Source organism: Artemia sp. Qi Xiang Cuo, chromosome 10 (assembly GCF_049724085.1).
Source record: "Artemia sp. Qi Xiang Cuo chromosome 10, ASM4972408v1, whole genome shotgun sequence".
Taxonomy (NCBI): domain Eukaryota; kingdom Metazoa; phylum Arthropoda; class Branchiopoda; order Anostraca; family Artemiidae; genus Artemia; species Artemia sp. Qi Xiang Cuo.
In genome coordinates this window covers 26,403,309-26,475,397 of record NC_142803.1, presented here as the reverse complement: position 1 = coordinate 26,475,397, position 72,089 = coordinate 26,403,309, and the positions used below count along the sequence as shown (strand labels likewise).

Sequence of the window (72,089 nt, the reverse complement as noted above, 5' to 3'; positions counted from 1 at the left end):
GAATTAAACTTCAAATTGTCTTTAATTTCGTCTTCGAATATCTTCAAATTTAAATATTATTTAACTTCAAATATCGTTAAATATTGTTATCTTGTACTGATCGATGGGGTTCTCGGCATTTATATGATTATATAGTTCGTTAAAGCACTTGATACTGAGGTTCAAATATAGTGTTACCTGATACGTAATATGGTTCATGGTCGAAGAAACGACGATCGAAGGTAACTGTTGTTTTCGTAGACGAAGTTGGGATGAAACTTGCCTGGAGTTATGGTGAGTACTCTTCGTTGGTTGAGATATGATAAAATAGATGTTACTGGGTCGTATCTGTACTGGGCAGTTTATTGTAATACTCAATGACCAAAGTGTCCATTTACTTCCTGTAATAAAAATAGCGAGGCAGAATCACACGTTCTTTGAAGTAAATACACATACAATAAGTCACGCATTAATTGGGTTAGAATTTCTTAGCTATGAGATAGAATTAAATAAATACACTAATATTAGTATTCTCAACAAAAACCTAAAAATTTAAAATAGAGATGTCTTCAACTTTGTTTTGAGAACGGAAACATCGATAGAGGGCTTATATACTTCTTCAATACTTATTAAATAAACGTAATTTACCCTACATTATTAAATTTGAGGTCTATTTTTACAACTTATTTCATGCCTGCATTGTTCATGCACGTCCGTGCTGTTTAAGAAACGCATATTGCAGTGTCATAACCGCACGGTTTTACGCAAACGATACTACAATGGGGGGGTCAGACATAGCAAGGGCGAGTGGAGACCTTTCTACCCACTGGTTTTCTGATGTCTTCCCTATTTCTTGGCTTAGACGTTCTCATGGGGCTCCGGGTTTATTCTCAGCATTTCAGCTGTTTCCCCGTGTTCTTCTTTTGGTTTTCCTCTTCTTATTCTTAAGACTGTTCCGTAATTAAAAGTCAATAGGGTTCTTATGGTCAGGGAGGTTGCGAATACGAAACATACGGCCAATAATATGTTCCACCAGAAATTGGTCGAGAACAATCCTTATTTATTATCTATATACGCTAATCTTTGGTCTTCGTTTGTAAATAGGGGAATCCGTAAATCTAATGCTTCTCTTATTTTTGTAAGCCTTATCGTTCCTTTATTTTTCTCTATTTTTGACCATATCGAGGGTTTCATTTCCTGGTTTTCTAGATTGGAAATAGCGTACGACAGGTTGATCACCTTGAAGTTAGTTATTTCGGGACTTGTTACCTTTTTGCTTGTGGTAATTATCGGCGTTTGGACGGTTGAATCTTTAGTTACGAGTCGACACCCTTGTTTTATGGTTATCGTACCCACATTTTGTAACAGTACTTCTGTTTTGTAACTTGGTTCTATTCTTTCCGTATTATTGTAACAAGACAGAGTTCCGACGGTTTCTCTTGGAACTGAGAATAACCAAAGGTCATTTTTAAGGTGAATGAATATTTCTCGCTTAGTACTTCCTACCACGGCTTCGCATGAATTCGGTGTTTCTTCCTGTTGTGTGTCTTTCAAAAATATATCTAACATACAGGATCCAGGTTTGACATTATAAATAGGTAACGTGAGTTGGCATACTAAGTTTTTGAATGGTACGCACTCTTTTAAGTCTTGTGGATTGGCTAGGGCGTATTTTCGTCTATCTTGATCAATAAGCAAGTACTCTGCTTCAGGCGTGATAGTCATAAATGAATTCGTTTTCTTTATGTTTGCCGGGAAGGTCGAAATTTTGTACAGGTCGTAAACGGATTGTTGATTTATCAATGGAATTGTTACTACTACAAATAGCTGTGCATTTATTTCCGTGACGTGGACTTTTAATTTAGTATAGTAATGGAATAAATTTGATACTTCTGGTTCTAGGGGCAGATGTAAGCCAAACGTTAGGTGCGTTTTTATTTTGTCGAGAATAATTTTTAGGCTAGAAGGACCTGCTAGGTCGTAGGACAAAGTTCCTCCCATGAGGGCAAATAGTGCAGACTCGAACTTGCTGACGTCTGTCACAAAATTTAGTAATGACATGGTAATTGTGTCGAGTGAAATCATGGTTAAGCTCGCGTTTATTACCACGCGGTCCACTTCATTCCCTAAGTAATTCATTACGTTTATGGTTTTTGAGATTCTCTTAGATATCATATCGATTTTATCTCTCTGATAATTTGCTACACTGGCTTGCATCTCATGAGCGTGTAATGTTACGTTCAGGGCATTGTTCAACTTTCTTACATTTTCCCTTAGGCTGTGTAGGGCTTCCTTTGTCGTTAAACCGAAGAATTGGGAGGCGAGTTCTCCAATGATGGGAATTAGACCGATAGATCTACGGTTTTTATTTCTTTGAAAGAATACTTCGAAAATCTTCGTGGTACTTTGTTTTAATTTTTGTATTTCCGTGTTGAATAATTCAAATAGGGCATGTAATCTTTGTCCATATAGTATTAAGTAGGCTTGATGAGTTGAAATTGTTTGTGTACTTTTCTCATTCGGATTGAGTAACGGTTGTTCGTCGTTCGTTGCGTAATTTCCATCGTAAGGTTTTACTTTCCCTGTAGTCAGTAGTTTAGGGTTTTTTGTCAATTTTGTTTTAGCAACGTATTTTGCTAAGTCTTCAATATTATCCGCCAGTCTTTTCTTTCTGTCTTCCGCAGTGCTCGTTCCAAGTGCTATGTCAATTACTGTTCTTTTCTCATCCGGGTCATCTATTACGAATTTTTATTTTTGTTTTGGTACGACTGAAGTTGAGAATTCTTTATTATATTTATTATGCACTATTTTATTGGCCTGTAGTCCTTTGTTGGATCTAAGGTATTGAAATATCGATTCCTTGAGTTCATTTGTGTTTTTTTCTAGCCTTGTTACTTGCTGGAACAAAGTTTCAAAAGGTTTGGGATACAATTTCATGAAGATTTTCCATACGTCATGGCTGACTAGCAGTGAATTTTCATGTTTGAATATTACTCCGTGTTTTACAATATCTTGGGCCACTGCGTGAACAACTAGAATAAGGATGATCTTCTTAGGCCTAATCTTGTTGTTTGTTTCTAGAATTAATTTATCATTTATTTTACCTCTTTTTTTTGTAAATTTATTTTGTATACTCCTTTTGTTATTATTATATATTTAATTTTTACTTAGTTTGTTTATATTATGTAATCATTTTTTGGCATTTGCCAAGGAAAACTGACTTGTGAGCGTAAAACAGAATTATTATTTAATGATTAGATGGGTTAGGAAAGTAAGGTTAGGATTTTAGAACTTAATTCTGGCCGTGATATACCTCTCAGACTGGTTGATATATAACCTTAAAGCTTAGCTAGTAATCTTTTTTTTTTTTTTTTTTTTTTTTTACGTTATATTTCTAGATTAAGGAAAAAATAATTAATCAGGCGTAAAGTGAAAAAATACACTGGTATACAATTTTTTGTGTAGGCCTAAAAAAATTATAGTCTGCACTATTACAAAATAGTTTATGCATAGAAGATTAATTTCTTCAGAAGTTACCTACTAATGGGTAGTTTTGAGTTTAGAATCTTCTGTTTATTTTCTTGTTATTATTTTTTATGGGCGTGTCTTTTGCTTTGGTAAGTTTTCATCCGTTACATGAATAATTTGCTACAAAGGGATTTTTACTCTTCGGATTCAGGGTCAAATAAAAGTTGGTTGTAATATTTAATTTCCGCTAAAGGATGATGTATGCCTTCATACTTGACACACTGGGGATTTTTTTCGAGGCTATAGCAAATTTTGGGGGCTCTGCATTTATCAAGGAGTAATAAGTCTGTTTGAGTGGGTCCTTTACAATAGAAATACTTGATATTGAGGTTCTTTTGTAGGTGTCTTATCAATAATTGTAGACAGCCAAGTTGCTTCGCGCTTCTTTTCCTATATTTTGTTTTGACTTCCCCTCTAGCCGGGCGATACTTGGGGGAATTTGCAAGTGCTAAACCATACTTACAAGTGTGGGGAGCATACCCTTTAAGGTTGTAGGTTACCTCCCAGTTTGTCTCGTATATTTGATTTCCTTGTTCGTCCACGGCTAACATGGCTGCCACATATATAATGTTTTTCTTCGCATTCATTATGCTAATGAACTCCGTATCAATTATCGCCCTTCGAGTAGGTTTTGATTCCATTGTCATGATCTGAAAATGCTCACAGTTAGGACATTCCACGATCATATTCAGGTATAGGACCAATAATTCTTTTGGAAAAGTAATCATGATAGCCCTGATCTGGTGTTTTTTTTTTTTTTTTTTTTTTTTTTTTTTTTTTTTATTAAGCTGCCCAATATGGGGGTGCGGCCTACTGAATTTCATAGTTTGAAAATCAAACCTCTTTTCAAAATACCCGACACTCCGAACTTGTTGTGTTTGCTTCGGCTAATTAAAAACAACTTCGCTCTATCAAAGTATACTGAAAACTGGCGGAAGTTTGTACGGGTATAATGGGGGTGAAGGAATATAGGCTTCACGAGGAAATCTCTTTAGTATTTGCTATATCAGAATTGGATAATCTAATGTACATGTTGCTCAGATAAATTTCGCATGAACTAAAAAAAAAGGGGGAAACAGGAAAAAATTGACGAAAATAAACGTTTTTCACTAAATGAAGCACAGTCTTTGCAAGTTAAACATAAACCTTAGTCTAACTTAAATAAATTATCAGGGTATAAATAGTTTATTGAGATAATTAAATTTTAATTAATAACTTATTGAGAAATTATATTTTAATAAATAATTAAAGTAAAAAATTGAGTACGAATTGATTATTAGAATAATTAAATAAGAATTTGACTGATATTTTAGGCAAGAAAAACGAACAAAACGGCAAGTAAAAAAAGGAAGATTAAACACTAAAAAACCTAAAAATAGAGCAAAACACGATTTAGATCATGTTCTAGCTAAATAAGTTGAATTCCATATGATTCCCTACGTGTTGTCCTTATACCTGGTGTCCAATGACCAAGTATAACAACAACACGCTTAGGATCTATGATTTTGTCGTTGATAACGCGGTCGGTAGGGGGGACGGAACCTTTATTTGTTTGGACTTTGGTCGATTTTTCAAGTAAAAATCGATGGGAACCGCCAAAAACCAACAGTTAAAAGCTAAAATTGCCTTTGGTGTATATCAAGGCCTACCACAAAACGTGGTACATCAATTGATATTTGACTAAATAACCAAACACTGAGTAGTTGATCATTTCCATAGTTCATTTGTAGAATATAGGTTGAATTCCATAAAGGAGTATGAATTTGAAGTATGAACATCACTAATTCACATTAGAATTGATGATATAGACTTCAAGAACACGACCTCCCCTCCTCATGACATAAGGTCCGTTATTGATATCAATAACTGGGTACATTATAGGTTATCCAACTGATTAGTTCGTGTCCAATTGGGCATAGTTGATTTTTATAAGGGAATTGAAATTTGTCTTTACATTAATTATGGATATTTCCATCTGTCAGGTTTTTTAACCGTTCTACCTGACTGTGTCGCTATTTTCTCCTCTGTTTCTTGCGGTTTTTTCCTTTTTCGGTTTGTCTAGCGAAATGAGGTCAAACTTTTTGTATTATTTTTTCAAAATTCTTGCCCTTTTAATTTTGTTTGTTTCCCGTGTGCGGCTGCTGAGGTCGGCCTTGATTTCCCTATTTCTTTAGCTACTATTTGGTCTGATTCACCATCAGACTCTTCTGAACTGGTTTCCGACGAATCCGGATTAGGACTTTTAGGGGTGGCACTTTTTGAGGTAAATTTCTTTCGTAAATTTCCACTCCCCTTGAATGAATAGGTTTATTCCCTCAGTGCTCAACTGCAGGCCTCAACTCAGGTTATCTGAAAGTATAAAGAGAGTTGGGGGCAGCATCAATAGGTTTCGCGAGTGTCCGTCCTTAATAGATGGAACAGTCCTCCGTTGGCGTGGGCAGTCCTTGCCCTAGGTATTCTCTCCGTGAAGACCACGTCCAGTCGTGTTTAGGTTTGACCGTAGACACAGTTCTCTCATGAGAGCGCCCGTGCGGGTCATACGTTGGAGTTGTATTCCCGGTTAATGTAATTGGGCTTGTTTTTATGGGAAAATTTATGAAATCCATAGTTTCTCGCAGGCTTGTTTTAGTTAACTCTTTGTGAGGAGTTTTATTCACAGTAATACCGGGGGTTTCTACAGCTCTGTTTAATTCTTCCTGTAAAGACAGGGGCCTTTCTATTGGTGTTGCAGGGGAAACCATATTGTCTGGACATCCAGTGGGGGGGCATGGGGTCAAGTTTCTATCTGGGATGAATTGGGTTTTTGGAGATATTGTATAATCTAAGTCTCCCGTGCTCGCCAATGAATACTTTTTTGGAGTTTTTGGCGTTCTTATTCTTACTGGTATTAGGGATTTTATCTCTAGGACGACTAGATTTTCCATTACCAAAAAATCTTCGAATTTTTGTTCATCACTTTCATTTTCAAAATAATCATGTTTAAAATTGAAAGGTTTTACGTCTGCCAATCTTGACCTAGGGGGCTCATTTTCCGAATCTGACAAATCAGTCGAAGAGGGATGGGATTACCATCTCTCTGGACATTTGGCTGTTTTTATTTGGATAACATGCGCCTTGTAAGTTTTTCCACTATGAGGGTTCTCCATTTTAAAGGTATAGTCATTATCGTACTTTTTGACTATTCTGTACGGTCCAGAATATTTGTTGGAAAGTTTTTTTCCTTCCGTTTTTGCCTCGTTCTTTAGGTAAACGAAGTCTCCTACTTTGAAATCTATATTCCCCTTAACTTTGGGTTGGTTTCTTAGCTCTTGGTTTATTTTACATTTTTTCAACTCTTGCCTAACTATTTTGTAAGTTTTCCTCATAATATTTATGAATTCTTGTTTATAATCTTCTGAGTCGTTATAATATTGCCGAGATTCAATAAACTCCTCATACGGGATTCTAAAATCTCGACCAAAAAGTAAATAAAATGGATTGTCTCTGGTTGTTTCGTAATAAGAAGTGTTGATTACGTTAGTTGAATAATGTAAGAATTTATCCCAGTCATTCCTATTGTCTTTTGTATAAACACTTAAAAATTTCGAGAATATTTTATGCGTGATTTCTATTTTGACATTGTCTTGTGGATTGTACGGCGCTGTCACCATTTTCTCTATATTAAGGAAACTCATTAAATCTTTTGTTACTTTTGCAACAAAATTGCTACCGTTTTCGCTCAAAATTTTATTAGGAATGCCAAATTGTAAAAATAATTTTGCTAATGCCTTACTTGTGGCATAAGCACCTTGATTTTTTAATGCTTTTGCAAAAGTAAATCCGGAAAAATGATCTACAACCGAAAGAATACACGTATGGCCTCTGCTAGAAACAGGTAAGCCTCCACTTGTCCCGTATAGGTCAAATCAGATAATATCGAAGGGGTACTTTGCTACTGGGACCCTTCCCATTGGAGGATTTGGATAAACTGGGAGTATTTTTCTCAAATTACATTGTTCGCATATACATACGAATTTTTTTAGTATTGTCAGCGACGATTGTGCGTAAAAGTATTGTTTTAATTTATGAACTGCTTTCATAACTGCTAAATGTTCACATGTTTTCGAATGAAATTATTCAAATGCATGCCCTATCAATTTTTGTGGTAACACAGGTATTATCGAGGTTTGGTTTCTATTTGTCTCAGCAGTCACAATCCTACACAGTATTTCTTCATCAAGGTCGTAGTAAAAATTATCTATCTCTTTTCTAAGAGTTTTGAATTTATCCGGTAAAGCCTCATCATTCACAAGATAATCCATTAGTGCTACACACATTTCGTCCTTTTTTTGCTTTCTTTTTATACTTTCCAAATACAAGGGACAATAGTTAGTATTATTTTCTTTTACTGAGTCTTTGACTTTGTTTTTCTTATATCCATGTTTGCTTTTAGCATTGATAGCATTAACTTCATTTTCTTCAGTTTCCGACCGACCATTTTCTGGATATCTACTCAAAAAGTCGCAAGCTGCGTTTTGTTTTCCCTTTAAATGTTCAAATTCATAATCTAGGTCTTGGAATTTCATAATCCATCTAGATAGAATGCCCGTGGGGTTTTTAAATGTGCATAGGTACTGCAATCCTTAATTTTTTTATATTAATATAAATTTTAGAACGCTAACCTAATTTTTTAACGGTGACAAAGTTTAGATTCAATTAGATACTTCTCTGTGAGATACGGACTGGCAGCGTTCGAATTATGATAAACTAATACTCTACCCTCAGCTAACTTTTTCTAGGGTGGTATTCGTACAATTGAGAGTGTTAGGAATGTATACGGGTAGTGTTCGCGACAAAATTGCGACAATGCCTTTCGAGCTAGCATCAGTGGTAACGATGAATTTTCCGTTTTCGAAATCAGGGAGTGATAAAATTGGTTTAGAAGTGAGCGCCTTTTTGAGTTGGTCTAGGGAAGTTTGAGCTTCCTGGGACCAGGTAACATTATGGGAGTTTCCTTTGGTTAATTCCGTGAGGGGTTTCGCAATTTGGGCATAATTGCGTACAAATTTCTAAAGTAGCCAGTAAGTCCTAAAATTCCCCTTAATTCTTTCATAGTTCTGGGGGGTTTGAGGTTTTCAACACATTTTATTTTATCAGGGGCTGGGGATCCCTCGCCCTGGGTTACTACTACTCCTAAAAATTTAATTTTGGATTGAAATGAATTTACTTTCTCAGGCCGGCATTTTAAATTGCCTTGCCTGAACTTCTCGAACACCTTAGCTAAAGTTGCCAAGTGTTGTTCAATGTTTTCCCCCATGCATATAATATCATCGACAAAATGAATTATGTTCCTTAATCCTCTCAGCAGGTGCACTAGGAGTCTGGAAAACGTGGTTGAACTTGTTTTGAGCCCAAATGGTACTCTCAAGTATTCATAAGATCCATATTCGGATGCTGAAAATGCAGTTTTACGGACATCCTTTTGGCTATTTTCACTTGGTGGTAGCCTTGGGTAAGGTCCAAAGATGTAAAAATTTTGTTTTTGCTTGAAATTGAGTCAAGAATTTCGTATATTCTTGGTAGAGGAAATTTATCGCTAACTACTTGTTTGTTGAGAGCCCTATAATCTACTACGAGTCTAAAATCTCTATTCTTTTTTGGTACTAAGATTACTGGTGCCCTATACAGACTTATACTTTGGCGTATAATTCCGTTTCTTTATAATTCATGGATTTTATTTTTTAACCACTCTTTGTGCTTATATGGCACACGATATGGCTGTTTTGCTACGGGATTACCAGTCATTAAAATTTAATTTTCATAAAATTGAATCATCCCCATATAATCATCAGATGCAGAAAATGAATACATAAAATTCCATAATAATTAGCATAATTTTTTTTTAAGTTCCATATCCGTAATATGATCCATTTTAAATTTGTTTAAAAATTGCGATTTAGTCAAAGGATATTCGTTATTTGAAGTTTTAATACAGTTAACTAGGTTTCTTTTAGAATTTTCCCATGTATTTAAATCATTTTACGTTAAAACCTCGATTTGGACTAAACAAGTCCCCTTTTTAATTGTAATTGTATCGTTTTCATGGTTATTGGTTACCCAAATAAAACCTTCCCCTTTGTCATAAGATATAATCTGTTCCTCGCATGACAGATTTTCGGGTATTTCAGACGGTGTCGCAAAACATATGTCTGATTTGCTAATTACTGGATCTATAATTTGTGATATTTGGATTTTTTGCATCGTTTTGGGAGGGACTTTTGTTTTCCTTATCGCAAATCCGTAATATTTCTCTTCATTTTCATTGTTTATTAGATTCCTGCTGGCGCTATGCTGCGCCATTGCGGCATCTTGTGGCGTCACGTTGGGTTTTATTATGTTTTTCCACAATTCCACTATTTTCTTAATTTCATTTGATCTGTACTGTCGCATATCTCCTATTTTTGTTTTCGCAGATTCAATACTGTTATTGTTTAAATTTACTTCCTTTCTGCGATATCTCTCAGGATAATTGAACAAATTCCCAATTATGCCATGTCTTTGCGAGACATGGGGTTCAAAATACTTCAACATTATACCACTAGAAATTTTGTTTACTGTTATGTTATCTTCGTAACCTCTGTTACGATTTCTTAAGGTAGAAATTTTTCCCCCACCTTAGCTGGGTATACAAGCTTCTCATTGGCTACGTCTAATAGTATTCTATTAGACATTGGAAAATTTGCCCCTATAATGGCTTCATATGGGAGATTATCACATATAATAAAATTTGTCATAAAGGTTCTGTTGTCTCTTTTTACGTTTAGGCAAATTGACCCTTTTGCATTTAATTTATGGCCTGTAACACTTGTTAAATTGGGATTATTAGGGTTCTTTTGTCGCCTAATGTGCAAAGGTAGCGTATTAAATACGCAAGAGTTTATGATATTTACAGTAGCTCCACTGTCAACTAAGGCCGTAAAGTAAACATTTTCTACACAAAAATCATTAAATATAGGTAACTTGTTAATAATATCACTACAAGAAGGCACTAGTATTGTTTTGGACCTATTAAATATCCCTGGCACCCTCTGAGTCCAACTTATGTTTCTGAGGGGTCTGAAGCGTTTCCCTGAGAATTTATTTCATTTGTCGGTGCCTGTAATAGATATTCAGACGTATTAGGTTCCGTAGGCATGTTTAAATGATTTATATCTGACTGTGTTCTCCATGTATTATTATGGTGACGTGGATGTCTCGTGTCAGTGCTATTTGCTTGCACTGCTTGCCAGTGCCGTTGGCTTGTAGAGTTTTCATTTCTCATTGGAAAATTGTCATGATATTTGTATTACATTCTCGTATTATATTGGCCTTGGCGAGTATTTGGGTTTTCAAACCGGTAATTAATTTGCCTGTTGGGGAAAGGGCTATACAAATTTGGTTGGTACGCATTATAAGGTACTGATTGGCGCAATCCCCCTTGGCTATAGCCTATTGCACGACCGGTGCTAAAATTTGTTCTTCTGAACAAATGGTTACCGTAATTTTGCGTATTACCGACAGCATTTCTTGGTATGGGATTGGTGACGTAGTGGCACTCTCTTGCTATATGGCCAACACGATTGCAGTTATAGCACCTTATTATTGTAGGGTTAATGGGCTGAAAACGTACTGTTTTCTGCCTAGCGGGTTCTGGCGTTTTGTTTCTTTGTGCTACTGGGGAGTTATCCCTTGAAAAGAAATTGGGGGATGTCTGATCGCCCTTGAAAATTAGGGTCGTGTTTGAGTCGCCTAGGATGCTTATTTTTGCATTACTATGATTAGCAACCATTTTATCAACTTCAATTAGTCGCTCTATTTCTTGGACTGCAAGATCCAATGTCTGAATATTTTTGGATATTACTAATCTATATAGTTTTGGGGGTAGCCCTTTAAAAAAGGAATTTACTATGATTTTTTCATACAGTTGCCCCGAACCACTTCAATATTTTGCTTCTAAAGAAATGCGAATATTATCCAGATTTTCCCTTATATTTTGTGAAAAATCAAAGTTCACTACTCCAAGTTTTAATTTATTTATTGAACTGGTTTCTATAAATCTCTCTTTGAATGCTTTTAATAAGTCATCAACTGTATTTATTGGCAAGTTGGCGCTATTGCCTATGGTATTCTCGACCTGTTTTAGAAAGGTTACGGCCTGGCCTCTTAATCGTAGTAGGAGCATGTCTTTTAACGCTCCAACGTCTGTTTTTGTTAATTGTACAAACTGGGTCAATTGGATATTGAATTCTTCAATATCTGATTGACTATTGTATTCCGGGATAGATTTTGCAATCTCTATATTTTTTGCGACTAACTTTTGCATTGTTAGTAATTCATTTAGATCGTCCATTTTTTTGTTTTTTTTGCGTTTATATCAAATTAAAATTTTACTTAACCTATTTTGGGGTAGGCTATTATCTCCTATGAGATATAAGGGGTTTCCTATCGTAGCCTAGCGGTTATAGGCCTAATCAATTTTCTTATATGTCTGTATCTTTCCAAAAATTAAATTTGAATTACAAAGTTTAAATAGCCTAACTAGTTCGCAGTTTTCCTCCAATTTCCGACACGCGCCATTTGTTATGTAAGTTTTTACTAGTAATTAAGGATTATTAAACTATAAATTTTGACGTCTCAGAGCTTTGTTTCCGCGGTGCAATTAGATCTTGCTTAAGAGATACGAATTCTTATAGGCTAGCAGGGGTTAGAAACTCTTTCTAAGCTGTGGCGATGACAACTTTTGGTGCTTGTAAGAATGAAAAAGCCTGGCCTCTTCTTCTCGGGCTATCTGGAGATCAGATTCCTTTGGGAGCGTTTACCTTGGAGACCGGCGAACTAATTACCTATTATCGGACTAGACTCAGACATATAAGAGAAACAAACACATATAAAAAGACAATAGATTTATTAAACTTACATGCTTAGTTGTACAGCAACGGGTCACTTCAATGACAATAATGGTGACCGAGATTATTTGCGGTACGAACCGTTTTTAGATCTAACTTAACATTAAAATTAAAAAACACATTTACCCCACTCCCAAACGCAGTTCTTTCGTCCTGCGCTGTAGGGACTGCCTGCCATTGGACCAAGTGACCCAAGGACGCAAATCCTCGTCCAATAATCTCTTTGAGATTTTTCAGATGATTCAGGAGTTCACACAGTTTTTTTGCCTTTTAAACTTCCTTAGAAATGTTGTGCATTGCATTTTTTTGCTACAATTATCTTAGCGAAATTCGAACGACTAGCGCCGTTGTCTGACTGAAGCTAGAAATGCAATTTCTCTTTTTGCTGATTATGAATTTAGACTCTTGGAAGCGGTATTTGAACTCAATGAGGGGACGTTTAATTTCTGCCCGAATCATCTTTAGAAGGAAAGAATCTTATATTTTAAATATATGGTATTCTACTGCTGGTGCACAAAAAGGGCTCATTCACTTAGAAATTGGGATGGCTAGTGCCTTTTTTAATAGTCGAAAGTGATCGGAAGGCAACTAGCACCCCTTTCACGCCCACCATTCCCCCAAACACTTCTAATCAAAATTTTGAGATAGCCATTTTGTTCAAGGTAGTTGATTTCCAGATAGAAATTATGTTTTCGAGGAGGACACTCCCCCACAGCCCTCAAGGCAAGGGTTGTAAGTTATTGCCTGGGGGTATATAAGGCTTTCATAGAAAGCTTTGTGGTAGAAGCTTTATAAAGGGCTCATTTGATTGGAAATCCAAAGGGCTAGTTCCCTTTTTACTAGTCGAAAGTGATTGGATGGCAACTAACCCCTTCTCACGCCCACCTTTTCCCGAAACACATCCAATAACAATTTTGAGATAGCCATATTTTTCAACGTAGTTGAAAGTTCTGAAAATTAGGTCTTTGAGGATAACAAACCCCCCCACCCCCCACAGCCCTCAGGGCAAGGGTTATAAGTTATGCCCTGGGGGCATAAAAGGGTATTATAGAAATCGTTCTCGTAGAAACTTCAAAAAGGGCTCATTTAATTGGATATTGAAATGGCTAGTGCCCTTTTTAATAGTCGAAATTGAATGGAGGGTGACTAAGCCCCTTTCACGCCCTCCATTTATCCAAACACATTCAATCAAAGTTTTGAGATTGCCACTTTGTTCAACGTAGTTGAGAGTTATGGAAATTAAGTGTTTGAGGATGTTAACCCCCTCAGAGCCCTCAGGGCAAGGGTTAAAAGGTAGACCCTGGGGGCATATAAGGTTTTTATTGAATGTTTTGTCGTAAAAACTAGAAAAAAGTACATTCGATTGGAAATTCAAAGGGCTAGTGCCCTTTTTAATAGTCGAAAGTGATTGGAGGGCAACTAACCCCCCTCTCACACCCTCCATTTGTCCAAACACATCCAATCAAAATTTAGAGATTGCCATTTTGTTCAACATTCAAAGGTTTTCATAGAAAGCGTTGTCGTAGAAACTTCAAAAAGGGCTCATTCAATTGGATATTGAAATGGCTAGTGCCCTTTTTAATAGTCAAAATTGATTGGAGGGTGACTAACCGCCTTTCACGCCCACCATTTATCCAAACACATTCAATCAAAATTTTGAGATGGCCATTTTGTTCAACATAGTTGAAAATTATGGAAATTAGGTTTTTGAGGATGATAACACACTCAGAGCCCTCCGGGCAAGGGTTATAAGTTATGGCCTGGGGGTATATAAGGTTCTTATTGAAAGTTTTGTCGTAGAAACTTTAAAAAAGCAAATTCGATTGAAAATTCAAAAGGCTAGTGCTCTTTTTAATAGTCGAAAGGGATTGGAGGGCAGCTCACCCCCCTCTCACGCCCACCTTTTCCCCAAACCCATCCAATCAATATTTTTAGATAGCTATTTTGTTCAACGTAGTTGAAAGTTTTGGAAGTTAGGTCTTTAAGAATGACACCCCCTCCCCCCACAGCCCTCAAAGGCAAGGGTTGTAAGTTATACCCTGGGGGCACATAAAGTTTTTATAAGAAGTGTTGTCGTAGAAACTTCAAAAAGGGCTCATTCGACTGGAAACTGAAATAGCTAGTTCCCTGCTTAATAGTCGAAAATAATTGGATGGCAACTAACCTCCGTCTAACGCCCACCATTTCCCCAAACACATACAATCAAAATTTTGAAATAGCCATTTTTTCAAAGTAGTTGAAAGTTCTAGAAATTAGGTCTTTGAGGATGACAAACCCCCAAACCCCTCAGGGTAGGGGTTGTAAGTTATGCCCTGGGAGCATATGAGGTTTTCATAGAAAGTTTTTTAGTAGAAACTTCAAAAAGGGCTCCTTCGATTGGAATTCAGAGGGCTAGTGGACTTTTTAATAGTCGAAAATTATTGGAGGGCAACTAACCCCCCTCTCTTGCCCCCTATTTTCCCAAACACATCCAATCAGAATTTTGATATAGAAATTTTGTTCAACGTAGTTGAAAGGTCCGGAAATTGGGTCTTTGAGGATGAAATTCCCCCTACAGCCCTCAGGGCAAGGGTTGTAAGTTATGCCCTGGGGACATATAACGTGTTTATAGAAATCGTTTTCGTAAAACTACAAAAAGGGCTCACTCGATTGAAAATTGAAAGGGCTAGTGCCCTTTTTAATAGTTGAAAGTAATTTTAGGGTAGTTAACCCCTCTCTCATGCCCACCGTTTCTCTAAACACATGCAATCAAAATTATGAGATATTCGTTTTGTTCAACGTAGTTAAAAGTTCTTGAAATTAGGTCTTTGAGGATGATAACCCCCTCAGAGCTCTCCGGGCAAGGGTTTTAAGTTATGTCCTGGGGGCATATAAAGTTTTTATAGAAAGTGTTGTCGTAGAAACTTCAAACAAGCTCATTTGATTGGAAATTGAAAGGGGTATTGCCCTTTTTAATAGTCGGAAGTGATTGGAGATTAACTAACCCCCCTCTCACGCTTACCATTTTCCCAAACACATCCAATTAAAATTTTGAGACAAGTATTTTCTTCAACGTAGTTGAAAGTTCTGGAAATTATACCTTTGAGCAGGACACTCTTTTCCTCAGTTTTTTCCTCAGGCATTTTCAGACTTTTAGCTAAGAGGCAATGGTCTCCTCACCCCAGACTCACCAACGAAGTTTGCAGTTCGGAATAGTATTGGCAACACTATTCTTTTCTAGTTGTGATTAAATATGCGGCATATGATTTTGAAAATAAGTTTACTTTAAAGCTCCTGAATGAAATAAAACTAGTAGATGGGGACCAGAACTACCACATAGTGTATTATAAGTCAGAGAAAACATAATAATATGGTATTTGGGAAAGAAAAGTGAAAAAGATAATACATTTAGATAAGCAATAAAGAATTTAAGGTAAAAAAACCAATCAGACAAATATAAGCCAAAAATAATGCCCAATCCTTTGTACCACCGAACACCATACATGGAATTCCGACCACTTTTGTAGAAAATCGCGAAGTCAAAGAAAAAAATCACCAAAAATTATCAAATTAAAGGAAATTCCCTAGAAGGTGAAAAATCACGAAATTTGATGCATATGGTGGCAACCCTGCTATAATCCCTTTTTGCCGTATAGGTAGCTTTCAGAGTAAGGGCATTCGAGAATTTGAGTAGGCATCTATTCGTGAAGACATAAATCTTATTGCTTTATTTGGCAATGTTGTTTACGATAAGTAAACAATCTGTCAAGAACAGAAAAGAAAGATAAAAGAAAAATGTGGCTGTTCAACTGGGCCTTGGTCCGAGATGCTACATCAGGGATCATTTCAGAACCTGTATGATGTTCTTTTAGATACTTTCTAGCCTACAGCCAATTCAAAACTTCTTTAATTTCTGGATGTTGGGCTTTTCTCTATCTTGAATAGGCTAGTTAAGGAAGCTGAATGAACTCAGAGCCTTGATTACGGGGTAAAGTTCTACGAAATCATATTATTGAGTTAGGAATAAAGTGAATACACTATTTGATGCCTTTTTTTATGCTGATTACGAATATAATAAGCATTTCTATCGGAAATGAATTTCAGCCCCCCCCCCCACTATATAGGCTATACCTAACCCTGAATTGGCCTATACAGGGGGGGGGGGGCTGACATTCATTTCTGATAGAAATGCTTATTATATTCGTAATCAGCATAAAAAAGGCATTGAATGGTGTATTCGCTTTAGTCCTAACTCAATAATATGATTTTGTAGAACTTTACCGATTACGGACATCCACCATATGACTAATATGGAAATAAAGTTCATTGGTGATGCAAATGGATGTTATATTTAGATTGAGGATGCAATTCTAGGTATATATTTGCACATTAGGGGGGTGGGGTATATATTCTGTGAATATATAGGCTGTAAGAAATTAATGAATTTCTTAGAAGAACTGGAAAGACAAGGAAAGAAGTGAAGATAAATGGGTAAATATTTACCAAATTGTATTATTCTGTTACAACTAAATGGAATATACCACTCAATGCCCTTTTTTTATACACAACTTCAGCTTTTAACCTTGTTAATTAAAATATATTCTGAAATCCTATTTTCATTTAACAATCTATTTAACTTATTTACTATCTAGCTGACATTGCTTATTGAACCTGTTTGTGATGTCACAACTTTGCTTATCATAACCCCTATAATAGTAGCATGCAGGTGCCATGGGGTAGAAGAGAGCTCTGTGTTGATAAGCCATTTAAACTTTATTAATTAGGGAAAGGATTATGGTAAATATCTACCAAATCATAGTATTGAGTTAGGAATAAAGTGAATACACCATTTGATGCCTTTTTTATGCTGATTACAAATATAATAACCATTTCTATTGGAAATGAATTTCAGCCCCCCCCCCTATATAGACCTAACCCAACCAAACCTAAGCCTGAATTGGCATATATAGGGGGGGGGGGCTGAAATTCATTTCCGATAGAAATGATTATTATATTTGTTATCAGCATAAAAAAAAGGCATCAAATGGTGTATTCACTTTAGTCCTAACTCAGTAATATGATTTGGTAGATATTTACCAGGATTTGACAAGAGATAGACCAGTAAAAAAATCCAAATTGTTTTTAAAGGACAAATTATGTTATGAGAAGATGTTTTTATTTTTATAGGTCGATGTGCTCATGAAGGGAAGAGGTTTTTAAAATCCTCCTTCCCCCCAAACTCAAAATTTTCTAAAATTCTACTTTAGAAGCTTTTTAAATATTTCTATAGCACTAATAGATAGAGTGCTACAAATATTGGAATTGACTTCAGAGGACAAATTATATTAGGGGAAGATGCTGTTGAAATCCCCCTTCCTCCCAAACTCAAAATTTTACTTTAGAAACTTTTTTAAATATTTCTAAAGCACTAAGACATAGAGCACTACACACATAAGAATCAATTTTAGAGGACAATTTATGTCCTGGGAAGATGTTTTTGAAATCCCCCTTTGCCCCTTACTCAAAATTTTCCAAAATTCTACTTTAGAGGCTTCTTTAAAATATTTCTAAAGCACTAAGACATAGAGCGCTACAAACATCAGAATTGACTTTAGAGGACAAGTTATGTCATGGGGAGATTTTTTTGAAATCCCCCTTCCCCCAAACTCAAAATTTTCTAAAATTATACTCTAGAAGCTTTTTAAATATTTCCAAAGCACTAATAGATAGTGCACTAAAAGCATCAGAATCAACTTTAGAGGCCAAACTTATTCTACAATAATACCCCCTTCCACCCAAACTCAAACTCTTTTTTAAATTTCCCTTCACCCCAAACTCAAAATTTTCCAAAATTCTACTTTAGAAGCTTTTTTAAATATTTCTAAAGCACTAAGACATAGAGTGCTACAAACATCAGAATCAACTTTAGAGGACAAATTATGTTATGGGAAGATGTTCTTGAAATCCCCCTTCCCCCAAAACTCAAAATTTTCCAAAATTCTACTTTAGAAGCTTTTATAAATGTTTCTAAAGTGCTATGGCACAGAGCGCTACATACATCAGAATCAACTTTAGAGGACAATTTATGTCATGGGAAGATGTTTTTGAAATCCCCCTTTCCCCCAAACTCAAAATTTTCCAAAATTTTACTTTAGAAGCTTTTTTAAATATTTCTAAAGCGCTAAGACATAGAGTGCTACAAACATCAGAATCAACTTTAGAGGACAAATTATGTTATGGGAAGGTGTTCTTGAAATCCCCCTTCCCTGAAAACTCAAAATTTTCCAAAAGTCTACTTTAGAAGCTTTTTTTAAATATTTGTAAAGTGCTAAGACATAGAGTGCTACAAACATCAGAATCAACTTTAGAGGACGATTTATGTCATGGGAAGATGTTTTTGAAATCCCCCTTTGCCCCAATCTCAAAATTTTCCAAAAATCTACTTTAGAAGCTTTTTAAATATCTCTAAAGCACTAAGGCATAGAGCACTACAAACATCAGAATCAACTTTAGAGGACACATTATATCATGGGAAGAGGTTTTTAAAATCCACCTTCCCCCCAAACTCAAAACTTTCTAAAATTCTACTTTAGAATTTTTTTAAATATTTCTAAAGCATTAATTGATAGAGGGCTACAAATCTCAGAATTAAATTTATAAGGCAAGTTATGTCATGGGAAGATGTTTTTGAAATCCCCCCTCCCCAAAACTAAAATGTGTCAAAATTCTTCTTAAGAAGCTTCTTAATAATTTATAAGGAACTAATAGAGCGCTACAAATATCAGAATCGACTTTAGAGGACAATTTATGTCATGGGATGATGTTTCTGAAATCCCCCTTTGCCCCAAACTCAAAATTTTCCAAAATTCTACTTTAGAAGCTTTATTAAATATTTGTAAAGCGCTAAGACATAGAGTGCTACAAACATCAGAATCAACTTTAGAGGACAATTTATGTCATGGGAAGATGTTTTTGAAATCCCCCTTTGCCCCAATCTCAAAATTTTCCAAAATTCTACTTTAGAAGCTTTTTAAATATCTCTAAAGCACTAAGGCATAGAGCACTACAAACATCAGAATCGGCTTTAGAGGACACATTATATCATGGGAAGAGGTTTTTAAAATCCCCCTTCCCCCAAACTCAAAATTTTCTAAAATTCTACTTTAGAAGCTTTTTAAATATTTCTAAAGCATTAATTGATAGAGGGCTACAAACATCAGAATCGACTTTAGAGGACAAGTTATGTCATGGGAAGATGTTTTTGAAATCCCCCTCCCCAAAACTCAAAAATTTCTAAAATTCTACTTAAGAAGCTTTTTAAATATTTCTAAAGCACTAATAGATAGAGCACTACAAATATCAGAATCGACTTCAGAGGACAAATTATGTTAAGGGAAGATGTTTTTGAAATCCCCCTTTGCCCCATACTCAAATTTTCTAAAATTCTACTTTAGAAGCTTTTTAAATTTTTCTAAAGCACTAATTGATTGAGGGCTACAAACATCAGAATTGACTTTAGAAGACAAGTTATGTCATGGGAAGATGTTTTTGAAATCCCCCTTTCCCCCAAACTTGAAAATTTTCAAAATTTTACTTTAGAAGCTTTTTAAATATTTCTAAAGCACTAAGACATAGAGCGCTACAAACATCAGAATCGACTTTAGAGGACACGTTATATCATGGGAATAGGTTTTTAAAATCCCCCCTCCCCCAAACTCAAAATTTTCTAAAATTCTACTTTAGAAGCTTTTTAAATATTTCTAAAGCACTAATTGATAGAGGGCTACAAACATCAGAATTGACTTTAGAAGACAAGTTATCTCATGGGAGGATGTTTTTGAAATCCCCCTCCCCTCCCAAAAAAAAACTCAAAATGTCTAAAATTCTACTTAAGAAGCTTTTTAAATATTTCTAAAGCACTAATAGATAGAGCACTACAAATATCAGAATCAACTTCAGAGGACAAATTATGTTATGGGAAGATGTTTTTGAAATCCCCCTTTGCCCCATACTCAAAATTTTCTAAAATTCTACTTTAGAAGCTTTTTAAATATTTCTAAAGCACTAATTGATAGAGGGCTACAAACATCAGAATTGACTTTAAAAGACAAGTTATGTCATGGGAAGACGTTTTTGAAATCCCCCCTCCCCAAAACTCAAAAATGTCTAAAATTCTACTTAAGAAGCATTTTAAATATTTTTAAAGCACTAATAGATAGAGCGCTACAAATATCAGAATCAACTTCAAAGGACAAATTATGTTATAGGAAGATGTTTTTGAAATCCCCCTTTGCCCCATACTCAAAATTTTCCAAAATTCTACTTTAGAGGCTTTTTTAAATATTTCCAAAGCGCTAAGACCTAGAGCGCTACAAACATCAGAATCAACTTTAGAGGACAAATTATGTCATGGGGAGATTTTTTTGAAATCTCCATTTGCCCCAAACTCAAAATTTTCCAAAATTCTACTTTAGAAGCTTTTTTAAATATTTCTAAAGCGCTACAAACATTAGAATCGACTTTAGAGGACAAGTTTTGTCATGGGAAGATGTTTTTGAAATCCCCCTTCCCCACAAACTCAAAATTTTCTAAAATTCTACTTTAGAAGCTTTTTTATATATTTCTAAAGCGCTAAGATATAGAGCACTACAAACATCAGAATCAACTTTAGAGGACAATTTATGTCATGGGAAGATGTTTTAGAAATACCCATTACCCATTGAAATTTTGACAAAACAACATTTTACCTTAATTTTCAGTTATCAGTTGTTTTTTTTTCTCTGGCTTTAGTTCTGAAAACGTAATTTCAATTATTTGAGCAGAATTTTAAGCCATATCAATGTAACAAGTTATGTCATGGGAAGATGTTTTTGAAATACCCATTACCCATTGAAATTTTGACAAAACAACATTTTACCTTAATTTTCAGTTATCAGTTTCTTTTTCTCTGGCTTCAGTTCTGAAAATCATTTGAGCAGAATTTTAAGCCTTATCAATGTTTTATTTCCAAAATTTAGGAAATGTATTTGCATATATTTAAAACCTTATAAGTTGGGATTGAGCAAAGTTTTGAAGCTGAAATAATTTTGTTGTACTTCATTTAAACAGAAGATCTATTTTGCAAGGTTCCATTGCTATAACTCTCAGATTTTTAAAGGTCATTCAAAGTTTTTGAAATCCTCCTTACCATTCATCCCATTCCCCCTTCATACTCTAAAATCTGGTTGATGATTTGAAATTTGAAAAGCCTTATTTTCCATGGGAGTTTTTTTTTTTTTTTCGGGGGGGGGGGGGATTTTCCTTGAGGGTATTTCTCGTGGGGGGGGGGTATTTTCCGCGGGGGATTTTCTGGCGGGTATTTGCCAAGAACCACAAATTTGATGGTATGAGTTTTATTAAAATCTTTGACTTTTAGGGGTTGTTTCCCCCTTGTACAAAACTCAGACAAATATTTTAGACAGGCAAATTATCAACCAGATTTTAGAGTATGATTCCGGTGCAACACGTTGCAACGAAATGGTCAGCTTTGATTAGTATAAGCAGGGGCACTGCGAGCAGGTTGCTGACCACCGCCCTGCCCTCCCCCTGCTATCAAATCCCCTTGGAGCTAACCTTTCTACCCTCAAAAGAAAATTTTTATATAAGTTCCAGCATTTTTTACATATTTTAAATTGCAGATGTAAAAAAGAAAAGCAAAATTTTTCAACATTATAGGATTAACCTATTTGAATGTTTAATGTCTTTGTCTAACAAATACCCGTTTGTCTGGTTTATTTGTCTAACAAATACCCATTTGTCTGGTTTCCTTGTACAGTCTATAGCGGTGGGTTATTTATAATGCACAAGTACCAAATAATCTATATTCGTTTGATTATTATTTTTTGGAAACCCCTTAACATTTTGAGTTGGGTAACAGAACATCTTCCCATAACATAAATTGTCCTCTAAAGTTGATTATGCTGTTTGTAGTGTTCTATGTCTTTGTGATTTACATATATTTAAAGAAGCTTCTGCAGTTAATTTTTATTAAATTTTGAGTTTGGGGGAATGGGGGATTTCAAGAAAATCTACCCATAGTATAAATTGTCCTTTGAAGTCAATTCTGATATTTTTTAGCGCTCTATCTATTAGTGCTTTAGAAATTTTTAAAAAGCTTCTTAAGTAGAATTTTAGACATTTTTGAGTTTTGGGGAGGGGGGATTTCAAAAACATCTTCCCATGACATAACTTGTCTTCTAAAGTCAATTCTGATGTTTGTAGCCCTCTATCAATTAGTGCTTTAGAAATACTTAAAAAGCTTCTAAAGTAAAATTTTAGAAAATTTTGAGTTTGGGGGGAAGGGGGATTGTAAAAACCTCTTCCCGTGATATAATGTGTCCTCTGAAGTTGATTCTGATGCTTCTAGCACTCTATTTATTAGTGCTTTAGAAATATTTTAAAAGCTTCTAAAGTAGAATTTGTAAAAAATTTGAGTTGGGGCAAAGGGGGATTTCAAAAACATCTTCCCATGACATAAATTGTCCTCTAAAGTCGATTATGATTTTTGTAGCGCTCTATGTCTTAGCGCTTTACAAATATTTAAAAAAGCTTCTAAAGTAGAATTTTGGAAAATTTTTAGTTTTGGGGGAAGGGGGATTTCAAGAATCTTCCCGTAACATAATTTGTCCTCTAAAGTCGATTCTGATGTTTGTAGCACTCTATGTCTTAGCGCTTTAGAAATATTTAAAAAAGCTTCTAAAGTAAAATTTTGAAAAATTTTGAGTTTGGGGGGAAGGGGGATTTCAAAAACAACTTCACATGACATAACTTGTCCTCTAAAGTTGATTCTGATGTTTGTAGCGCTCTATGTCTTAGCGCTTTAAAAATATTTAAAAAGGCTTCTAAAGTATAATTTTGGAAAATTTTGAGTTTGGGGCGAAGGGGGATTTAAAAATAAACTTTGAGTTTGGGGGGAAGGGGGAGTTATTGTAGAATTTATTTGGCCCCTATAGTCGATTCTGATGTTTTTAGCGCACTATCTGTTAGTGCTTTGAAAATATTTAAAAAGTTTCTAGAGTAGAATTTTAGAAAATTTTGAGTTTGGGGGGAAGGGGGATTTCAAAAAAATCTCCCCATGACATAACTTGTCCTCTAAAGTAGATTCTGATGTTTGTAGTGCTCTATGTCTTAGCGTTTTAGAAATATTTAAAAAACCTTCCAAAGTAAAATTTTGGAAAATTTTGAGTATGGGGCAAAGGGGGATTTCAAAAACATCTTCCCAGGACATAAATTGTCCTCTAAAGTCGATTCTGATGTTTGTAGTGCTCTATGTCTTAGCGCTTTAGGAATATTTAAAAAAGCTTATAAAGTAAAATTTTGAGTTTGGGGGGAAGGGGGATTTCAAAAACATCTTCCCATAACATAATTTGTCCTCTGAAGTTGATTCTGATATTTGTAGCCCTCTATCTATTAGTGCTTTAGAAATATTTAAAAAGCCTCTAAAGTAGAATTTTAGATCATTTTGAGTTTGGGGGGAAGGGGGATTTTAAAAACCTCTTCCCTTCATGAGCACATGGACCTATAAAAATAAAAACATCTTCTCATAACATAATTTGTCCTCTAAAAACAATTTGGATTTTTTTGCTGGTCTGTCTCTTGTCAAATCCTTTCCCTAATTAATAAAGTTTAAATGGCTTATCAACACAGAGCTCTCTTCTACCCCATGGCACCTGCATGCTACTATTAAAGGGGTTATGATAAGCAAAGTTGTGACATCACAAACAGGTTTGATAAGCATTGTCAGCTATATAGTAAATAAGTTAAATGGATTGTTAAATGAAAATAGGATTTCGGAATATATTTTAATGAACAAGGTTAAAAGCTGAAGTTGTGTAAGGTAAGCAGTGATTTATAATTATGATAGTAATATAGGATGAAATGTGAGCTAAAAAAACTAGTAATGTGCAGTAATTTACCATTATATAGAGGGGGGGGAGGAGTGGTGGTAGGTGCTTCAAAGTACCTTCACGGGACATACCTTATCATGTAGATCCATCCCTGAAAGTTTCATTTTCCCAACCCACCCCCTTTCCAAAATAGCCAAAAGTTACTAAAGTAGAACTTTACCATATATTTGCACATTAGGGAGGGGTGGGGGTAATTTTATTTCTGATGTAAATAAGAGGTGAGTTTAAACTCCTCCCCCCCTAATGTGCAAACATATACCCTGAATTGGTATATATAGGGGGGGGGGTAAAATTAATTTACAACAAAAATAATTATTATATTTGTAAAGAGCATAAAAAAAGGCATTGAGTGGTATATTCACTTTATTTGTAACTCAATAATATGATTTGGTAAATATTTAGCCTACCAATAAAGGCTCTCTCCCTACAAAATGTGTTAACTAGGATTATTCTGCATATTATGGAGTAAGAAATGCTTTCTTAATATGTTTCCTTATGTCCAGCTGGACTCCTAGGCTTAAAATACTGGTTGGCCAGTTGGCTAATTTAAAGATTTGTATATATAGCCTATATACACTGTCAAATTAGCCATCTGGTGGTATCCCCTTTATTACCCTCTAGGAAGGTATTTTGATGTACCTACCTCCACCCCTTCCCCCTCAAAAGGGCCTTGACCTTTGACTAGAGGTATTTTAAAAGTGAAACCTTGAGTAATAGATGTAGGCCTAGCCCACTGCTCAAATGAGTCACAAGGAATATATTTTAAGCCTACTAGACTATAATAAACTTTTACTTTTTCATATGATTTATCTAGAAAGAAAGTGTATAAATCACTTGATGCCTTTTTATGCTCCATCCAAATATAATAATCACTTCATTTCAAATGGAATAAACTCCATTTTCAGCAAATAATGGGGCCCATAAAGGTAGGCCTAACTTGTAGTGTTTAGACATAGCCTAGACAAAAGTTATGGTAAATATTTAGCAGTTTATATTATTGACCTACAAATAAAGGAACATATCACTTGATACCATTTTTATGCTCTTTCTGAATATAGTAATTGCTTTTTTTTGCAAATTCTGTTTTAAGTCTTTTTTAGACCCTTAGGGTACATTCCTTAGACTTTTGTTCACATAATTCAACTACTTTTGAAGATGGCAAAATCCTCTAAACTATAAATTTATTCTGGTTTTAGAGGTTTGCAATTCTATTTCTGAAATTTAGGAAAAATGAGCCTAATTACCAAATTGATAACCCTAGTGCCAACCCTCAGTCTTGATTTTAGGTTAGCCTGTAAGCAGTTGAAAAAGCTGGATCAAAATAAGTCAACAGGTCCTGATGACATTTCCCCTAGACTTTTAAAGAGAAGCATGTTTGGTTTTAGCTGATCCCTTAACTAAACTATTCCAAGGTTCAGTAGATACCTCAGTAGTAGCAGATGACTAGAGATTAGCAAATATTACTCCTATTTCCTAAGAGGTAATAAGAATGTTTCTGACAACTACATACCTATTATTATAACATCAGCTGTGGGTAATGTGTTAGAAAGTCTTCTGAATTAAGCTGTAAGTAAGCACCTTGATTCTAATTAGCTTCTCACCCCAAATCAGCATGGCTTTAGACAAAGGAAATCAACTGAAACTGACCTCCTAAATGCTTATGAACATGTAATTGAACTTATTGATAAAGGAGTAGATATAAAATGTTGTGCTTCTTGACTTTGCCAAGGCCTTTGATAATGTATGTCATAGAAGACTGAAAATAAAGCTGCATGTTATTGGTATTAACTCAGTTGCAACCAGCTAGATAATGGCTTTCTTGACAAATAGGAAGCAAGTGGTCAAGGTTCATGGTGATGGAGCCTAACCTTTCTTTTCAGAAATTGCATAAGTTGTCCATTCATTAAAAGGCCACAAAATGCATTGAAGGGTGCAAATGTCTAGATTAGCCTGCAAGATTACAAAAACTTAAGCTACCTTCACTAGTTTAATAGAAGACAAAGGAGAGACATGATCATGACTAAGAAATTATTAAGTAGCAACAACCCTCCATCTTATCTCCAACTAGACACCCTGCAGAAGACTAGAGGCCACTCATTGACTGTCATGGAAAAAGTGGGGTTGCAAAGTAGCAATGCTACTTGGTAGTTTTCAAATGTGCTGGCAGATTTTGTCTGAAAATACCATTTTTATATATAAAAATACTTTTTGCTCAAAGAAGGGCAGTCAAAATATAAGTGCTGCTAAAGTGTCAGCAGCTTTTTGAATTCTGTCAAATTCTGCTACTGACAGCTTTGGAACTCTGTTCATTCCTGCTCATTGAAATTGATCAGAAGAGAGCCCAGATATGTACAACAAACCACTTCTTCTCCAACAGAATTATGTCATACTGGAATTGTTTAAGTGAGACAGTAACTGTCCCTACCACCAATGCATTCAAATCTGGAGTTGATTATGACTGGCTGAAGCAACCTTGGAAAACAAAATGGGATGCTGCCAATTAGAATCATTCCCATTACTCACCAGCAGCATCACAGGATTTACCTTAGTTGCTGGACAATGTTATTTAAGGTAAAGCTCCTGATATGGCTTGAAATTTTGCTGAAGTAATAGAAATTGCAGTTTCAAAACTATGGCAAATGAAAACCTAAAATTAAGGTAAAATTAAGGTAAAATATTTTCGCCAAAATTTAGATTTCAACCTGTCATCTATGCAATCTCATAAGCTTTAGAAGTAGTGAAAATGTAGACTAGAGATAGTATCTTAATATCTCCCTCCACAGGGTATTTTTAGGGGTAATATCCCAGTATTTAAACATTGTCTAATTTTGGACAAATATTTTGATTAAAATGTAGCCTAGCCTACTTTTCATAAACATGGATAGTAGGTTCCTAATCTTGGATCAAATTTAGATAGTTGGGATTGGTATATTCTAAGGACTGGGGTTGTTAAGGTTGGCTGAACACAATCTAGAAATTTTTTTTATCATCTAAACCTTAACAAAAGTTATCCTTATATGCTACCATATCTAAATTTAATTATTCTACTTCAGAAAACTTGTCTTAGATTGAATATATGCTTGATAGAGTTTGTCTATGATTTAGATGCTTATTCTAACTTTAAGGTCCCATGTCCAAGAACAGGCAACATTTTCCATGTTTAGGTGTAAACTTAAAGTGTGTATCTGTGATTAGGATTCATTGTTGATTATCAATGCATTTTAATAATAATATTATGCAAAACAAATAGGCCACAGGGCCTCTACAAAAATCTTTTAAATTGACAAAAATTATAGGTACTATCACTGTAGTATTTGTCCAGTTCCTGCTTGAACAAGTTTAATGAGTTGGCGTTGATCACTTTGAAGGGGAGCTTGTTCTAGTGTTGTGTTACTTGGTTCTTGAACGCCCATTGGCCAATATCCTTTTGGAATCTCCTCTTGAAGCTTGAGGTTGTGACCACAAAGGTTTGTGTGGCTGAAGTTGAGAAGATCTGTATTTTGAATAGTTAATATTGTGTATTTTTAATTGATGAATTACACAATCCTTAGATTGCTCCAATTTAAGGTAATATGGTAAAAAAAATTCCAGCCAATCATATACTTATTAAGAAAAAAGAAATCTAATGTTGAAACAATCCACTTTCTGGGTGATATTACATAGATTTGAAGTGGCAATTAACTGTTGAAGTGGCAATTAGTTAGCTACTAGGGTGTCTCTGTCCATAGTCAGGATTCATTCCTGAATGATTAATTTACCTAACTAACTTATATTCCAATATTGTAAGAAGCCCCTCAGTTAGAATTTTACCAAAAAGGTTGTTTATTTTTAGTTTTGGTAAAGGTATATTATGGAGTAGAAATCAGATAAGAAAAAAGAAATATACCATTATATTTTTATTCCAAAACCATTATATTTTACTTGGATGCATACTTTTTTTTTCACTCTGTTTAGCCATTACCTTAAATTGCAGCTTGGAGTGAATCTAAAGCATTTTTATTCTTGTAATGTTCCATTATGACTTCTGTAGGTTGTTTGCTACATTTGGGCTGAGCACTCAGCTGCTTCCCAGTTTTACAGGTTCTTTTTTTGGATGTTGTGTGATATAGGATGTTTTCCAATTCAACAGTAGTTCTCTGTTTTGTAGGGACACCTGGAAGAGTCTACGCAAGGGAGAACTGAGAACAATTCAGCATTCCTTGAGAAGCCTTGGGTGTATCCCATCTGGTCCTTTGGATTTATTAACATCAAGTTTATCCTGGCTATTTAAGACCATATCTTTGGTAATTGATAATTTTGGCATTGGATAACATATTAAGTTTGACCGTGCTGGGGGGGGATAGTTGGACAAGCCCAGACAGTGAAGGTCTGAGGCAAACTGGATATTCAGTACATTAGCTTTACCAGTACCTACTGGTGATGGGTAGGTTACACCATTATGTTTGAGGTCAGGAATGGTGTGACAGTTAGTATTTTAGCAGAAACATGTCTATAGAAAGATTTGGGGGTTTGCCTTGATATCTGTGGCAAGCTTCTCCTAATGTTGAGAATTCAGTTTCCTAACTACATTGGAGGCAAGTTTCCAAGCCTTTGCATACCTTTTCAAATTTTCCTGTGTTTTTTATCCTTGTTGTACCTTTTCCAGGCTCTGGCTTTCCTGTTGATTATTTTTTTTGCATCCTTTGTGAGAAAGGGAAGTGTTTTTGGCTGATTTTGGTAGACGACAAGGGAGTGCTTTTTTTAGTTGATAGGAGGGCTTCTTTAACATTTGTCCATGATATGTTGACATCAGAAATAATTAGTTCTGACCTAATTAGAAATAATTAGTTATTGAGGCTAGTTCCTTCTGTATTGCTTAATAGTCAATAAAAGTTTGAGGACAAACATTAGTTTGCAGACATCTATTCAAGGACAACACAGAGAGGATGACTGAGTGGTTGCTGTTACCAACTGAAGGAAGAAATTCATTTCTGATTAGGGAATTAGGATTGCTCAAAACTGTGAGATCCAACAAGGGAGGATTCTGGTTACCATAATGCCTTGTTGGCTTGTCAACTGTTTTGGAAAAGTTCAGGAAATGCTCAGGAAAAAGTGACAAACATGGAGATGTTGTTATGCAGCTTCTTTTCTAGCAAGTTAATCTACCTTTTATTAATAGCTTTCACAATGCTTAGTATGTGTAAGTTGGACATTTCTGATTTGTTCTTAGTACTACCTATATTTCTTATGGTGTAGATAAGGTTAAGAGTAATTTCTTGCTATCAGGGTTGAATCAGTCATTAGTAGGGTGTGTTCAAAAAATGACTGAACCATCTCAAGTTTATGACATAGTTGTTTAGGTGTGTCAAGTGTACAGAAAAAAAATTGTTTGGCTCATAAAAATATTCACAGTGCCATTGAGGTTTATTTCTAGAAGATCCACACTTCTGGCCAATGTGAAATGCTAAATATTGCCAATGAAAGAAGATTCTGTAGGTGCTAGAAAACACCCTGGTTCAATTTTCAATTTTTGAGGAATACAAGTTCTGAGGGCAAAATAAGACCAAAACAAGCCTCAAAATCAAAACATTAAACTAAAAAAGCATTTTCAATCTAGTGTTTAGTTTTTGAGCTTTTTTTCTGTCTTTATTTTACCTTTTTAACTTTTTTCCATTTATTTTTGACTCTTTATTTTTCCTTTTTTCACTGGCTGGAAATCTCCTCATTTTTTTTTCAGAATTTTTTCATTTTGTCATTCATGGCCAGTGTGGTCTTATGTAGTTAAGGTTCTATTTATTTCAGCCTAATCATGCTGATTTTTGCAAGAGAATTTCAAAGACTTTCTACTTTGGCGAGAAAATGAAAGAGAACAAAGGAAGTCTACCATTAACAAGTAAGATTTAAATTTTTGTTATTTTTCAATAAGGAGTGCTAATAACAACAACAAAAAAATCATAGGACTTAAGCTAAATAAAAAAACATCCACTATGAACTAGAGAAATAATAAAAAGAGATATTATTGATCGATGAAGCTTAGAAACAATAGGCCTGTTCTTTTACTCATCTTTGTGCTAAGATCTTACATCTTTTGACAAAGAATGCTTAAAAGTGAAATCTTAGCACTAAGATCTTAAATCTTGTGGCATTCTTTTGCAACCACCTTTCTGCACTCTGCTCTGATCAGCAGTCTAAGAACATTGATGAGTATATCATCAAAGTTCTCTCGTCATTGTTCTATGTGGCAGAAAAATGGTGTCTTTCATACTTTTTGCTAACGTCAGTGAGCATCTTTGAACAAAGATTAACAAAAGAATGGAAATTTTTGCAGAAAGATGTGAGATCTTAGAACAAAAAAATGGCCCTAATATCACTTGCATTAGTTAATCTAACAGGGGAGGATAAGGCAATTTGTGACCCACCTCTCTTTTTTCTATGAAGCTAACTTTTGTGTTCTTCACTTACATTTATACAAATCTTTGAAGAAAAGAAAAACAAATCTTGAAGAAAACAAAACAAATCTAGCCTACAAATCTATTGAGAAAAATAAGGTCATCAAAATTCCAAATATTGCTTAAGATAAAATAATGTTTTAGTGGCTTTTTATGACATTACTTCTATTTCAAGTTTTATGAGCACTTTGTTTAAAAACAGGCATTCTTAACTGTCTGTCACTCAATAAACAGAAAAAATATCAAACGACCAATGGGACTAGGCCAATACAAAAAAAGTGTTTTTTCTTATCACATAGGCTTTTAGGTTTTATTTATTGTAATTAGTTGCTAAAGATAGGCAGCGATTATCTGTCTAAAATGTCTGCCACTTACTTCTTTTTGTACATTGGCCCAATTCTGCTTGTTTCTTTTGATACTTTTCTTTGGCATGTTAGGCCAATTTAGTCTAAAATATTATTTTGTGGCATCATATGACAGTCTCAAAGGGGAAGAAATAGGCTCCACCTGCCACAAGAACCAATAATTCAATTGCTGACCTTTCTTGACAAATGTCAAAGATGATAGATATTGCAAGATAACATGAAATGACATGAGGTAATAGATGAAGAATGGAGATAAACTAAAACATTATTTGATTTTTTTTTTGTTTTTAAAAAGGAGAAACCTGAGTAAATTTGTTCTTAATCATTTAGCAGTATTACCCATCTTGCATTCTCCCAAGAAATTACAAATTTGGATTAGAGACACTTTGATTTTGTCCTGTTTTTTTTCTGCTGCCAATTTTAATTTATTGCAAGGACATGGTAAGGATTTAACCTTTGCATGTTTTATGGAACAAGTGGTCCTACTGCCAGTTTGATGAGTATGATATTACATTTTGAAAAACTGCATGTAGTTCTTGGCTGGGGCCAAAAAGCATGGTTTCCAGCTATTCTTGAGCCAGAACCAACAGTGTTGTGAGCTGAAGTGGAGTTTTATGCTCTATGTTGGAGAGGACAATCTGATGTTATTCTGCCAAACTTTCATTTCTATAAGCCATGTTAATGTTTTCAAGTGAAAAGCTCTGTTCTAGTAAGGAGCAGGGCATTTCAGATTGAAGTCAGATTAAAATCTAAAACTGCTTAAGATGAATGACAGTTGGCCACATTGCTAAAATATTTTCCTAGAAGACAAATTTTACATCCACTAAAGGAGTGTATTTCAACAGCTCTAGAAGTGCTGTCATCTACTTCTACTCACTGGTTATTTTTGTGGTTGTGTTGAGTTTGTGAAGTCATCTCCTAGTGTTTAGGACTGAGCTAGAGGAATGACATCACAAGTGCCTCCCAAACTTTAGCAGCTCTCTCATTGCTAAAGAATTTAGAAGCTTTTTTTGTTAGCAGTGACATTAGAAATCAGTCTTATAGCAGGAAAATCAATTTTTGAGCTAAGAGAGATATACTTTTCTTAATACTGATCAATACTCCTCAAAGAGCAGTTTAATATATATTGTTGTTGTTGCTTGACGCGTTTGACCAATAGGCCATATGCTTTCGTATCAGTCGCTTATTCTTTGCCTTCTGTAATTACTAGCTTAATTGGGTGTCACTTCAGTCAATATTTACTGAACCTGATCATGTATTACTTATCTTGCTATTGGTAGGATGTTATTCACCTGCAGTAACTGCCTGCGTTGAAAAACAGGAATCAAAATAATGGAACTATGCTTTGTCATACAGCAATTCAAGTTACATATACAACACAATTATAATATATAACACATTTTTACACATTATAACCTCTCATATACATCTAGATATATATATATAAAAAAAATAAAGATCATAAAAACAAATAAAGTAGAAAATAAGATAACTATAAAATCAACTATTATAGGGATAAGAAGAAAAAAAATTTAAAGGGAATGAACCAAACCAGTAGTCTTAACAAATCTACCTAAAAGGTTTGTGCTTAGTCATTTAGCCCAAGGAGGAGACATGTGATATCCCAGAACAGAATGCATTGTGAATGCCTTAAATGCCTTCTCACATCAATTTCTTATTATTTCCCTCTCTTTTTCATATTTTCTGCTGTTGAAGATGATGTGACGTATGTCTTTATAAACTCCATATGTGTTGCAGTTGCGGGATGGGGCCATTTTCCAATGGAATAGTGTTGATTTTGTCTTTGCATGGCCACATCTAAAACAAAAGAGGCAAGTTTTAAGGATGCAAAGTGTGATGTGTTAGGGTGATAGCGACCAATATTATACCGGTAGACCACGATGCCACCAGTGTTATAGTGGTGAGCTACAATGCCACCAGTATTGGCGTGGGAATGTATGGGTCTTACCATTTATTGGAGCGGAAAGTCCTGGCCCCAAATTATAATGTGATGCCCACATCTACCACACCGGTTCTGCAGATGTCGGGTTTGGTACTACCCTATTTACAGTATACCCTGTCCCAGGGTATGATAACGTGATCGCGCGTCTACCACACTGGTTCTGCAAATGTCGGGTTTGGTACTACCCTATTTACAGTACACCCTGTCCCAGGGTATGATAACGGGATCGAGTGGTCAAATGACCACTTTCTAAAGCCAAGTGTACCCACCCTGGGTTACCACTGAAAATCTCTAACTCTCTCCTTGGAGTAACAAACCCCCCTGTCAATATAATAATGACGGTATCTCGTAACTCTATTCCTACCCAGCCTGGGTCCCGGGAAAATTTAGTACACAGTTTGTAGAAAATCTTACTTGTATTCTTCCAAATGATCACATATAACAACCAAACATATATGCTTCCCCGAACGGGGTCTAAATGCAGACTAACTCAAAAATAATATTCTTTACAGCAACTGTTCATAGGGGTGGACCTTCGCTTCGCCCCGCCAATCCTCTCAATCCCCATTCAAAACCCATTCTACTTTCTTAGATTCATCTTTCAATGGCTCAAACCAGGAAGTCCAAAATAGAATTTGGTTCAAAGCTTACTTACTGCAAAACAACGATAGCTTAGCAATGAGACTTTAAATTGTCATTATACTATAGGCAAATCTAAGCAAATGTAATTACGGAATAAAAACAGGTCATTTATCTCAAAAGAAAAGAAACAGGGGTAGAACCCCAACACCTTCCCCCGTAAGAAAAATGACCGCCCAAGCGCTACCTTGGTCCAACCTTACAAACATAAACATATAACTTCAACTTCACAAAATCCATTTGCCTTCTCTCTTCCACCAGTGTCTGTGCTACTAATTCCACCACTTGGCTCTGGATCGGTCGTCATCAACACGTCTCTACTGTAGAACCACCATGGTCTAGATCGTATAGCATCCGCATTAGATTTTGAAAGTTGAAGTCCCCAAGATTCTTAGAAAGTGATTGTGCACAGCACAATCAAAAGCAAAAATTTTCTCGCTCTCACGAATTTACATTTGAGAGGAGCAGAGAATCACTTTCTGGCACATATGATGATGCAAGCCATCGTAAAAAATTGGCTGCACTAGCCTCTTAATTTCCATCTGTGGAAACAACCCCACATCTCAATAAAAGATAAATTGCCCCTTGGCATAATTTCAAATAATCTAAGGCCGAAAATGCAAAGGCCTGTGAAAACGATAAGGGTACTGGGAATGAAGTAAAATTTTGAGCGAACCATGAATCGCCTTTTTTCTGGGTTCCCTCCCCTGGGATAATTAAATGCAGAATATGCGTTGATGCTAATTGAAGATGAAACTTATATACTGAATATGGTTTTCCGGAAATAATTGTCGATTCCCATGCAGACTAACAGCTATGAATAGGGTCACTGGACAAAGGTGTGGGTGAAGTATGAAGTGACTGGGAGAGAGTATCCCCCAAGGACTCCAGATCAGAGAGGCAAAACTTCGGTAAAGGGATCACAACTTGTCCGCCAGTTTTGCATTGAGGAAAAGGGCTATCTTTCGCAACTTCCCGCAGGGGATCTTCCCCAAGGGATTCCTCCCCCTCATAAAGGATAGAATTATCTTTTGAGTTTATAATACTAATCTCAGATTCCTTTCCAAGTTTTTCCAATCCGACTCGACATTCAATATCTCCCAACTTTCCCCCAACCCGTTATAGGTCATTCATCTCTATTTTGTAACCATCTTGTTTTATTCCCCATGGGTCTTGGACTTCTTTTTCCCCCCTATTATTTATGTTATCAAGGCACAGCCCATCCGTCATTTTATTTTTCTCCCTATTATTTATGTGATCAAGGCACAGCCCATCCAACATTTTTTATTGTTCGCCACTGCATGCTGAATCTCCAAATTTTGTCTCTTTTTTGCATTTATTTCTTCTTTTTCATCTCTACTTTTCTCAGTTTTGTCATTCGCGTAAAATAATAAATCCTTGTTAAATCTGATTTGCACTCCAGTGTCCACCATCTTTGACTTTACTTCATTATAGCTCCGTTTAATATCTCTTTTCTCTCTTTTACTTCTCTTTACTTTTACCGCAGAAACAAATATTTCGTTATCAAATAGGAACTGAATTCTGACATTTGGTTTTTCATATTGTACTAAAATTTCCCGAACTTTGCGAGGAAAAGCGCATACAATAAATTTCGTCTCCTTTTTCTCTGGTACAATCAGCGCTTCATTTTGGCAAACATTTTTCTGCGTCTTATTTTCAATATTATATTGTCCTTTTACTTCTGCATCCCATTTCTGTGGATTATCAATATTTCGAATACGCGTATCAAGTATTTCGCTTTTCCGACAGGGTGGCACTGCCTCCCAATTTGTTTTATGGGCCGGTCCACCTCCCCCCGTACTCAGCGAAGTTGTGTATTTCCTCGTAAAAGTGTTTAATGTTTGGTAATTTTCATTTTCTCGCAATTGATCATTAGACAAATTATTATGGCTATCCGACGGCCTTTAAGTAACTTGTAATATAACGTCACTTTGCGAATTTCCCCAACGAGTTTTCCTTAGTTTTTGCAACATCCTGGTAGTATTTTTTATCGGCCTCCCTATGGGCCTGTCTTTCCCTTTTATCTTTCTCTATTTGTTTCCTGTCTTCCTCCTCTTTTTCTTTCAGCCTCTATACGTTCTTGTCTTTCCTCCTCTATCTTCTCTTCTACTATTTTATGTAAAGTAGAGGTGTATACTTTTCGCGGTCTACAATTTTTCTTAATTAATAGAAGAACCCTGTCAATAATTTCCATCTGAAATTTGTCAACCCTCTTATTTAACTCTTCGTAGGGTTGAAAATTTTCTCTGAGTGCTGTTGTGTACGCCTCTTAAGTAATGTACGCCAAGTAAAAAACCTTATCCAATTCGTTATATAGATCCTCAATAATCTGTTGAGATTTAAGAACAATCTTTCCATCCTCCTCCCCTTCTCTTAAAATGTAAATACGACTCTGAATCGTTTCAACAATTACCGACCGTTCTTTTTCGTTTTCCTTAATAATCTCTTCATGTATTTGTTATTGATTTTTATCGGCTTCTGTAAGGATTTTGAAAGCAATATCTTCTGCCTTACTAGCTTCCTTAAATTCTACAAATTTCCTCAAAATATTCCTATGGCTATGATTACTGCCTTTGGACAAGATTCTTTTTAGAAGATTTTGGTTACCAAGTATGTTAGAACGACTATTTAATCTAGAGCTAGCATTATTAAGGTTAGTTGGTCTCCATACATCCGGAAACCAGAAATTTTTCGGTTGATCTCTCTCAAAAGCCTCCAACTGGGCCTTTTACCTCTTTCTGCTTCATTTCTACGTTTCGTTTTTTCCATGTCTCTTTCTTTATAGGCTACTCTAGCCCTTTCGTCCTCTTTTCTATTCTTTCTAATTTCATCTTTCTCAGCCTGCATTTTTCCCTCATATTCTTTGTGCTCTCTCTCAAAGGCCTCCATATTAACCTTTCTTTCTATTTTCCTACTTTCTCTATGGACTTCATTCGCCCTTCTCGGTCTTGAGTTAATCTTATCTCTGTCCGACATTATTTAAAAATTCTGTAACTTCAAAATACCTCTTCAGTCTAAATGAAAATTCTTTTATCCATGTAACTTCCGGTTTCTCGCGAAAAATTGCTGCGTGTCAATTAGCCTGTTATCTTTGCACTTTAATTAGTTGCGCGATATATTGATTCGTAATTTTTTTTATTATGATCCAACAAGGCACAGCCCATCATAGATCTTCATAATTCTGTTAATTGATTCCGTATTTTTTTTTCTCTCTTTATATGTAATCACAATAGGCTACTCTGTAGGCTAAATTAACTTGACTCTTCGAAAACACGGAAATCTTGCTGCCACCAATGTTAGGGTTGATAGCCACCAATATTATACCGATAGACCACAATGCCACCAGTGTTATAGTGGTAAGCTACAATGCCACCAGTATTGGCGTGGGAATATACGGGTGTCACCACTTATTGGAGGGGAAAGCCCCGGCCCCAAATTATAATGTGATGCCCGCGTCTACCACACTGGTTCTGCAAATATCGGGTTTGGTACTACCCTATTTACAGTATACCCTATCCCAGGGTATGATAACGTGATCGAGTGGTCAAATAGCCACTTTTTAAAGCCATGTGTACCTGCCCTGGGTTACCACTGAAAATCTAACTCTCTCCTTGGAGGTAACAAACCCTCCTGTCAATATAATAATGACGGTATCTCGTAACTCTATTTTTACCCTGCCTGGGTTCCGGGAAAATTTAGTACACAGTTTGTAGAAAATGCCTTACTTGTATTCTTCCAAACAGTCACATATAACAACCAAAAATATATGCTTCCCCGAATGGGGTCTAAATGCAGACTAACTCAAAAATATTATTCTTTACAGCAACTGTTCATAGGGATGGACCTTCGCTTCGCTATTTTGGACCAGGAAGTCCAAAATAGAATTTAGTTCAAAGCTTACTTATTTCAAAACAACTATAGCCTAGCAACGAGACTTTAAATTGTCATTATACTATAGGCAAATCTAAGCAAATATAATTACGGAACGAAAACAGGTCATTTATCTGAATCGAAAAGAAACAGGGGTAGAACCCTAACATGAGGGATATTTCTTTTGATTGCTGCTTGTAATCATAGAGATCCAGGAGCTGGGTATGGAAAGAATGGAGCCAAGCCTCTTCTTCCTCCAAAATTTTCGAACTGATTGAAGACAGGAATTCAGGACCAGTAATAAGGGTTTGAGTGATCAGACCCAGTTGGGAGGCTTGTTTTGCAGCCTGGTCTGCTCATTCATTTCCTGTTGTATCACAGTGTGCTGGAACCCATATATATAGAACTGATAGACCATTTCTTGCAAGTTGTGTAGCCAAATTCTCAATCTCAATGGCAACATTTATTGCTTGGTGCTGCTGGTGTGAAAGGTAAATCAGAGCTGACAGTGAATCAGTGCAGACAATATACTTCTTATGTTTGACCTCTGTTTGGCTTGATATGGCTTGAAGAGAAAACTTAATTGCAATAAGCTCTGCAGAGAAAATTGTCAGGTTGGGGGGTAAACGGTAGCAAAGAGACAGGCTCTGAGAGGGTTTAACTACTGCACAGCTGCATTTTGTTTCTGTTTTTGAGCCATCTGTGTAAACTTGGATGTAGTCCTGATATTCTGCCAACTTTCCCAGGAATATAATTTTCAATGTTGCTTGGGGAGGCCCCTCCTTTTTTACAATGTTGATCTTAGGAATAATCAATTCCCCAACTCCTTTGGAGACACCAGGTGAATCAGCATTCAAATTAACTGTCAGTCTGCCATTCTCCGCGAGTTCTTCTGTGCAAGGAAGGCAAAGGAGTCTCTGGAAAAAGGGCATCTCTGCTGGTTTATAGCAGACATAAGGGTTGTGGTGGCTAATGATTCCTTTGTATATAATGTGGTTCTTGAGTCTTATCGTCTTTGCAAAATATCTTTCAAGGAGATATTTTCTTCTGGAGTGAAGAGACTGGATTCCCACTTCACAGTACATAGCTGCAATACGAGTTGATTTTAGGCAACCAAGGGCTCTTCGTAAGGTTGCATCGAGGGCAGTGTCAAGTCTCTTCAGGAGACATTTCTTTGCAGATCCATATATAAGTGATCCATAGTCTATCTTGGATATCATGAATGACTTGGCAATAGTTGAAGTAAAGGCTGTGGGGGCTTCTCTTCTTCTAAGGCAGAGACCATTCATGAAGTTTTGACTTTGTTTGAGACTGCCAATCAGCTCAGTCAGATGGGGTTTCCATGTCATTTTTTGGTCAAATACAACTCCCAGAAAGCGTGCTTGTTCTGCATCCACAATCCCTTGTCCATTCAGTTTCCTAGAGAGGTTGCAATTGAATCTTCTAGTGATACAGTGTCCCACATTCTGTGGTGTAGGTTAAAGTCACCACTAATTATTTTCACATGGTCACATTCGTTCACAATCAGTTTGAATTGTTTCAGGTAGAATTTATATGTCTTTGGAGCCTAAAAGTTAGCAACACTAATCCACTTATCACTTCCAAGTAGTTTTATGTTAATTATACCAGCCTCCATTTCTCCTTGTGGACTGGGGTCATGTATTCAAAAAGCTAGGTATTTTCTTAGTAGGTGATGCTAATGATCTAAAGTTAAATCCCCTTTGTAGTTCCCTAAACTTAAAACAAATAGTAAAAATACCAACAACAAAAGGAAATTCAACCCTTGATTTGATTTGCACTAATTTGCAGGCTTTCTATGCCCCTCCTGTCCCCTTGCCCCTGGTGGGAGGAAGTTACCATTTTTATTTATTAACGAAGCCTCTTAACAGCTTTAGTCATATTTTTTTTGTTACTGAGTTCTCTTAACGCCCAATTTCCAATGATAGCCTTTAAACATTTGGATCTTGGATTACCAATGAAAACTGGCTGGCCCTCAAAGGAAAAAATGACATTAATTTTAAAGTCTCCGAATTCCAAAATCTGAGTAAAACAAAATACATAAATTCCTTCCCTGTGAAAAAAGTAAAAACATTCTAATGACAAACCATACATTACTAGCCAATTGAAAAAACTAATTAGAATTAAATTGAATCTACTAAAGAGTGGTAAAACATCCGAGGCGAACTCACTGCGTAAACATATAAGAAAAGAAATACGTAAATCTGCTTCTTCATATTACAAATACAAAGTCCAGGATTTATTTTCTACAAAGCCAAAACAATGGCATAATAGAATAAAGAAAATTTGTGGGAAAAGACATAATAATATAGATTTCCATTTCCAAGAAGACCCTTCAGTTGCTGCCAATGATCTGAACAGATTTCTTTCTTCCATAATCCAAAACCCCCCTCCCCTTTCTTTTGACACTCCTTATAATTTGTGCTCTCTCAATTTTCCCGTTATTTCGCCCTCGGATGTAGAGGCAAAAATTAATAACATTAAAATGTATAGTACATGTCCATTAGACATTCCGATTGTACTAATTAAAGCCTTTGCCGACAACCTCTCAGAGCCTTTGTCCTTACTTTTTAATGAAATTACCTCTACTGGTAAATTTTCAAATTGTTGGAAATTAGGTTTTATTACTCCCGTAAACAAGAAAGGTGAAAATCAAGATTCTGATGGTGTCTGTCCCATTACTCTTACTTCGGTTTTTTCAAAGTTATATGAAAGCTTTTTAGGTGAATTGTTGAAAGTTCAAATAATCCCAAATACTGACCAAAGACAATTTGGTAACCTACACTCTACTCCAACTACCCATTATCTTGTTCACCTTATGGACACAATGTGCGAAACACTCGAAAAACCCAATAACTGGCTCAATGTTATCCCTGTTGACTTGCAAAAAGCTTTTGATTTAATCAACCACAATATACTATTAGAAAAGATATCTAATGACTTTCAAGTTGACCCTTATTTAATTAGAATAATTGCGTCTTTCCTCTCTAACAGAACGCAAGTCGTGAAATACCTGAATGTGTATTCTGATCCCCTCCCTATTTATAATGGTATGCCCCAAGGAACCCTCTTAGGTCCAATTTTATTTCTTACAATGATAAATAACCTTGGTGTTTATTTCCCGGATAGATGGAAATTCGTTGATGATCTAACTGTCTTAGAGACATGTTCCAAAAATTCCAAAAGCAACCCAATATACATCTTGGAATCGGTATCAGCCGAAGCTCTTACTGATGATATGAAAGTCAACCATTTAAAGTCATCTGTTCTTACTATTAATTTCCCTAAAGCTCCCCCTGCCTTTTCCTGTACAATCTCCCTTGAAAATTCAGTTGTGAAATTACTGGGTATTACTATTTCAAGCAACTTACAATGGGATTGTCACATTAATATCATCTCAAAGCATACAAATGCTGTATTTTCCCTCCTTAAACTCCTTAAAAAATTTAAATGCCCTAAATCGCACTGATTGAGGATTTTCTTGTCATTTGCACGCCCAACTCTTGAGTACGCCTGTCTTGTTTGGCATCCTCGCATTTCCATTGAATTGTCAGACAGAATAGAAGCAGTACAAAAAAGATGCCTAAGAATAATCTTCAAAGAGGATAAAGCACTATGTATTTCCCTTTTTAGGAAAGCTACTCTTGTCATCCTTAAGGAAAGGAGAGCAAAAATTACCTTGCGTTTTGCTAACAATGCCCTTCATAACCCTCGAACAACTCTTCTTTTCCCCGGTCAATATTCACCCCTTCGACCCCGCCTCCCGCGTTCTGTGTTAACAAAAATCCCCCTTCTCGCCCCAATACGAGTTTGCACGGAAAGATATAGAAGAACTTTTAGCCCGTACATAGTTGACATTTTCAACCACTTAATCTCCGCTGCCCCCCCCCCCCCACTCGCTCTTTACCTCAGAGTTATTAATTTAATGCCCATTTTGCAAATTTGGGGGTTTTATATTTATGTTTGTTAGTCACCAACTAACTTATGTTGTTTTTTTTTGCTGACGTTTGACGTTGTTATATTTTTGCTGACAACATTGGCCTTCTAATTTTATGAGTTTACTTTGTACTTTGTTTTTGTTTGGAACATTTTTATGTATTTGACATTGGCCCTTTTATAATTTTCTGCGGTTGTGTGATTGTTTGTTTTTGTTATTCTTTTTTCGCTGTATTGGACGTTAGAGCGTGAATTCGGCCCTTTTGGGCTTGTGATAGCCATTTTTCAGCAATAAATCTTGTCTTATCTTACAAGTGACAGTAGGCAACCACCTGTTTTGTGGACTCCGTCCCAAAGGGCAATATTGTACCCTGTTGAAATCGTGGACAGTATTAATATGTATTTGAATTAAATTTTCGTACAAAAATTCGTTAATGCCATACAATTTAAAAAATTTGCGAGGTGCTGACGGCTTCTTTATTGTGTTACAAACCAGAGAAAAAATGGAAAATAATTGCTCAAACACAAGCTAAGAACTGTTTCTCTTGCAGAAACAGCCTAAGTGTAAAAGCGGGACTTGTGTCTTCTTTATATTCTGTTTCCCATCCCAAATTTTGGGCGAAAAGATAAACATATTGCATGTTTTGAACCAGAATCATGTCAGGGCTTTCAGTTTGTATAATTGAAGAACTAAATTCGGCAAGTTGCGTGTCTTTTATCCCTCCCGCCGCTCATCCCCTGCTAACCTTTTAGTTGAAATATAGGCATATTCCTACTTCTTTTGAAGTGTATTTTTGCAAGGACTTCCAATCTGTATGATTGAAAGTCCAAACTGGGCCTCTCTATCCCCCCCCCCAAAAAAAGAAAAACAAACGCTTTCTAGACTCTGCACCAGCCTTTTAATATATAAGTGGGTATTTTTCACCTTTTTGAACAAAATAATGCAAGGATTTTTAATCAATGCAACTGTAAGACCGAAGTGGGCTTATGACCTCTCTAAAACTACCAATATAGGTTCTTTTTTTTAAAATGAATATTAAAGAATGTTCAATCAATATGTTTAGAGAAGCGTAGCGGGACAATCAATGCTTGAATACCCCCCCCCCCTCCCACCCATACTTTTAAGTGGAAAGGTAAACATGTTGCACTTTTGGATTAAAAACTTGGAGGGATTTTCATTCTATTGATTTTAGGCACAAGAGAGGCTGACCCAATGAGGCAATGATGTTAGTTACCCAATGCTCTTAAGTATAAATAAAAAAAAAAAGTTTTTTTAAACTGAAAGTAAGGAGCGACATTAAAACTTAAAACGAACAGCAATTATTCCGTATATGAAAGGGGCTGTCCCCTCCTGAACGCCTCGCTCTTTACGCTAAAGTTTTTTTTGTTTTAAAAAATAAAGTTGTGAGATAGAGTCAAACTTAACGTAAAGAGCGAGGCGTTGAGGAGGGGACAGCCCCTTTCATATACGGAATAATTTCTGTTCGTTTTAAGTTATTAACGTCGCTCCTTACTTTCAGTTAAAAAAAATTGTTTTTTAATTTAATTTCTGAATGTTTTTGAATTAATGCAGCTTTGATTCGGGCTCACCGCACATGAATAATTAAAACGAACTTTGCATATTAATTTTTTTTTTTTTTTGGCTAAATGAATTTCTCGAAATTTTGTTCTCACTTAGGCTAACTTACGAATTAACTTACGTAACGAACTTCTATATTGATATATTTTTATTACGTATATAAGGGAGTATGCCCCCTAGCCCTTCCTCCGAGAACTGGGGGGGGATTAAGTCATCATCAAAGACATATTAATTAGATTTTCGACTATGCTGAACAAAATGGCTATCTCAAAATTTTGATTGGGTGACTTCGGGGAAAAAATGAGCGTGGTAGGGGGCCAAGTTGCCCTCCAATGTTTTTGTTCACTTAAAAAGAGCACTAGAACTTTTAATTTCCGTTCGAATGAGCCCTCTCACGATATTCTAGGACTACTGGATCGGTATGACAACGCAAAATTTGTTTGAATACATTTAATATGAAATTTATCAAAAAAGTTTTGAAAAATATTCAGCATTAGTCTAAAGACAGGTTATAAAATTGAGGTACTGTATTTGTCTAGTAACTTATATAACCTTGGAAAAGACATAACTACAATCAAAGGTTTAAAAGAAATTTCTTTGGTTTTCTTCAAGGGAAATCATCACTTCTTTTGCTGTAAATGATTGCACTCTTCTGTTGTAGGTACCAGTGATATTTACTTTATTCTATAAATTAAATTCCAAAATCTTAGGAACCCTCAATTTTTTCTAAGAAAACTTCCATTATGAACTATAAACAAGTTTCCGCTACGTCAGGCTTGTTTGTAGCATGGCGACGAGGTTAGGCTGGTAGGACTTCAGTTTTTATTTTGATTTATTAATTTCCTTTAAAAAGATCCATCTTCTAATTACTTGATTAACTTTTATGCAATAAAGGTCTTGATGACCAGAAACATAAATTGGCGGTTGAAAATAAGCCCATTGGAACTGATGGGTAGAAAATCAGGGTCCACATGGGAGATTATATGTACTAAAGTAATGGAACAGTTTTGTGTTTTGGTTTCGAGAGCTGGATTCTGACATTCACTTACCTTGTGACATGTCAAACTTATTGATAAATGTGATGTCAGTACCTGGATGTGATGAGGCCCACATGAGCTAGGTATATAAGTCTTACCCTCTTTTCAAAGAACCAGTAAATTTCTTATCAGTAGAAGGGTTCTATCATTGATACCGTGCTTCTCACCCTCTTCATATACCTTAATATCTTTGGCAAAGCCATGGTAAAGTTTATTTCCGACTCTCAATCCTAAAGTATGTTGAATGGTTTGTTGAGTCTGGCCACATAGCCACATTATTGGGAAATACTTGTCAAATTCTGATTAATAAAAAAAGCTAAAGATTTAAAAAATAAAACTATGGGATAATGCCAATAGTAGCAAAAAATGTGGTAGATATTTTGGAACATTGTTGACGTTCAATCTTCAGCACCAGAAAAATAATATAAAATATGAAAGTGAATCATAATTTTATCATTTTCAATTCCTTGATTAATTTTCATTAAATGAACCTGGACTAATTTCGTGTTGTTCTGGTTCTAATCTTAGTTGCTTTGTTTCATGAATTTTTAGTTTTACTTTTAGGATTATTATTATTTTTTAATATTAAATTTTTTTAGTTCTTTTATATATGTAATTATTCGTTTTCTTTAGTTTTCATGTTTTTCATATATGTTGTTTTTTCCGTCCTAATGGTGGCCTGTGAATATTTATCAAAATAGCTGCTATGTTGTTTTGCTATTGTTATTTATTTAAGATTGCTAATGTAGCCCACAATATTAGTTCCAGATTTGTCACTACTCAGCATAGAAATCTATACGTTTTATTGCATGAGTGGTAATTAAAGCTAGGTGCCCACAGAAAGCGAATTTTTTTCGTTGACCAATTCGTCAGTTCGCATCACGAAAGCGAATTCGCGTGGTATGCCTCACAGAACGCGAAATTTCAAATATGATTTCAAAAGACAGAAAGAAAAGAATTATAGATTGTTACTGCTTTTTTCTTTAAGACGTCGGAGAGATAAGCTGAAACGATCAAGAAAGTTTTGGGTGACGTATTTTCCTGTTTTTAGAAGTTTATTGTATTTCGTATTGCGAATATCTACCGTGCGAATAAAATTCGACTCGGAGTTGAAAGGTGCGAACTGTGAATTTTGGACGTACGAAGATGAAAATATTCGCCTGACGAATTCGCCTAGCGTCAGCGAATTCGCTTTCTGTGGGCAACTAGCTTAATACATGGACTAAAATATTTTAACAGTTGCTAAACCTCTCAAAAGATGCCGGACTTTCTTTAGATGAATAAAATTCACTTTTCCGGTTTCGATCTGGCGTTCTCAGCTTTTACTGGCAAATTTTTATGCTTCCCAATATAAATTGTTCTTACAACTATATACTGGTTTTATTAGATTGCTGAACTCGTTTCCCTGAACTCACCTACTTACTTTTTTTTGTTTGTCACGTAAGTTTTTTTTTAATTTGTGAGCCATACTTCCAAATTTTATCAGTATATACACCTCCAATGACACTGCAACAATGTAATATCAAAATTGCTTCCTCATGTATTCTTTCCCTGTATGTATAAAACAACATAAAAGGTTGGTTGGGCACAGCAAAAAGTATAAAACAAACACTAGTGTGCAAGACTTATTGCGCACTGGTAAAATACTTGCCTGGGGCCATGTTAAAGGCTGATCTTAAATAAGACAAGTTTTTTGCCTCAGAGAAGGCTGAAGTCAAAAATAATAAACAAAAAGAATTGTTTTGAATTTGTTTTCAAAATTGACTTAAAAGTAGAAAATAATTCTTTTTTTTCTCAAAATTCTATGAATATAAGTGAAAACGAGAGGCGAAAAACGGATGGGGCTTTGCATAACTTGATTTTTTTTTTAGCTCATTTCCCTCAACTCACCGACTTTTTTCATTTATGCAATTATAACTTAGATTTTAATACCTATGTTATGTAAAGCCCAAACCGTTCTGCCCCCCCCCTTTCTTTTTGCTTATATTTATAGATTATCGAGAAAAGTTTTCTTCCTTTTAGTCTATTTTCGAAACGTGTTTAATTTTTGTGAAATATATTTATTAATAGTCACTTAGCTTATTGACCCTAGGTTTTTAAAGTTAAATTTTATCTGTTTTTTGTTTACCTTAATGTGATTCTTTTCCATTTATTACATTATTGTTTTTTCATCATTAATATGCCAAGAAGTTGTCTCCACGTCTTGTTTTGTTTCCGCTTTTTATGTGTGTTTAAAATATATTTTTAGTATTTGGAGTAAATCAGAAAACATAAAAAGCTGATGATTGGAAATTTAATTTCTACTTGGATTATATCCGAATACGCCCTGATCCAAGGTGCGTAATGCCTTTTGAATAATCAACTATTTAAACTTGTGAATATGATTTTAGATTTTGCTGTTGATGTCTTTCGCAAGCTTGGTACTAAACAATCCATTGAGAAGCTAACTTTAGACAGGGCCGCGACTATATCAAGGGAGGCCTGTATTTCACCTTGTTCCTTGATACTGGCAATACTCTATTTGGAACGTTTGACACTCAAAAATCCTGAGTACCTGGGCAAAATATCTTCATCTAGATTATTTATAATTTCTGTGGTATGCTTTCTTTATTATTATGATTACTTATGCTTTTTTGTTTACCAAACAGAATATTGACTTAATGCAAATTTTCATTAAACTTTTTCACATAAAGACCAATAATTCGCGTTTATTTCCTTTTTCTCAGTCTTGGAGTGCTACGCGTTGTTGGGGGCAAATCCTAACCACGGTCGTCTGGGAACCTGACGCTTTCTGTGTTTTCCTCTCAGATAAGGCCTAATCTGATTGTTTAATGTAGAACAAATGCCTACATCAGTCCCCTTTCTTGGGGGAGGGAAGGAGGGGGGTAGCTAATTTTTGCCCAATTCTAATTCCACCACACAGTCCTGATTACGATTCTTGGCCTAATTGAATAACATATACTACCCAGTGAATCTTTTATATGAAAGTACCTGTTATAATCAAATTGCCATTTATCTTGCTTATGTCTTGCTATTACCCGCAGAATTTTAGGTACCGGTTCAGCTGCTTGTCGCGGGAGCCGTTGGTGCGAAGGAGTTGTTCAGGGGGAGGATTTCACGAAGCCGCGAATTTGCCAAAATACCGAGACTAAACTTAAAACACAATTCATCACGGACTGCCAAAAGAGATGTAAGAGTAAATTGTTTTGAAAAGTAGCACTAATTGAATTTTTTAGATATATTCATCTCCTCCTAGAGATTTAGTTAATAATTTCAAGGCGGTCCCTCTGGTTCGAAACAATGGCCCGAAGACAATAGTTATGAGACGTAATTTCCCCCATAGACCCTCTTAGCTTCCTCTAATCTTGGATACTAGTAAATATTGACATTCTGTAAACCAACTTTAATTAGATTTATTTTCAGTTGTTAATTATTATATCTGTTTATGGTCAGAACTGTATTGTCAAAACAATTGAAAAAAAAAAACTGATTTTCAAGCCACATTTTTGATGTATTGTGTAATTAAAATGAACTGAAAATATAGAAAATTTAGCCTGCAGGGTATTTGAGCCAATCTGAGGGGAATTCCTCCGGATATTGTACTGGTTTGACGATTTATGGTTCGGAGTTGCAATATCAGTTGATAAAGGAGGTATATAGATCAGGTTATTTTTCAATTATATTAAAATTCTTGAACTTTGTTGTTCAGGAAATAGACCCAGGAAAACAAAAGGTCATCATAAGCTGGTTTTTAAAATTTTAAATACTGATTAGGAATCAGGGGGATCCTGGGGTGTTAAAAAGTCAATTGGGTCCATAGGCCGTCAAACAATGGCCAACATCCCCATGGAAGGTCCAAGTGGCCATGGATTTTAATTCTTATGAATGTCAACTTCTATCCCCAGCTTTCCCGACGACTAGAAACCTGCTAAGTGGTTAACGCTCTTAACACATTTTTTTAAATCCGGATGATCGTTAGGCTACTTCAACTTCCCACGTGTTCTTAGAGGCCCAGATAGACGTCCTGTTTGCTATAAACTTGGAAAGTATCATTGAGTACCACAGACGAGGGTCACAAGTCTGTAATGTTGGTCTCGAAGTAGGTGATCAGGATTGTATTTCATATTTCATTGGCTACTACTGTTCAATAGCTAAAATTTTCTCTTAATCAATAGTTAATTGAAAATACAGCCTAAGAATCCCTTTGTCTGCCTTAACGAAAACTTATACGAGTCATGAAGCAAAGCTTGGTCTTTGGCTAGAAACGATAGCAGAAGGGGAGAGGGTTTGCCCCTGCTCCCAAATACATCTGGATTTTAAGATGATTCGCATGCTTTCTTATGTATCTCATATAGTTCAACTGTTGTGTAAATTTTGCCGAACTTGTCGTCGTGAAACATAAGCCCTTATTTTAATTCGCAGCTTTTGTTCCTGTTTCTTTCTTTCTTTTTATTAGTCTTCTATGTTTTAATTATGCTGTGAATTATGTCATAATTTGGTGAGAGGTTTGATATTTATCCTGTAAAACAGGGTAGTTTTTATCGTTTTAATTTAATCCCTTTTTACGTTTGTTTTTTATGGCTTATTTATATTTTTTTATTTGATTTGTTTCCTTTAAACTTCCTTTTTTGTCTTGTAACTTGCTTAACGACACTTAAATTTCAATATTCAGCCTTACTCAAAGCAACTGGAGGCGGTATAAAAAATATAAAAGCAGGAGAGAAATTAAAGAAAGAGAGAGAGAGAAATTACAACTTGAAAGTATTAAAGAAAATTATGTAAAAAAGTTCAGGTTAGCACTGGCTTTGATAGAATCTAAATTAAAGTACGGCGCACAGTGGCCTAATTCAAAGACAGTTGACCTATTCTAGTCTAAATTTGTGGGGCTATAGTTTGTTATTTATCTATCTATTATGCCATTTCAAGATTGGTGGCAGCGTTAGTTTCTGCTGTCACATGCGTTGTTTTTCTGACCAAAATTGAACATGCAAGTTTGTCTTGTTCATTATAATCAAGTTAATCTTTCTGTTTAATTTCTTTCCTTTTTCTTTTAGATGGTTGCGTCAAAATTTATGAATGATGAAGGCGTTGAAGACGAGGTGTACAATGACGAATGGGCGGCTTCATCTGGAATGGACGTTAGTGAAATTAACGAATTAGAGAGAGAATTTCTCAGTGCCATTGTAAGTTTGTTTATAGTTGATGAAGTGATTTCAAGGTTTTAGCTTTGGCAACCTTTTTCTTCTTCTTCTGGAAAAGTAAAAAAGGGCTATTTATCTTCTGTTGGGAAAACCGGGTTTCCTTAAGTAAATTGAGTTTTTTATTTTGAGTGCTTATTGTTGAAAGGGCTCGTTTCAAAGTGTTCGAATTTAAGCTAGGGGGAAATCAAGAAGGACATCAATGAGTTGTGAAAAATATTTTATTTTACTCTCAACTCTATACACAAACACATTCTCCCCGTATTAATTATAATTATATAAGCCAGGCATGGTATTTTAAATCATGATTTGTCGTTATTGGGCATTTGCTCTTTCAAGGTTAAACAGGGAGCATTAATTTGGGAAATAATGACTCGTATTTCTAGTGAATAAATATTATTAATAAATTTTTTTATTAATAAATTAAAATATATTAAATAAATTTTATTATTAACAAAATTCTGGTAACAAATAGGTTTAATCTCAAAGCAAGGTTAAAGTAGAATAAAATTTAGTCATCTAAATTCAAAATGAATTTTTTACAAAAATATATTTAAAACTAGTCGTGGCATACGAAGTTTATTGGCGGTATAGAGGGTTTAGTGGCCCTGGTATGTCGAATGGTATCACATGCAAAATCGCTGTACTTCCATTTTTTGTAAATATTCTTATTTGAAATACCGCGCAGGTCGCTATTGTCCACATAAATGAGTAAACTTTAAGAGGATTCGATACCTCAAAATTATTTTGTGAGCCTTTACATTGGCTGGCCGTCTCAAAAACACAGGGTCCATTAGTGAATTCTCCCAGAGGACTAGTTATCATTAAAAGCTGTTGAAAATTTGTGGTTTGATCATGAAATTGTATTGAAAAGACAGTGAAATTTTATTTCCTCTGTAGTGGCAAAGTTTTCAGTCAAGGTGGGCAGCACGATAGGGAATTCCCGAAGCTGCAAAATTGATCAAATGTCAATTCTTTTGAGCTGATTTTTGGCGTTTTCCGGTATGGTAAAACATTTTTAGGGACTACCCTTTCCTGCACTTAAAACATAAATTCTGCTCTATCTATTCGAAAAGAACAAAATTCATACTTTCTAGTGATATAAGTTTCATTACAACTGAATATCTCTATCTCTGGCACAAAACGAGAGAAACTAAATGGTTTTTCTAAGATTTGTTTTGGAAAGTTGCCGCCGGCTTTTTCTGTCGTTTATTCGGATATCTTGCCTTACCCAAGCTCTGCAAGCTATGGCAAGACCGCTCAATCATTTCTGAATAGTTTGGCCATACAAACTAAAAACGTGAACTAAAAATGGAGTTTTAGAATGATAAGATGTTTTTTAACATCAGATCTTTATTTAAAAAATTCCATTTCATAAGGCTCGAAAGGCCGAATTCGTATTTCAGCGTCAAAAAACAAAAATAGGACAATAATGTCAATAAAAAGAAGTTAACAATAATAAACTTAAAACTTATTAAAGAATACAAAGACTGGCTTTGAATTTAAGGCTCGTTATGGCTGTAAGCAGGGTCAGATTTAAAGCTTTGACGCTTCCAGGCCCAAATGTTTCTGCCGATCCGTTTTTGGAGATTTTCGGGGAAATCCCCGAAAATTCGCGGATAGTAGAAGCACTGAACATAACGCAACTGAAGATCCAAAAGTAATGAAAGGGAGAGGTAGTACAGAGCTCTCAGCTGCCATTCTTGGGAGATATCTTATAGTTTATAAGTGGCCACGGAATTTCTGAACTCAGTGATAATTTATTGCGCCCCCTGTCTTTGTGCACCCCTAGGCCCGGGAAACGTGGGCCCAGTGGTAAATCCTGGCCTGGCTATTGTATTGGAAACTAAACGCAATGACGTACTGTGAACACAGGTGGCTAGTTTTTAATGTATGATCCTTTCAAACGAAAGCTTTCCTCTGATTTTCTGTTTGGTTTGTTTGGGTTCTAGGTTTGGGATTTTTTGTAAATTTAGATTCAGTAGCTATCTCAGTTAGTCTACGCTCTTTCATACCTTACCCATTTTAAGATATGATTTCCTTATATTTTCCTATATATTTCCGCTATATTTTCAGTTTCATGCGAACTAACGGAAAGCTTAATAATAATAATAATAATAAGCCAGTTTTTGTTGGTCAAGAAAGTTTTGTAACAAAAGTTGTGTGTGTAGAATTGAAGAATGCATGCCGATGTTTGTTTCGTAGCTTTTGTGTAAGGATTTTGGCGGTTTTTTTTAGGATTTCTGTGTATCTTGCACCTTCAAATATTATGAAAAGCTTAAAACGATGTAAAAATTCTGATTGGATTCTTAGGATTTAAGGTACGTAAGTGAATAAATTTGAAAAAAAGAAAGAAACGTGGTGTTACATCATATTATTTGAGCTTTAGAATAAGAAAAAAGAAGAACTTTTTAGGGAATATTCGTAATGCAGTGTTGTATACTACATCTAAAAATAAAGTCTTTTATATTTGTAATCTTTGCGTAAAGATTTTCGTTTCAATCGTTCCTTACGACATCTTTCCACCCCTTTCAGAGACAACAACTTCTTTTCATTTGCCCTTAGAATTTTCCCAGAGGACTAGTTATCATTGAAAGCTGTTGAAAATTTGTGGTTTGATCATGAAATTGTATTGAAAAGACAGTGAAATTTTATTTCCTCTGTAGTGGCAAAGTTTTCAGTCAAAGTGGGCAGCACGATAGGGAATTCCCGAAGCTGCAAAATTGATCAAATGTCAATTCTTTTGAGCTGATTTTTGGCGTTTTCCTAGCCGGTATGGTAAAACATTTTTAGGGACTACCCTTTCCTGCACTTAAAACATAAATTCTGCTCTATCTATTCGAAAAGAACAAAATTCATACTTTCTAGTGATATAAGTTTCATTACAACTGAATATCTCTATCTCTGGCACAAAACGAGAGAAACTAAATGGTTTTTCTAAGATTTGTTTTGGAAAGTTGCCGCCGGCTTTTTCTGTCGTTTATTCGGATATCTTGCCTTACCCAAGCTCTGCAAGCTATGGCAAGACCGCTCAATCATTTCTGAATAGTTTGGCCATACAAACTAAAAACGTTTATTATGGAAAAGATAGGGTGATCCCTTATGTTATCTTATCCCGTTAAATTGTAATTGCTTTGTAGAGAAAAAACTCCAATTAGAGATGTGTGCAAACTGCTAGTTGTCTCTTTTTTCTTATATTTGCCACCATTTTCCATACAGCCTAGGACTAAAACTTTGGCTATTTGTAGCAACGCCGATGATTAGTCCTAAGTACGGAACCGAAGCAAGGGCATTATGGCCTTTTTGCAGCCTAGCCGCCATTGCTCAGAACTTGCTTTTCCGCGGGAAAGGTCTGTTGCTTTAATTGCAGGTGAAGTCCTTGTCTAGGTGTATTCTTCAGGTGCAGTCAAGACCTATGGATTTAAAAAAATAGTCTTTTTTGACGTAATTTTAGCAGGAGATGCACCATCTCAGGTCAGACACGACAAAAGAATCTGATAGAGGAAAAAGACCGTTTGATTGTCAAAGAAGTCCAGGAATTGTCTGCCAACTATGACTTAAGTGGTGGAGACCATTCATTTTTTGAAAACTAAAGCCTTGTTTCAGGCCTTGTTTGAAAATTAATGTTAGAAGACTGTTGCTAAGGCTAGGCATAAATAAAGCTGAAAAGGTGACGTAGGGTAACGAAAAGATCGATCAAGTGTACAGCTTCACTCACCTTGATAGTATTATTGCTAAAGGCAGAGGGATCAGTGAAGATGTTAAAAGTAGAATAACCAAGGCTTAGGGTGTTTTTTCACAGTTGAAAAAGTTTGGAAGAACAAAAAGCTTAATCTGCGAACCGAGATTGGAACATTGGAGGCTTCAGTAACAAGAATGGCCCAGCATAGCTCTGAAGCATGGGTGCTCCAAAAAACGGAGGAAGATTTGTTATATGTTTTCCAGAGAAATTGCCTAAGGATTATCTTGGGTACCAGGCTGACTGACCATATTTCAAACAGTAGGCTCTACGAAAATTGTGGTTCAATTCCGCTTTCAAGGACTGTAATGAGAAAAAGTTTGAGATGGCTTGGGCCCGTTCTGTGGACGAAGGATGACAGATTGCCAAAGATTGACCTTCTCGGACAACTGTCTAGGGCTAAATTGAAAGGAAAACGTCCGAGGTAGGGGTGAGAGGATATCGCAAATGAAGATTTAAGGGAAATTGGAACTTCCTGGGAGGGTGTAAAGAAGAACACATAGAATGGATTTGGATGGAAGAAGAAAATGCATAGCTGTGTTGTCCTCAGGAGACTTGGTGCTGCTGTGAGCTGTTAGTAGTAGTAGTTATTTTATAGGCCACCCACATCCATCACGGAGTTTGATATGGGTTGTGCAGATTGTCGTTTTAAGTGCCGCGTTCAACACGGGTGAATGTCTTCTCCAAACCCGTGCTCAACCATGCTATACTGGCGCGTTACAATTTTGAGGAACTTGTGTCCAACACGCTCGGAATCCGTAAGATGAAAATGCCTTGAAGTTTTGCTGGGTTGAACATGGAGAACCTGACAACGATTTTTGTCGAACCCGCTCAAAACACGTTTTAAACTTGGTGCCTGAAAACACAACTTAAATTTGGTCTGATATATATTTATATAAAAACATATAGACTTTATCCAAAAATACAAGTTAAATCTTCAAGAGTTTAGATTTAAATATGAATGTAATGAAAGAATGATAAGACAACCTCCGATACTCCTGTATTAAACGCGCTCTTTTATATAGTCTAGTTTGCTTAATGCTAATGAAATAAAATAAAATAGTATGAATATATAAAATAGTTCAGAAACAAATTTGGGCTAGATATTTGCACATTAGGGGGTGGGGGTAAAGCATAGTATATATTATTACGTAAACTAACCTAGGTGCCTCCCCCCCCCCCCCTAAACCTTAAAAAACAACAGTTAAATATAGTTCCCAGAGTGAGAAACCCCTGAATACTTGTTTATACAACATTAGATAGTGTCAAATCTTTGCTTTTGTCGAGTGGATGCCTCGGGTTTTCGTGACTGGTTTAAAAAAGAGTGTGCTTAATACAGGAGTACCCAACCTCCTTCTCCCTCTTTTCCTGGTGCTAATTTTTATGGGATTTTTAGCTCATAAGGTTGTTCTATTTTATGCTTCTTATTGTCATGGAATCGTTAAAAATTTGAAAGATTACCAATCGTAAAAGCCTTTTACGATTGTTAATGTTTACGATTGTTAGTGTGAACACTAACAAAAGGATTTTATTAGTGTTCTCTAAATTGTCCTTGAATATGGTCTCAAACTGTAGAGGTAACCACAACTAGTAAGTATTTATTATGCGATATTCAGGAGCTCAATAAACGGACTTGTAAAAAAAAATTAGAGTAAAAAAAATTAAAAAGTTTTAAAATTTCTCTAGAATAGTAGAAAATCACAAAAAGCAGTAGGGAATCCTCAAGTGCCCTAAAATTCTGAATTCTGACTAATATCCTGATTCGTTATCCTCATAATGATAATAAAATTTCTCCACAATAGCACAAAACCACAAAAAGACGCAGAAATCCTCAAGTGCATTAAAGTTCTGAATTCTGACTAATATCCTTACTCATCATCCTGATAACGATTATAAAATTTCTCGAGAAGAACACAAAAGTACAAAAAGAAGAAGAAATCCTCAAGTGCACTAAAATTCTGAAATCTGCCTAATATCCTGATTCATTATCCTAATAACGATTATAGAATTTCTCTAGAAGAACACGAAACCACAAAAAGAAGTAGAAATCCTCAAGTGTATTAAAATTCTGAATTCTGACTAACATCCTGATTCATTATGCTGATAACGATTATAAAATTTCTCGAGAATAACACAAAAGCACAAAAAGAAGTAGGAAATCCTCAAGTGCGTTAAAATTCTGAATTCTGACTAGTTTCCTGATTCATTATCCGAATAACAATAAAAAAATTCTCTAGAAGAGCACAAAAAAGACTTTAGAGAATCCTCAATTGCATTAAAATTCTGACTAGTATCCTGATATATCCTGATTCATTATCCTGATAACGATTATAAAATTTCTCAGGAATAGCACAAAAACACAAAAAGAAGTAAAAAAAAAACCAAGTGCCTTAAAATTGTGTATTCTGACTATTATCCTGATTAATTATTCTGATAACGATTAAGAAATTTCTCTAGAACAGCATAAAAGTACAAAAAAGCAGGAAATTCTTAAGTGCATTAAAATTCTGACTGGTATACTGATTCATTATCCTCATAAGGATTAAGAAATTCCTGTTAAAGCAAGGAATGACGAGTAATCTTGGCGTATTCTTGTTAAATGTATATAAACTTAACCGACTAAATTTCTATATAGGACTGGTCATTGTTTGTTGACTCGAATTCGTTTGAACAGTTTCAAGGGGAAATCGAGAGAAGTATTTCTATGCGACAAAGCGCCCTCCACGGATTTTTCACATACACTGATGTTGACGTTATTGCCAATAAAGTATTGCTTCGTGATTGTTGGAATTTGCTTGCCGAAAATGTTTTGAAGGTTTGCCAATCTTTCTAACTTTTTTCTTTCAAATTTTCTAAGATTAATAAGGTACGGAAGTGGCTGTGTTTTAGTATAATAAAAAAACTGAATTTTATATCCCTGATGGCGTTTTTTACTTCGATTTCCAATATAGCTAAATTTGATGCCTAGCTTTTGCTGATGTTATCTTGCAACATTACATCAAATACGTGTTTGCACTGCAAAATTTAAATTACAAATTTGTGCGACTATCTAAGGTTATTTTTATTAAATAAGTTACGAAGGCTCGTAAAACATCAGTCGTTGCTGGTATTTTTATGTTACTTATTTCATTTTATTTTCTATTATATCCAAGGGCTTTATGCATCATGCTTTATTGTGAGTGATATTTATTTATTATTCAAACAAGAAGAAATCTCTTCTGAAATGCCCCCCTCCCAAAAAATACCCCGCCCCCGTGGATAATTCCCCCCAACTTCCCTCTGTATAATTCCGATGTTCATCAAAAGCGAAATTGAAAGTTCTTCTCACCTGTTTAAGTCAGAGGCTATCATACAGCGTTGCCTATAGTAAAGAGCCATAAGGGTTCAATATATTAATATTTATTTATTCCAGGAGGCACTTCATATTGACGTACCAAATGAACGACTGCTGAAACACAAGGGCCCCTGAACTAGAATAAGAAATTTATTTAGGATACTGTAGTCTGTAACAACTCGTTCGTTAGCAACTGGTTGAAAAGCAGGCTAAATCTTAAAAAAACTGGCACCGGAACTTTCGATTTCCAATTGAATGAGCCCCGTCCAAAGTTTATTTGACCACCCTTCCCATCAAAACTTTATATCTTGACAATGGGTCACTTGTATAGTTTACAGCCCTTGCTCCGGGGGGCTGTCAAACCCGGAGGTATTGTTATTTTAACTCTGAACTATTTTGAACAAAAGGGCTATCTCATAATTTTGATGGAATGCGCTTGAGGAAAAAATAGTTTGGCAGTTGCCCACCAATCACTTTTGGCTCTTAAAAAGTGTACTACTACTAATAACTCACCGCAGAACTCAACCCGCCAGAGGCCAACACAGCTACGCACGCTCCTCCCTAATCCCAATTTATTCAAAACCTCCCTCTTTACACACTCCCAGGACGCTTCAATTTCCTTTAAATCTTTCTTTATGATATACTCCCACCCTAGACTTGGACGACCTGCTTTCCGTTTAGCGCTAGACGGTTGGTCGAAAAGAACAATCTTTGGCAATCTGTCATCCTTCATCCGCACAACATGCCCTAGCCATCTCAACCTTTCTTTATTATAGCCCTAGAGAGCGGTATTGAACCACATTTTTTGTACAGCCCATTATTTGAAATACGGTCAGTCAGTCGAGTACCCAGAACAACCCTAAAGCAATTTCTCTGGAAAACGTCTAGCAAATCTTCATGCGCTTTTCGAAGTGCCCATGCTTCAGAGCCATATTTGGCTACTGTCATCACTGTAGCCTCTAATATTCTAATCTTGGTTTGCAGACTTATTTTCCTATTCTTCCAAACTTTTTTTAATTGTGAAAAAACACCTTGAGCCTTGCCTATTCTACTTTCAACATCTTCACTGCTCTCACCATCTTTACTAATAATACTACCAAGGTAAGTGAAGCTGCCCACTTAATCAAGCTTTCATTACCCAACGTTACCTTTTCACCTTCACTTTTTCCTATCCTTAGTGACTTAGTCTTCTTAACATTATTTTTCAAACCTATTCTAGCACCCTGAACTCGCAAAACCTCTAAAAGTTCATTCATTTTGCTCACACTTTCCTCTAGGATGCTTTAATAATCAGCGTAATCCAAGTCTAGGAGACTTTTTCCTCTCCATTTGATTCCGGGGTCTCCCATTGCCTTTCCTGTACTCCTTAATACAAAGTCCATTAAAATAATCCATGAAAAGGGGGATAGAACACAACCCTGCTTAACTCCTGATTTAAAACAAAACCAGCTGTTAACCTCATTTCCTACCTTAACCGCAGCAGTTTATTCTCGTACATAGCGCTAATCACTTTAATGTATTTGTCTGGTATACCATACAAAGATACAACCTTTGTTAAAGCTCTTCTATCCATAGAATCGAACGCTTGCTCATAATCTATAAAAGTAAGGACCAAAGGTTTTTGACAACTCAGGCACTTCCCAATTATTAACCTAAGAGTGAAAATTTGGTCGACGCATCCTCTACCTTTTCTAAAACCGCACTGTTTTTCTTTTAAAACTTTGTCTACGGCATCCCTCAGTCTAAAAAGTATCATATTACAAAGTAATTTCCTACATACAGAGACCAGACTAATGCCTCAATAATTACCACACTCACTTTATCACCTTTCTTATAAAAGGGCTTAATTAAGGGTTTCCTAAAATCATTTGTTACTTCCCCTTTTTCAAAAATTATATTCATAATCTTCAGTAACTTATTTCTAACCAGAGCCACCATATTTAAGAAACTCATTTACTACCCTATCAGCACCTGGATCCTTATTATTTTTTTAATCCTTTTAGTAGCCTACTGTCGTTAATTCTTCCTCGAAAGACAAATCTTCCTTCACATCCAAGGTATCACAAACCATTTCATTTTCCTCTATATCTTTTCCTGCAACGGTTTAGTAAATTCTCAAAATGTTCTGCCCATCTTTAATTCTTTCCTTATCGCTAATATCGCCCCATTCATATCTTTAACTGGGACATGTCCGGATTGACCACTCCTTCTCAATTTATTAAAATCCCAGGACAATATTTTATTGTTATGCCGAGTGCATCGTCCAGATCCTCGGCAATTTTATCCATGGCCTCCACTTCATACCTCCTTAGTTCATATTTTTATGCTTTCTCCACTTTCTTTACATTCCTTTTATTTTCATATGAAAGTGCACTAGAACTTTTAATTTGCAATCGAATGAGCCCCGCCGAAGTTTATACGATCACCCTTTCCATATGAAGTGGCTCTGGGAAAAACAAATAAATAAATATTAATACAACGAACCTCTATGATTCTTTACTATAAGCAACGTTTTAGGATTGTCTCTGACTTAAACAGGTAAATAAAACGCTCAATTTCTCCTCGAATGAACATCTGGAATTATGCAAGGGGAATTTTTTGCGGGGGGAGGGGGGATTTTCCGCCGGAGGTATTTTCTTGGGGGATGGAATGTAAACGCCGGCTTCCGGTGAAAATCACCAGTTTACTAAAAAGAAATTTTTCGAAACAAAGGTATTATGTTTCCAAGGATATCAGTGAAAACAACTACGTTTACAGTGACGCAAGTGAATGTTGATTCTTGCCTTCTTCACAAAACTAAAATAAAAATGATTAATGAAAGTAGATAAGGTTTAAAGCTGATTTCCACCTGTAGCAAAATAAAATACTCATATATATATACATATATATATATATATAATGACGTACTGTGAACACAGGTGGCTAGTTTTTAAATTATGATCCTTTCAAACGAAAGCTTTCCTCTGATTTTCTGTTTGGTTTGTTTCGGTTCTAGGCTTGGGATTTTTTGTAAATTTAGATTCAGTAGCTATCTCACTTAGTTTACGCTCTTTCATACCTTGCCCATTTTAAGATATGATTTCCTTATATTTTCCTATATATTTCCGCTATATTTTCAGTTTCATGCGAACTAACGGAAAGCTTAAAGTACCAAGGACACCAAAATGAAAACACATTTAGCCCTCTTAATCTATTTTAGGTCTATTCATACCTGAAAATTCGGGTTTCCTACGAGTTTTTGTTTAGCTGCTACTAGCATTTTTAGTTTGAGTAAATTCGCAAAACAGTGTTGTCAATAATAAAACAACAATAAACTTCGGAGCTGAATAATATCAGCGAAGACTATTTCCTACGAATCTGACACTGTTTTTCATTTGTGAAAATTAAAATTTACAAAATCTGTTGAGTGCTATATATATATTAGTGAAAATACATTTTGTAAAAAATATATGACCTCAAGTTCAGAAAGTGACTATTCTGATGTGTCAGAAAATATTTTGATGATGACCAAGCGCTAGATGGTATGCAAGATACCATTTCAGGATACTTGTTCCAGCTAGACGCCGCACCGGCGGATCGACCGAACGCCGCCGACAAGAGGCCTAGTGCTACTGGCGCGTCTTACCACTACCGGCACGCCGCAGGCATGTCACCGGTACCAGAGATGGTGGTGATTGGTCGATTTCAACTTACATGTGAAGTCCTTTTCTAGTGCGTGAACAGCACATTTCGGGGTGGCACGTCTTGTGTCGGTTAGTATTTTGATGTGTCTGCGTCTACACAAGGCAGGGGGTGTACTAAACCTGGATTCTCGGGTATTTCCCCAAAAATCTATGCGTCACCCCGAAAAAAAATTTGGTTCCCCGAATCCCCGAAAATCACGCAATCACGGTGCCACACTTAGCGATTTATCACCAGTGACTTTCCCTGCCAAATATTACTTGGCATACCATAATTCTTCACTACTCTCTTGTTCATTAATTTTCGTCTCTTTTGTTACTTTGCATAAAAAGAGACAGGTGCAATTGCCAATATTGCAATATACACAGTTCTTCATATGTTGACAAAAAACAGGATCGTCTTTATGAAATGAGTTCAGATCATTTCGAATGCAGTTTCCCAATCGCTATTTCTTACATCGTTTGTAGTCAAGAATTTTATTTTCAAGTTTAATCCCAAAAAAAAACCTTCTATTGTGACAAAATTTAGCTATAGACTAAGCTATGCACAAGGTTTGGGAATTAAAGATTGAACTGGAATTACCTAAAAAATATGATTAAAAAAGAAATTGTAAATTATTGCCTATAGGAGGGGGGATAGGGGGCTATCATTTTTAAATGATAATACCTCATTTTTTTTATTGAAAGCGGGGATGCCAAAAGGTTAATTATTTTTTTCATTTAAAATGGAGACAGAAGAAAATGATATCAAATTCCCTAATGAACCATTGAATTATTTTGATAGACCCAAGGCCCCCCATTAGGACTTGTTCATTGTCTTGGGTGTTTTGCAACTTCTCATAGGCTACTGGCCAAATTTGGCTTGTGTGTGTGCTCCCTTTTAATTGAATTCTTTAGGTCTTATTGAATGCAACGGCAAATCTATGATTCAGTTTTCCAATAATTTGAGGTATATCTAAGTAATTTAGACACTTTTGTTGTTTTATTTGTATCAAATTACTCATACACTCAATTTTTTTCAATGAACACTAATCTTTTTACCGTTAATTTGCGTGTTTGTTTGAACCCTATAGTGACCTATATAATTATTAAGTAACTTATTTTTCTAATGAAAGCTGAGACAGTATCCTATCAATGTGGTATCCAGAGGGGGGGGGGGGTAGGGAAGTATGACATTTAAATGATAATATCTCGAAATTTTTTTTATTGAAAGCAGGGATCCCCAAAATTTTTTTTTTCTAATTTAAAGCAGAGACGGTATTTTATCACGGTGGTATCCAGAAAGGTGGTGGGAGTAGTGAGCTATAATATTTAAATCATAATATCTCAATTTTTTTTAAAGAAAGTGTGCCAATAATTTAAATATTTTTTTTATTTCAATCACAGACGGTATCCTATCAAGATTGCATCCAGAGGGGGGGGGCATAGGGAGCTATTATATTTAAGTGATAGTACCTTGATAGAACCTGTTTTTAATACAAGATATCTTTTTAAGAATCCAAAAGAGCAACAAAAAAAAACAATCAATATCAAAGTCACCCATTTGAACTGTTTTAGATGTGATAGTCAAAGGGAATTATAAAAAAATTAAGCTTCTAAGTTCAAAGCTATATTCACAGTTTTCTAATTAGCCTAATTTAATATTAAGATGGTCTGGCCTAAAAAATAAGACACACGTATAGTCAGAACTCCATTGCAAATCCATATATAGCTAAATTTATAACGACTCCCCCCCCCCACCCTCCATAATGGTGAAAAATATACCCTGAATTATAAATCAAAACCAAATTTTTGGTAAATAGCCTAGACTGCAGTTTTCAACAAAATTTAGCGTTTTAGCACAATTCAAAATAATGAGTATTTTTCATGCTCTTTTATAATTAAATAATCACTTTACAGGGACTATTAATTTTGAGCCCTGAAGGGGCTAGAAGGCTCAGAACAGCCCAGAGAAACCTAGTAACCCTATGCTCAAAAATTTGCTTCTTTAAATAACTGGCAAAGGATAAAAATAGGTCATATGTAGCTGACTAATGATTGAAGCAGACTTAGGATATATATTTCCATATTAGGGGGAGGGGGGAGTAAAGCATAGGCTCGTGGTATCAACTTCAAAGTCTAATAGCCATAATAATTTAAATATTATGAAGTAACTAAATAAGAGTCTTTTATTCAGGCTTATCACTAAACAAAATATAACCCAGTTGTGCTGATGATTTGTATCTAGTAATTATGTCAGTGATTCTAATCCTCAAAATGTAAATGGGGCAAAAATAATCAGTTAGCCATGATAAAATAAAAAGTAGCAAAATAGAAATAAGAAGGTATTTTTTAAAGTCTAACTGAGGCAACTGCTCCCCCTCACATAATTGACACCCCAAAATTATGTGGCCTAATGCTGAATTAGAATAAACAGTGTACAATGGCAAGTACAAACAATACAATAATATATTGTATATGATTCATAATACAATAATATATATTACATAATAACAATGACAGATAATGATCTAATGGTATTGCTTTATTTAATCAACATTTGTCATTCCGAGAAGCCATTACTCTCTAATTTTGTCCTTAATATAATTCCTGTTTTGTTCCACTAAATTTTGGGTACTGTTCTAATATATGGGCAACATGCAAGAATGCAGCTTGAGAAAAGCCAAGAACAGATAACATTACCCAGTAATTTCCTATCTTATGCTCTATAAACAAGGGGTTTCTCACTCCAGGATCTATATTCAAGCTTTAGTTTTTTGGGGTTTAGGAGGAAAAAGGTACCTAGGTTAGTTTAAGTTATGTATTTATTATATGCTATGCTTTACCCCCACCCTCCTAATGTGCAAATATACAGCAAAAATTTGTTTCTAAACTATTATATTTTTATCCTATTTTGTTTTATTTCACTAGAATTAACCAAACTTCACTTCTCGCATGTTCCCCAGATATCAGAACAGTACCTTTTTTTCTGCATTGCTTTAGTATAACAGTGTGACATCCTTTTCACTAATAAATACCCATAATTTTTTGAAGGCCTATAGGATAGATGTTCTGAAAATTTAATCGATTATTATTATTGTTGCTGGTTTGCCTGTGAGTCCAGGCAATTTGATGTACATATGTTAGTCCTAAAACTCAGCTGCCCTTGCCTGAGACTATAGGCAGGCAGACCTTATGTCACCTGTTCACCTGCAAATCTAGGCAACTTGTTGGGTCAACCAATTTTGAATGAATTTTGTGTTAGTGTAACTGTCTGAGCTTATAAACTGGGTTGCCTGTCTAAGACTTTAGACAGACCCTATGCCACCTGTTTGCACACAAGGCCAGACAACTTTTCAGTCAACCAATTTTCAATTAATTCTGTTTTAGTGTAACTGTCTTGGCTTATAGATTTGGTTTTCTGACTGAGGACTGCAAGTCCAGGTGACTTAGTGGTCATGTTAATCCTAAAACTTGGTCAAAATGCCTTAGACTCTAGGCGGACAGGCCTACTTGGAAAGTCTACTTGAATTACAATAGAGATGACTAAGATTTTTGGACTGACTCACAGCAGACAATGTCTATGGAACTTGCTGATGAAGAAGCATCCTAAGCCTAATTTTCCTGGCCACATAAATTCTCAGGTAGGTTGACTAAGTTTTAGGATTGATATGTGACCAACAAGCTGCCTGAACTGCAATTGGAACTATGAAAAGGCATCTGTAGGACTTTGTTGTTTTCTTTATGTATCAGTGGGGTAATGTTATTTCTTTTGTATGACATTTTAGTGGATCATATATTAAATAAGAAAACAAAAAAGTATTCTGTATAACTTTGTTCATGATTCTCTATAGTAATTTGACGTTTAAAAAGTCATAAAGAAGACTTTATAGCCTATCATTCTCCATGTTTAAAGGAAGCACAATATTGCCTATTGTTTTGATTTTATAGTGCTTTGTATATAAGAGTAGGCTAAATGACAATATTTGTTGCTTAGAGTATAAAGAACCAATGACTTAAATAGGCCTAGTCAAACAGTGCTCACCCAAGTAATTTGTATTTCTAATATAAAAAAAGCATAAAAGGTATATGCTACTATTATATAGGCTAGTAACTATGAGGTAGATTTATATCAAAATATTCAAGCAAATCACACAGCCTACTAGGTGTCTTACCTTAGCCTACATAAGGTAGGCTATCAGTGGAAGTCATTAGGTCTGCAAAACTACCAATAGGGTAGCCTATATATTGATACTTCCTTTTAGAATCATTAATGTTTACCTTTACACTGATTCATGGTTAAAAGATCCTGGAATGCCAAAAAACCTAGCAACATCAAGATAGGTCTAGTCTAGCCAAGCTCTTTTCAAGAAGCATTCCTTTAAAGTATTTTTCAAAGAAAAGAGCTTTGCCGAACTAGGTTCCGATTTCTGTTTTACCAAAACATACAAGAAAACAACACTTTCTGAGGCTATATGATGATTTATTTATTTTTTGGTCATTTTCTGCTGTTTAACAGCGCATGTTCTTTATTTTTGAAAATGGCCTCGAACTTTCGTATTTGAATACATTATGTAAACAGGTGATCTTTCTCCTTAAAAAATGAATTATCGGTTTTTCACACTAATTTAAGACGTATATGGCTGTGTAAGTTTGCACTTGACCAATTTAATGAATTAGTTTTCTTTTTAGGTGTCCTTGGTACTTTAATAATAATAATAATAATAAGCCAGTTTTTGTTGGTCAAGAAAGTTTTGTAACAAAAGTTGTGTGTGTAGAATTGAAGAATGCATGCCGATGTTTGTTTCGTAGCTTTTGTGTAAGGATTTTGGCGGTTTTTTTTAGGATTTCTGTGTATCTTGCACCTCCAAATATTATGAAAAGCTTAAAACGATGTAAAAATTCTGATTGGATTTTTAGGATGTCAGGAAAGTAAGTGAATAAAGTTGAAAAAAAAGAAAGAAATGTGGTGTTACATCATATTATTTGAGCTTTAGAATAAAAAAAAGAAGTTAAACTTTTTAAAGAATGTTCGTAATGCAGTGTTGTATACTACATCTAAAAATAAAGTCTTTTATATTCGTAATCTTTGCGTAAAGATTTTCATTTCAATCGTTCCTTACGACATCTTTCCACCCCTTTCAGAGACGACAACTTCTTTTCATTTGCCCTTAGATGGTTGGCTGACAAGGTCAATTTTTGGCAATATGCCATCCTTCATCCAATGTATTAGTCATATCTTATTAATTGATTAATTGAACAAAGTTTTTGTTTTCATTAAAAGTACTTTAAAAAGAATTTTTGAATTAAAATATTTTTGTTTTAGGTTGCTGCGGTATCTCTAACAGCCTATGCGGCTAGCGTCTTTGCACTTGTCGGCTCCGCTCTTCTTGTGGGACGTTTGCCATTGGCCACCAACACCTCTTCACCCTCAATCTGGCAATCATCCAACTTGAATCTGACGTCATCGTTTATTCCTTTCACAATTCCTACAACCGATATTGACTCCAACGAGCCTTTGCCTTTTGATTCAACTTTGCCCGATTCATTTGAAATGATGGGGAGAAATTTTCAAAGCCATCAAATGCGTAAAGTTCTTTCAGGATCGTTTCAGTTTTCGGATCTGTTTGGATTCTACCTGTTTAAGAAAAGGGCTATTGACCCATCACTCCTTAAATATAAAGAAATTGGAGGTTTTGAAACTTGGAATTATTTAGCAGCAGTGAAAATTTAATTTCAGTTATTTTAAAATTTCTACTCTTAAACCACTTCTGAAGCCACTCTAAAAATAAATGAATAACGAGTCAAATTACAAAGTACTATCCTGGAACAAAATTAAATAGAAACTTAAAAGGAAGATGAGATTCAGTTTTATATGCTGAAAGGTAGGAAAATTTCAACTGGAAGCTTGAAGATGCTTCTTCTAAAAATATATCCGACGATACCTGTAATTTGGCTCATTAAACTAAGGGATATAAATTTCAGTTTTATTGCCCATAAAGAATTATCAGAGTATTGGTAACTTATAGAATGGAAAGTGGAGGTACTGTCAACGAAAAATTATCAACGTTATCTAGCGTTTTGGCGACACTTATCATTTTCTTCAAGCTTTGTGATAGTTTTTTTTCAGATCACACACTTATTTTTAATCTAATTTTACCCATTACTAATTAGATTTATTATTCTTCTTATTACACTGGAAACAATGCCAAATGTCGCCGAACGCTAGGTGGTGCTGATAGTTTTTTTTTTCGTCGACAGTTGCGCCGGCTTCCACTCTTATACGTTACCTCTACTTTTTGTAATTACCTTTAAGTTGTGCGTTCTTTAAATATTTTTTTTTTATGGCCAGAGAAAGACTAAAGCTATCTTTTGTTGCTTGTGCAGTTTTTTTATGCTGCTTGTCAGTCGGAAAGAAATTCAGTTGTCTAGTGTATATTTGGCTCTCTGTTTCATTATATTAATGTCACCCATTAAATCAACAACACAACAGTGTCACTGAGATATTCACGGTATTATTGTGAGAAATTATGACATTGTTAAACTGTTTTACAAACGACATCTACGAAATTGAATATTTACGCACTGATTGGGAGCTGGATTAATGGGGTGTATAAATGGTATATACTTTATACAGGGTAGATCAAGATTATTAACTTAGAAAATTGGCATCAAAACTACAGTGGCAGAAAATGTTCGGTTTTTGAACAAATATTTGTTATTTTGCAATTCCATAAAACTAATAACAAGAAAATGAAAGTAAAATGGTCATCTGGATATTAAAAATTATAACACTCATTAAGCAAAAGAATATATTATTTATTTTAAATTTTGCTTAAAGTCTAAAGCCATTATTAAAGCCTATTCCTAATCTTGCTTTAAGTTTCAGGCCATTCCTTTGGTCTAGTATCTCCGTTAGAAATTATTTACAATTAAGATTGGGAGCAGTATATTAAAGCATATAATATTATTAGGGAGCTGATAGCCCAGAAATACGTTTATTGAGTTACTGCTTTTACTATATTTACGACTATACAGACTGCAGGTCCTGAAGCATGAGAGGCCCGCTCTTAGTTTAGAAATGCAAAGTTTTAGTTGCGGTTTGATCCTCTATTGTGAGGGTTAATTCAACCTTTTAAAGTGCCAACTGAACTGAAATTGAACCATCAGTCTAATATCAACAATGGAAAATGTACCAATTTGTTAGCATTAGCTTATACTTGTTCAGACACAGGTTTAATTGAAAAACATAGCAGCATCGGTGATCTGCAATTCCTTGCAACAAGCATCCTATAAAATAAAGTTAAAAAATGAATCGCTAGTGTACAACTCTACGAAAACCATTACCACCGAATTACCACATTTGTTCTGGCCGAAACTAACTCGTTTTGGTTTCTTGTTCTTGACATAAGTGCTTGATTAGTTTGAATGTCGGGTTGCTGGGTTTTAGAAAGTAAAACCGTTCGCAAACACATTATCACAATTTCATATTGCTTTGGAGAAGTGTTAACCCTACCATACCCAGTGCCTTTTCGGAGGGGTTATCCTGTCGGCCCAAAATAATCAGCAACAGTGGTTCTGTCTATTTTAATGGTCTATTTTGTTTGAAGGTACTCAGAAAGTCTCTCTTTTAGCAGGAAACCTAAATACTGCTGAGAAAAAAAAACCTGAAATCTTAAGGGTTTCACATACTCATTTTATCAAAAACTTTTCTAAAATTGTGTTTAATTTCGCTTCAATATTATCATTAGGAAAATTTTTGGACTTCGATTCCTTTTCCGCTTCCAGACTTTTGTTCGATTCAGTTCATCCCGAACTGAACCAACAACTGAAAACCGACCTTGCACCAAGCATTTTAAGTTTTATTTTATGCATTTTGATAATAAGTCTTTGAAATGAAATTGCTAGAAGGTTTTTAACTTCGTTTTAAGAGTGTGGTGGGTTAGATCCAGCAAATATATATAGTTTTAGGGCTATAGTTTTGATCTTCCTGCTCTGGGATAATTGGTTATATTAGCATACAGTTTAATTGAATTACTGCTTTGCCTTTTAGTTAATGTTTTTGTAATCGTAAATGTGCCTTTTTAATTGTAGTTTTGTGATGATTATCTTTGAAATACAAGCTTATTAGGGTTTTGTCTTTCAATGTACTCTTTCGAGCTAGAATATTTTAACGTTCAGGTTAAGACTCATTTCGATTGGCCCTACCCAAATTATTCCGCTATGGTAGCGCTTTTTGTAACTCCATCATTTCCTATAGGTATCAATCGGCGTGGTTTATTGGTCAAAAGTAAAATATAGGGCGGACCAAAGCCAACCAATGTAATTTATTCTTGTTTAGTATGTAGGTTTGACAACTACGGCATACGGTGATTTTACTGCGATGTATCGAGCCGACGGCTTTCTGATAATATTTTGAAGCGAGATGGAAAAAAGAAAGAAATAATGAGTAAGGAGTTTCTGGCACCTGTTATTATTTTAATGTTTACCTGGTATTATTTTCATGTTTAGCTGTAAATCTGAAAGGCTTGTTCTATAGTCAAATTACCAGTTTTTCCCCTTCAAGGATGCTTGCGCAATATAATTGACTCGGGTTGGCTAGCCATCTTTAGGGTGATCGAAAAACGTTACAAAAGGAAATAATTTCTATAATTTTACACTGGTTTTCCATTTACAAAAAAAGAGAGAAAAGACGGGTTTTATCTGAATTAAGCTTTTTCTACTGCTCTATTGAAATTAAACCTGCTTTTTCTCTCTTCAATTTTTTACAAAAGACAGCATTTTTCTGCAATTCGACTATTGTTTTCTTTTTTAACATGAAAGACGTGATTCATATTTGTACCATAACAAAAGGATTTGAAATGTTTTTTTTAAAGTCAATAATTTCTAGGTTGTTTTCCCCGTCGGTTAGACTAGCTTTTTTTAGGTGATAGCTTTCTTGTTGAAAAAAAAACAAAACATTTGTTGTAAAATAAAAGATTTCATTTATATTCGTACCAGACCGCCAGAACCTGAACATTTCCTTTAAAAAATATATAGATTTAGAAGTAAAGACCTCTAACAATGTAGTAAAGAGAGGTTGACCGCAGGCACTTCAGAGGCATATTTTCTTTTAAATCTCAGATCATTTTCGAAAAGGCAAAAATCACCCTTGTATCGTAAAAACTGGTTTACTTCGTAAGGAGCTAAGCATAGACGATATTGGACATTTTATGCCAGAGTCGCATCAAAGTCGCGCTTGTCGAAAAAAAAACAATTTTATGAATGACCAAAGCCGTATCCAATTGGGAGGAGTTGCCGGGTTTTACCCCCTCCCCGAAATTTTTGTCTTACTACAAAAATATTATAAATTCATTTTTGAAGTTTTCTTGTAACCCCCCGCCCCCCAAAAAAAAACCCCGCCCCCAAAAAACAATCTTGGACACGCCCTTGCGAATGATGTGTGGTTTTTCTTGATTTTAGTGTCAAACTCATATTTCAGAAGCATAAATCTAAGATGGCAAGACACTGCTTAGAAAAGATTGCAACACTCATTTGTTTCCAACTATTTTTGAAACTAATTAACAATTTACTCGTTGAGAAGAGTTTTATTCATAGCTCATATCATAGTTTTAGCACCAATAACACAAGACATATACAGCAAAGCAAATGTAACATATTAGCAAGATACATATTCCTACTGTAGGCTAGTTTACCTCTTATGGTTTCTCTAAGCGTAAAAAGTAATGTTATTTTTTTGGTAGATAAAAAAGAACACAGAAAATAGATATCAAAGGTTTTTTTTGTAACTAGCTATTTCCAGATCTATCGTTATGAAGGAGCTAGGGGCAGTCAGGCAATGTTCAGGCAGGAGGGGTGGTGACAGACGCCTTAAATAGTGCATTACAAGGAACATTAAAAAAAAATTACCAAAAAACAATTGCTTGGTTATGCTGATTCCAAAATAGCGATCTCTTTAACTTCCAAGTTAACCATCGAAAGCTACGAGCCTGAGCAAACTCATTGAATTTAAAAAAGGGAATAAACACCCTCAAAAGGCTGGCGATATTCATAAAAAATCTAACCATCAAATTCAACGTATAAAATAACCCTAGTATAGAGGTTCTCTATACTAATGTATTTTAGCACTCTCCATTAGTCTCTAGCTAAATATAGAGCGAGGTCAAGGGAGAGGGGTTAGGCATTAAACACTAATCTCTCTTCATTTCAACTAAGCCACAGAATTGCGGGGTGATAACTTTCGTCTTGTTGCAGAAAAATGTTCGGTACTTATGTATTATCTCGACCCCCCTTAAGAAATGCAGTTAGAAAACAATTCTTACTTCATAATATGCAGAATAATTGTAGCTAATATATTTAGCATGCAGCCCCGCCATACTTAATCCATAACCCCCCTGTTGTGAAAATAAAATAACCCAAATTATATATTTTCCATGCATTCTGCCAACCATAACTTATTTTTCCAGTTTTTGTTTCGTCACAGATTCAGTTAACAGGTACACGGGTTGAAACAATGCGATAATAAATGTGACAAATGTTTTCTTTGATAATATAAAAGATACTTTTTATATTCATACCAGAATAAAAGGTGGAGAGTTGGGGGATTTATGTGCGAGTAATAATTGTGAATGAAAACAAGTAATAAAAGACGACAAAAGGTAAGTTAAGAACAACTACGAGCTATTCGCTAGGAGACGCATAGGCGATATTACGACATTTAATGTCTGAGCCGCATCAAGTCAAATTTGTCGACAAAAACCAAGTTTTATGAACGATATATGGTTTTTATATGATTTTAGCGTTAAGCTCGTAATTCAGAAGCAGAAGCCAATAAATCGGTTTGAAAAGCTAGCAACACTTATTTAAAAAGTTTTATCCATAGCCCACATCTAGTTTTATCATCAATAACACAAGACAACAAAGCCAATATAACATATTAGCTAGACAAATTTCTCTATTTTTAGGAGCTATGGGTTATTATATTTCTTAGCATTGGACGTGGTCGTCTCTTCCTAGGTTGCTAGCTATCGCTGCAACCCGGATAACCGCTTCCTTGCTTATGTAGGTCTGTGGTCCGAAATGATGTGGTTAAAGTATGATATAAAAGATACATTTTTTTTTAGATCGAGCAACTTTATCTAAATTGCTAGGGTGACCTCTGGTCCGTCTATTTAGACGGACCACAGGATATACCTTAGAATATCCTAAGTATCTTAATATTTTCACTAAAATCTAATTCTGACTCAATCAGCTTTACTACACGTGATATTTCGATTGCTTCTCTTGATGTCATGGAATTTGCATTAGCAGGAGTAGCTGGATATATTTGGGACTGGATTATGTTATGTTCAATATAAGTGCATGGCAATTGACCTTTCCTCTAAAATTTTCGGCTTCTAAAGGTTGTAAGATTCTCATCAGAGAGGTCTCAAAGATAATTCTTCGATGTATAGCTCGAGGTGATTAAGCCAACAGTTGCACGTACAGCAAAACTATTTTGTTAATATATATCTGAATATATTACCTGTATCGGAATGTAAGACACAGCACAACGCTTTTCATTAGGTGCTAGAAGTTAGGATGAGCCTGGAATGCTTGGCTTAGTATGTATTTATGAAATATACCGGTTCCTTATGTATGCTACTAAGGCTAAGGCTACAACTATTAATCAATATTTCAATTACTGTGAACTAGCGTTTGTTCTTTATTATAAAGTATAACATAAACTATTTTAATAATGGGTTGTTCAAAGCCTCCATGGCCCAGTGGATAGTATGTTGGAATTTTACTCTGAATGTCGTAGTTTCAATACTTACCGCGGGCTATTTTTGCCACATTTGTCAATTTAAAGTCTAAACAAAACTTCTACTAATGACTACTACATGAAATCTTCTTGACTAACACCGTTTATGATGAACTATATCGATCCTTTATGTAAACCTAGAAAA

The 72,089-nt window shown here is 35.3% G+C and overlaps 1 protein-coding gene across 1 annotated transcript; it reads left to right on the top strand.

Moving 5' to 3' along the window:
- The first annotated feature begins 16,135 nt into the window (after positions 1-16,135).
- LOC148947622 (protein CNPPD1-like) lies at positions 16,136-68,276 on the top strand. Its single transcript, XM_089095323.1, has 6 exons — positions 16,136-16,265; positions 30,137-30,227; positions 46,602-46,807; positions 49,266-49,394; positions 55,784-55,963; positions 65,468-68,276. Exons 1-6 carry the CDS (start codon positions 16,206-16,208, stop codon positions 65,873-65,875), a joined length of 1,074 nt encoding a protein of 357 aa, XP_088951449.1. The 5' UTR covers positions 16,136-16,205; the 3' UTR covers positions 65,876-68,276.
- The last annotated feature ends 3,813 nt before the right edge of the window (positions 68,277-72,089 follow it).

What these genes read in the sequence shown, in the direction of transcription:
- LOC148947622 (XM_089095323.1), top strand. Translation starts at nt 16,206, where the DNA reads ATGTGGCTGTTCAACTGGGCCTTGGTCCGAGATGCTACATCAGGGATC. An exon ending in CAGGGATCATTTCAGAACCT is followed by an intron (nt 16,266 to 30,136) that starts GTATGATGTTCT and finishes TATTTATTTCAG; the next exon opens with CCTAATCATGCTGATTTTTG. An exon ending in TTGCCGAAAATGTTTTGAAG is followed by an intron (nt 55,964 to 65,467) that starts GTTTGCCAATCT and finishes TTTTTGTTTTAG; the next exon opens with GTTGCTGCGGTATCTCTAAC.